The 71,515-nt window shown below is 41.2% G+C and overlaps 2 protein-coding genes across 2 annotated transcripts in view; one reads left to right on the plus strand and one right to left on the minus strand.

The window, feature by feature from the left end:
* The window catches only part of SELENOT (selenoprotein T), a 22,915-nt gene extending 15,234 nt beyond the window's left edge, over nt 1-7,681 (plus strand). The window contains exons 2-6 of the mRNA XM_025913423.2: nt 1,559-1,669; nt 2,243-2,369; nt 4,385-4,472; nt 6,251-6,404; nt 6,933-7,681. Of these exons, the coding sequence (XP_025769208.1) occupies nt 1,559-1,669; nt 2,243-2,369; nt 4,385-4,472; nt 6,251-6,375 (451 nt within the window). The 3' untranslated portion in view covers nt 6,376-6,404; nt 6,933-7,681. The remainder of the gene's footprint in view (nt 1-1,558; nt 1,670-2,242; nt 2,370-4,384; nt 4,473-6,250; nt 6,405-6,932) is intronic.
* Nucleotides 7,682-30,868: 23,187 nt separating this feature from the next.
* Nucleotides 30,869-60,570, minus strand: ERICH6 (glutamate rich 6). Its single transcript, XM_025913612.2, has 14 exons — nt 60,063-60,570; nt 58,427-58,484; nt 54,109-54,200; nt 51,063-51,125; nt 50,734-50,789; nt 50,524-50,640; nt 48,048-48,161; nt 46,939-47,096; nt 45,733-45,803; nt 44,520-44,665; nt 41,701-41,786; nt 38,981-39,136; nt 35,484-35,712; nt 30,869-31,140 (listed from the first exon to the last, which is right to left on the minus strand). Exons 1-14 carry the CDS (start codon nt 60,421-60,423, stop codon nt 30,877-30,879), a joined length of 1,971 nt encoding a protein of 656 aa, XP_025769397.1. The 5' UTR covers nt 60,424-60,570; the 3' UTR covers nt 30,869-30,876.
* Between the last annotated feature and the right edge of the window lie 10,945 nt (nt 60,571-71,515).

Here is a 71,515-nt window from a genome sequence, read left to right on the forward strand (position 1 = left end):
AGACCAATGTCAAGGTGCTTACCAACTATGTTTTCTTCTAGGAGGTCTGTGGTTTCAGGTCTTATGTTCAAGTCCTTAATCCATTTTGAGTTGATTTTCATGTATGATGGAAGATAGTGGTTTCATTCTTTTCATGTTGCTGACAGTTTTCCTAATACCATTTGTTGAAGAGACTACCCTTTTTTCAGTGTTGGCTCCTTTATTGTAAATTAATTGACCATTTTTGTGTGGGTTTATTTCCGGGCTCTTGATTTTGTCCCATTGATCTATGTGTCTGTTTTTGTGCTACTACTATACATAGTTGATTACTATAGCTTTGTAATACAGTTTGAAATAAGGAAACATGGTGCCTCCAGCTTTGTTCTTTCTTCTCAAGATTGCTTTGGCTATTCTGTTTTTTTGCTTTTTTTTTTTCTTTTTTGATTCCATACAAATTTTAGGATTGTTCTATTTCTGGAATTTTTATACAGTTGCATTGGATCTGTAGATTGCTTTTGGTATATGGACATTTTAACAATATGAATTTTTTTAAATTTTTTTTTTAACGTTTATTTTTGAGACAGAGAGAGACAGAGCACGAACAGGGGAGGGTCAGAGAGAGGGAGACACAGAATCTGAAACAGGCTCCAGGCTCTGAGCTGTCAGCACAGAGCCCGACGCGGGGCTCGAACTCACGGACCGCGAGATCGTGACCTGAGCTGAAGTCGGCCGCTTAACTGACTAAGCTACCCAGGCGCCCCAACAATATGAATTTTGAACCCTGAAAATGAGATGTCTTTTATTGTGTCTTTAATTTTTTTCATCAATGTCATAAAGTTTTCCTTTTGCCTGTATATGCACTCTGGTGGCCTTTTTCCCTTTTTTTGCTGGGGAAGCCTGTCATATATCCACAGTTTAATGTTCAGAAATTTTAATGACGATATTGGATGCTGTTGACTTAATTGCTAGAGTAATGATATAGATTGCTGTCATATTGTTGAAAATTATCTTCCCAATCTTTGTTTTTCTTTGTAAAGTAGAAGCAACTGTAGAGTAAGAAGGGATTTAAGAGTTCTTTAAGTTACTTTTATTGTGATTGAGCAGGCATGTTTGCCCAGTTAGGGGCAGAGTAGGAATAAGAGCCAAAGTTTCATATCTCATGCCTTGGTATTTTGTAAGCTTTCTGTGCCCCAGTTTTGCAAGTCTCTATTTTAGATGTGTAAGAGTTGTTTTCATTTCAGTGTTTATATTTAATGATAGCTCCCCAAAAAGCAAGGTGATTTGAGAGCTCAAAATATGCTAACATATGTGAATAGATACTTGCTGCTGCCCAACAGTAACCCAAGTCTGTAATGTTTAATGTTCTAATAGATGGATATACATGGGGGAAGGTAACTTAAATATGTGAAATTTGTGAAAAAACCTCCATGTTGCCATCCTCCAACATCAATCATTATTACTTTGTCACTGTTCATTAGAAACACTTTTAATCCTGGCAATTTTTAGACTTTGTCTAAATGCAAAATAAGTGTAGGCATATTCTGAAGCACTTAATGGAAGCACTTTTATTTTTCTACAGTGTTTCCTGAGGTTATAGGCGGGTGTTTGAGGAGTACATGCGGGTTATAAGCCAGCGGTACCCAGACATCCGCATTGAAGGAGAAAATTACCTCCCTCAACCCATATATAGGTAAGTAAATTTCAGTAACTTAAAAGTAATTTTTTTATTGAGTTTTTTTTTCACTTCGGTGAGTAAACTTCTGTGAATTGGTTCAATTAATTGGTTATTATAACTTCTTAGTTGGTTATAATGTACAGAGAAACTCTTTTACAAATAGCAAGTTTATTTGATCCAAATTTAGAAGAATTTTACTGAAAGAAGGAAAAGAGGAGGATTTTTTCAGAGGTGGCAATCTTTTAAAGATGTGTTTTCTTATATAATTTTTATTTTGGAAATAAATGAACACCCAAATTTTTATACAAAGTCAATGGTGTAAAATTCCGTGCTGTTAATAGGATTTTTAAAGGCTAATGCTGTATAATTTTACAAGTTAATTTTTTATTCATTTAAAGGATATTTAGTTTTGTTTTAAAACTCCACAATGAACTTTAGTTACTGTCTTTTTCACTAGTTGTAATTAGTAAGTTCCAGATTTGGTGTCTAGAAAATGTCTGTATACATATACTTGAGTTAGGAAGTTTTTCAATTAGGTGAGAAATTGTGGCTTCTGATGAATTTATATATATTTTTTTCTTTTGATAGACACATAGCATCTTTCCTGTCAGTCTTCAAACTAGTATTAATAGGCTTAATAATTGTTGGCAAGGATCCTTTTGCTTTCTTTGGCATGCAAGCTCCTAGCATCTGGCAGTGGGGCCAAGAAAATAAGGTATGTAACTTAATAGTTTGGTAGCTGTAGGTTTTTAGGTTGTCAATGGAAATATTTTACTGGATTGTTGTGTACTTGTTGCTGATTCACCTGTCCACGTGTATTATTTCAGCTTCAATCATTTTTTAATCTTTGGGCAAGACACTTAACCGTTTTTGGACTTAGTTTTTTGTTTGTATTTGTTTTTCTTTTCTTGGCCTTCGTTTTTATGTTTATGTATTAAGAATGATTAGCTCTTATCTTTTTACTATTTTCTTTTAAAGTTTATTTATTTTGATGGCGGGAGAGGGGAAGGGTCAGGGACAAAGAGAGGGACAGAGAAAATCCCAAGCAGGCTCCGCACTGTCAGCACAGAGCCCCACACAGGGTTCTAACTCAAGAACTGGGAGATCATGACCTCAGCTGAAATCAAGAGTCGGACGCTTAACAGGTTGAGCTACCCAGGCGCCACATCTTTTTACTATTTGAAGGATAGTGAGGTGTGACTTTAGTAGAACCTGGGCACAAAATAATTTAATACCTGATATTGATTATATAGATTAGGTCAAATCATATACAAAAAACATAATATACATAGAATGGAAGGCTTTTATACCAAACAATATGGGTATTAATGGGTTTATTCACATTAAAAATGGGATTTCTGCTGATTTGTTCTTATTAAAATTTTCTGTTTTTATTACTTGTCCTTTGACTCTTCTGTTCAATCAGTATAAATAGACATACAAATCTTGTGCTGTCTCTTCTCCTTTGTAGGGTCTTGCTGTAGCATACGTTCTTTTTAGATATCTTTCATTTGTTTCACTTAAAATCATCTTTTTCTGGAGGGTCTTTCTGCTATGAGAAATACAGTTTTATTTCTCTCGGATGAGATTGCTTCTTAGGTTTCCTTCTGAGAAGTATTCTGGTTTCTGGTCTTGTTCTTTAGTTCTAGGCTGAAACTACTTTTAGTGGACTCCTACATAGCTATGCTTTTTTTTTTTTCCTTAGGAAAAAACTTATTTCCAGTAACAGGCAAGGCTTCTTAAAATAAACATCATCAGGTGCTACCTCTCACTGAACTGTGTCTCTACCCTGTCATTAGTAAGATTGCTATGCATAAGATTAAGAATTAGAAGTTAAGTACTCATGACGTTTTGTGTTACATTTATTAATTCTATTGATTCCATCTTTAGTGCATTTTACTTCTGAAGACATATAACATTATTGATCTATGGAAGAGGAATATACTTGAAAGCTGTAGTTTTCATGCAACTTCCTTGTGTATTGTTTGCATGAAAATAGACATTTCCAAATGCGAGAGTAACCTTTAAGAAATTAAAGCCTACCTAGTTCAAGTGGGACTGGGAGGAGAGTGCTTTCTCTTTTGCTATGAGCATTTTTATTAACTTTTTTTGAAACAACTTGCTGTGAATTGATATCTTCACTACATCCTGCTTTTAGTCAGGTGATTTTATTAAAACTTTTCTGTCCACCAGGGAACTTCTCTTTGGAAAGGGTATAGGTACGCATTCAAAAGGGAAGTGAATGTAATTCAATATGCAAGTGCTTTCTCTTACCAATTTTTTTATTTGACTCAAAACGATTTGTTTGGAACGTGGACAGGTTGTATTGAATACGTGGAGTTGCTCTTTATTGCATCACTAGTCTCTTGTGAATTCATACCTTACATTATAAAAATGGTGAAATAAACCCTTCTTATGCTGGTATTTGTTTGTTTAACTTATTAAGGCTATTACGAGATCTTGAGAAATTCTGTCTCTGCATTATGAATATATATTCTTGAGTGTGTATACGGCTGTGAATGAATGCGTTTTTCTTATTCTGTATATGTTATCTGAACATATAGAAGAGCAATAATAGTCTGTATAGAAACTTTTAAAGTAGATTTAAAAACAATCATTACCAAATAAAAATGAGTCTGCATATTTAAAAGATTACTGTGTCTTCAGTTGTAATATTGTTTTGTCTTTAAAATAACTTTGCCTGTTGTACTTAATTATATTTTCTTTTAGGTCTATGCATGTATGATGGTTTTCTTCTTGAGCAACATGATTGAGAACCAGTGTATGTCAACAGGTGCATTTGAGATAACTTTGAATGGTGGGTTCTGAATAATTTGCATTTTGTAACACATTTTATTTTTTATTTTTTTTATTTTTTTTTAATGTTTATTTATTTTTGAGACAATGCGAGAGACAGAGTGCAAGCAGCGGAGGGGCAGACAGAGGGAGACACAGAATATGAAGTGGGCTCCAGGCTCTGAGCTGTCAGCCCAGAGCCCAACGCAGGTCTCGAACTCACGAACTGTGAGATCATGACCTGAGCCAAATTCAGGCGCTTAACCGACTGAGCCACTCAGGCGCCCCGAATTTTGTAACACATTTTAAATGATTTATAATGACCTTTAGGCTTTTCTGTTTTCCATAATATGCAAAATTATCACTTTCTATGGTCCTCATCTCCCCTGGCTTGAGAATTATATCCATATGATGACTCCTGAATGTACTCAACAGAGTTCTAGATCTTTCTTCTAGGTGCTATACTTGGGAATCTTAAACTCCTACTCCCAATCTATTGATTGCCTCTGCTTCCTGCAATTCTTATGTACTCCAATTTGCTCCTCCCATGGCATTTCTTGTTTATTTATAATGGCACCATTATCATTCTACCCAGTTACCGATGTCAGAATCCTAGGATAACCTCAGTTTCTCCCTTACTCTCCATATCTGATGGATTACTAAGTCTGATTCTTAATTCTGCCGTCTACATTTCTCAAAAATCTACTTCTCTTTATCTTTATTACCACCACTCTAGTCCACGCCATAATTATTTTGTTACCCTCTAATACATTCTCTAAACCAGAGGTTGTCATATATGACCTATGAGCCAACAGTAGTTTTTACACTTTTTTAATGGTTCCAAAACATCAAAAGAATATTTTAGGGCACAAGGAAATTAAATGAAATTCAAAATTTAGTGTTTATTACCTAAAGTTTTGAGTTCCGTCAAAAAATTTGTGGAAATTTAGTTCTCTGGTTACCTTTGTGATTTCTTGGATTTTGCCTCTTGATCTGTAAAGCCTAAAACATTTATTATCTGGCTTCTTACAAAAAAATCTGCTGATACCTGTTCCAAACAGTGGGGTGATTTTTTTCTTTTTTTTAATGCACATCATTTTCGTCTCATTGCTTTACTGCCTCAAGTTCATTAAGTGGCTTTACTTTGTCCTCAAGATAAAGACCAGAACATTTAACATAGCCAAAAGGTCCTGCATGATGTAGACTAGGGATTAGCAAACCATGGCCATGTGCACTCTCTGTCCTGCCGCCTGTTTTTTAAATAAGATTTTATTGGAACACAACCATGCCCTTGTTTTGCCTGTTGCTTCTTTCAGACTACAATTAGAGTTGAGTAGCTGTGATAGACTATATGTCTTTGCAAGCCGAAAATGCTTGCTTCCTGGCTCTTTATAGTTTGTTGACTCTGATCTAGTCCCCATTCACCTATCCAGCCTCTCTTGTACCAGCACTCTTCTCCTGTGTTTCAGCTCTTACTTTTAATGATACCTTTCAATTTTAATAATACCTCTCACTTTTAATAATAATTGCAAAGGCTCCTTTGTAGCCTCCCCTGTGTCCCTCAGCATCTTCTGCTTTTAATTCTTAATACACAGTTGTGATTTGTAGCTATTTTGTATAGTACTTTCTATATTTCCCCTACTGAAATGTAAACTATACAACGGTGTAATTACAGAAATGTAATTCTGTGGTTCACTTCTGTATCCTCAGCTGTATATATAGACAATAAATATTTGTAGAATGAACACTTATTATAGACTCATCTTTAATTTTAGGGGGTGGTACTGTTTATTTTTATAGATGTGCCTGTGTGGTCCAAGCTGGAATCTGGTCACCTCCCATCCATGCAACAGCTTGTACAAATTCTTGACAATGAAATGAAGCTCAATGTGCATATGGATTCAATCCCACATCACCGATCATAGCCCCACCTATCAGCACTGAAAACTCTTTTGTAAGTAGTTTAAAAATACAATAACTATTTATAGGTATCATTCTCATCACAAATCAGCAAGGTACTAGATATTCTAGTGTCTATTATCACTTGAGTTCCCAACTTAAGATTTAATAGATGGATGTGTTTTCTTTATTAAAATTGATTAAGTGATCAAGAGCATTTTGGACCTGCCAAAACAAGGTAAGGTTGTGCTAATAATTTTATCTTCAAGGCTTAAGAGCTGGGCCTGTAACGTCATTTTTTGGACTCTGAACTCCTACTAATGGTCAGAATTGATATATTACGCTAGAATATTTATATACATATCTTCCCTTTACCTGCAACTAACTAGTTGCTAAGAGTGTGCAGATTCTTTTAACATGGTCAAGATAGAAAAGTTATAAGCAAATGTGTGTGAACACAGAGAGGTGAATATTAGTTAACTTTTGCTTAGCAGAGATGTTCTCTGTTCTCTTCTTATTAATAAGTTGATTTTATAAGAGTGAAGTTTGAAATAAAATACTCTTTTTTGTCTATGTCTTTCAGACATTAAGGGATTTTTTGCAAGAGCAGCGTGACTGACATTATGAAGGCCTGTACTGAAGACAGCAAGCTGTTAGTACAGACCAGATGCTTTCTTGGCAGGCTCGTTGTACCTCTTGGAAAACCTCAATGCAAGACAGTTTTTCAGTGCTGGCACATTTTGGAATTCTGCACATTCGTGGAGTGCAATAATACTGTATAGCTTTTTTTTCTTCCCCAAATTCACTCAGTTAATAGTTTTTAAAAAATGTAGACATTACTACTTGTACCTTTTTTTTCCTTAGTCATACTTGGAAAAGTAGAAAATTGAGTTACAATTTGACTTTTTTTCAAAGATGTCTGTTAAATCTGTTGTGATTTTATATGAATTTTCCTTTTTTATAGTTTAAAATTGATCTTTTTGGGAATACAGCTGAAGTTCCCAAAAACTTTATAAGAGTTTATCAGGCATCTTTAATTTGGTCATGTCCAATTTATATAGTTTTCAAAACACTGCAGATTGTGAACAGTGCATTATATGAGATAATGGGGGGAAATCCTATATCTAGAGTACTCTACCAATTTGTGTGTGTATGTGCGTGTGTGCGTGTGTGATTACCAGAGAATTACTAAAAGACCAACTGCTTTTTAAATACTGTTATGTAGTTCAAGTGTCTTGCCTTGACCAATCTAATGAGTTGATTAACTGGGCCTTTATACCTAACTCAATAAAAAACTAAGCGGATGTAAGTTAAATAAAAAGTTTGAATTTATTGCCCAGCGTACCTATTAACCTTATATTTAAAATTGTCTTCCTCAATTTTTGTTATTTCATAAGTAACACATTTTAGATTCACACACAGTAATAAGTCATTTACCATTTTTAGGATAACTGAAACTCATTTCAAAGTTCAGTTGAACTTCTTTACAACATTAATTTTAGGTGAATGGAGACTACTTGCCTAATAATTTAACTTGTTTACCATCATATATCAGAATTTTATTATATTTAAGGAACAAAATTGAAAAGTTTTTTATTCAGTGAATTTCATATCTTTCCAGAGTTCTAAAAAGATAGTTTTTTTTTTTTTAACAAAAAACGTAAACTGATGGACTGTAAAAGTAATTAAGTGGAAATAGGATCATAATGTATAAAAATAGTCCTATAGCAACAGTCTTAACATATTTTAGCTTCCATATGGGAATAGGAATGATAGGTCTAGATTTGTTACTAGAAATAAAGTGATTTGAGGAAAAATTATGAGCTAATTCAACATTTGGTCTACCGAACACTTAGCACAATCTTATACTTCATTTATCACTGGATATTTGTTGAACTGATGTCTGGTAATCATCATGATTTTACAGCCTCAAGGTGGAATATACTGTAATCTCTAGCTAACAGGAAGTTAGTCTGATAATTCACTTCAGGAAATTGATTTAATGGCTTATCCTTTTAATTAAGACTGCAGAACTGTTAACCTAAGTTCCTATAATGGCGAGAGTCAATACAATTTAAGCTGGAAGTTACTAAGAGGTTATTATTCAGGTGTAATATTTTATCTTTGCCTAGGGCTTAAAACCTTGTTAACTTAATTAGTACTAGCCCAGACTTCCTGTCTCTTGTAAAGTGAACACAGTGCTCAGTGTGTTTAGGGTCTTTCCTCAGCTGATGGCCATTCCACTAGTGACAAGTTAACCTTTTGGCATTTAGACCTTCCAAACTCAAGCCTTGGGTATTCCCATGTATCTGACAGGTTAACCTTGAAGAACCTATGATTAAATTTTAACTTTTTTTCATGTTTGTCTTGGGTGAATAATTTGTCTTTTGGAGAATAGCTTTAAGTGGCTTAGATGCTGATAAAACTCAGTGTCTTATTTTGTCGACACTCATCTCAATATTGTTTTATCTTTGACCGTATTTAAATCTAGGATTTAATAGTCTAGTGAAAAAATTAGTGGGAAGCATGAATATTGGAAAAGGGGAAAGTTAAAAAGAAAGTATTTAGAATTAGTTTATTATATTTCTAACATTTCAGAATTTATTAGTTGCTTACAAACTGGTGTGGCTGTGTTGTTTATAAATGTTTATGTACTATGTTAATTAGAAGACCATAGGACATTACAGCAGCTTGGCTAATGTTATTGGTGTGTTTACCACAGTTGCTCTTGTGGACGAAATTACTTGTTAGATTAATAAAAAAAAAAATCTGTTGGCAAAATATGGCTTTATACCTCAGTATCAAGATATACAAAACATATACTTCAGAATATAAATACATTTTTTATGGCATTAACATTAATGACAGCAGTTGGTCAGCCTTTACCATTATCAAAGTCCAGCAGGAGTCCAATGATGATTCTTTCTTATTTTGAATGTTATTAGTTTGGGACCTTGATTGGTTGGTATTTTATCACTGTCATAATTTTAAATAATTCAGATTTTAAAACTAGCCTGCAGATTTCTAAAGCATGATTTGATGATATTCAATACTAAGGCTTTAAAAAAAATCTCTTGAGAGAAACGCGAGGGATTGTAAAGTTTAGTGGCTTACTACGATAGCATTGTGAAAATAAACTTACGTTGAGCTGATGTGAAAGGAACCCCTCTTTTGTGGAATTAAATCTATGCTAGGACACTTCACATAACAACTGTATTTAGGAAATTTTATTTTGTAAAAATTGTTGGTATCAAATAGCATGTTCTCTTTCTAATGCTTTTTTAACCCAGCCAGTGCTAACACTTCACCTCCTCCCTCTCGGTCTGGTACTCAAGTCTTCCTGCTCTTGGATTGTAAACTGCTTCTCAAGCCTTATGGTCCCTTTGTGTTTCAGTGTTGCTGAACTGACAACAGGTCTGTAGCGTGATTCTGTGCTGGGTTGGAGCAGAGAGCAGCAGTTTACGTCATTGTCCATCATTACCCCCAACCTCCAGAATTTCTGAGAAAGTAAAAGTGACATTCCCAAATCTGGAGAAAAATAATATGAGGACGTCCCCTCTTGACCGATAGAGGCAATTTAATGATCTCACAAGAGGAAACAAAGTGCAGATATTTTTAAAAAATTCTGGTGAGCCTCTCCATTCCATGGTCCTGGGCTCTTTTTCCCTAGGCTTCAGAAAAGTGAATAGATGTGGACTTAGTTCCAAACTGTATCTTGAAGAAAAATATAAACTGGTCTCAGAGTGGGAAGAGTGTTAAGTTGCCTGCTCTCTATCAAAGCTTTTTAGAATGTTTTCTGTTGCCTGTGTTGAGCGAAATAAAAAGGAACATGATAACTATGTAAATATACTGTAGCATTAGTTTCAAAACTTTTTGTGTGCCTAAGAATCATTGGGACAAATTCCTGGATGCCATCCATAGAGATTCAAATCAGTTGATCTGAGATGGGACCCAATAATTTGCATTTCAGACAGGCTTCCCGATAATGCTGGTGCTGTTTGTCTGTAGTCCACACTGAGGAGCACTGCGCCATAGAGCAGAATGCAGAAGGCTTATGACTGAACCTGCAAGAAAGTGTACCACATGGAACAGAAGAAAATGTTGTCCATTTGCTTCATGTTTATAGAGTGACTCAATAAGAATTCAGTAAAATGGGAACTCAAAGAGGAAACAGAATGCGAGGAGCCGGAGATTATGTTTCCAAGAAACATTGAGGACTCAGTTGTCCCAAGTAATCTGTTTTATCTATGTGGCAAAGTTGTGTAGTTATCCTTTGTTGGCTTCGTATTTTAAAACTTTTTAGGGGCACCTGGGTGGCCTCAGTTGGTTAAGCATCCAACTTCGGCTCAGATCATGATCTTGCCGTTCATGAGTTCAAGCCCCTCATTGGGCTCTGTGTGATAGCTCAGCGCGTGGTGCCTGCTTCGGATTCTGTGTGTCTCTCTCTCTGCCCTTCCTCTGCTCACGTTCTGTCTCAAAAATAAATAAACATTAAGAATTTTTTTTTAACTTTTTAGATAGATGTTTTAAAAGGAAATGTTAAATCTTTGGGTCTGTAATTTATTTTAATTGCCAGATTTTCTTAGTGCAAAAGAGGCAACATGCCTGCATTATGCTTACATTTAATAGTGACTACTGATCTTGATTTTTACATAAAACAAATCTATTTAAATTCTTACAATTCTGAGTAGAGAAAATGCATACTTTTAGTTTTATTGTAGTAATCAGAATAGAACTCTTAAAATCACGAGGGAAACCCAATCTGAATTAAGCCCCTCCACCAAAGCAAAGGATTTACTGGTTCATGTAAATGAAAAACCCAGTGTAGAGTTGGCCTCAGGGATTCAGATGTGATTATCAGAACTCTCTAAGTTGGTCTAATTTCTCCATGAGCCTTCACCAAAACTGGGGAGAAGATTTTGTGGGATTGGGGAGGACGAGGGAGGAATGAGAGCACAGATAAAGTCTCAGAAGATTGCTCTGGTGCAGCTGGGGTCACGTTCCTATCTTTGAATTTTGAAGCCACTCTAAAAATACTGTCCCCCGTTAACCCTTCCTTTCCTCTAATTAGTGACTTTTCTCCCTCCACTCAACCTCCTTCCTATTCAGGATTATAATTGCTTAAGACAAGTTTATGACTTTGTAGGTATAAGCTGCTCAGATTAAGTGCTTAGCTGTTTGGGAATTAATCTGGAATGGACAGAGCCAGCATTGGGTCGCTTGGCTTGGTTAATAAAGGTATTAGAGTCTCAGCAGCAGGTTGCTCGCTCTATTCCCTCAGGCCACTGGCAATGTTCATTTACTTTGTGTACTAGCAACTCTTAGCAGAGAAAAAAACAACTACTGCTCCTTTGTTTATTGTTACTCTTGAGTTGCTAAGAGCACATCTGTTTGCAGGTGAGTGTGCTGATGACATTTTCCCTTAAACATTCTTTTTCGAACTGTTAGAAAATCTACAGGATTTCATCTCTTAATAGCTCACAGAATTTAGAGATGAGACACTAAATGGTATAAAAATGTATGTTTAAACAGTAGGCTACCTATTGTGATTCTCCCAGTAAAATTCTGTAATGTACAGATATATGGAAATTTGGTGTTGTGAAAGATTTTCAGATCTACCTCAATACTTCAAAGGAAGATGAAGAGAGGTTAAGTATCTCGGCCATGGTTCTTTAGCTTGAGATAGTGCTGCAACGAAAAGAAAAGGAACAACCCCCCTCTGCCCCCCAAGCTCCATCTTCGGTGAGGCCTGGGGAAGGACGAGAAAAAGCAAAGAGGGCTTTGTTAGAAATTGCCCCAGGTCAGAAGAGAAGAGACCGTAACAAAGCAAACTTCAAAATGTAATCTCCCTTTCGCTTCACAACTGTTTCTTTACTTTTACTTCAGCTAGGATGCACAGGAATTTTCCAAATCACCCAAACCAATAAAAAGGCCAGGGAGTGCAGGAGACACCAGGAGGAAAGGCAAGTTTGCACGACAAATTCTTACCCTCACATAAACAGATGCAAGCCACAGATTGATTCAGCCTGTTTCCCCACCTTCCCTAAAAGTGGATTTATGAATTGCGGTTTTTCTGACCACTTACCCTCTTCACTGCTTATGTGATAATTGCAAAGCATATGGAGAGATTTCCATTTACGTGTCCTAGGGAAGGAGGTTACCTCCTCCATAAGATGAGTTTAAAAACACCACGCCTGCCTCTGAGCTGGAGTTTGGATCGTATGTTCTCTTCAAGTTCTTGGATTTTTAATTCACGAAAGATTCTGCATTCCACGAGAATTCTCCATTCTCAGTGCTTCTGCTGACGAACAGGTCTGCCTGGGATCGGGGCTTGATGTGACCCATTGCAAAACAATTTTGTTGACCTCTTTTAGTTTAAAATCCATGTGAAAGATTTCGTTTCACTCCAAGTTGTTGATGTTGGTTTTAACAAGAATATTTATTTTTAACTTCCTAAAGCTTCAAGCAAAATTCATCCCCTTAAAAAATTGTGTTTCTCCTGAGGCTGTGTGTAACTCCTCCATGGCATCTTATTTCTCTTGGGGGAGCGTGCGTGTGTGTACACATCATCCTAAGAAATAGAGTGAGCTACGTTAGAGGCTCGTTTCCTTTAAACTTCTATAAACTTTCTGTCCAGTCTGTAGTAAAGCGCCATGCTTAAGAATTACTATAGTGACTGAAGGAGTAGGTTCCAGGAAATTTGTACCCAGAAGACGCATGTGGAAAGATCCTGAGAAGCACAACTCCGAGTTATAAAATGTTGAAGAGAGTTACGATACCAAAAAGCTAAGTAAATACCGTACAGAGTAACGTAATGACAAACATGCTGGAGGAAAAGCCTCTGAAAGCCTTGAGGGAGGCAAAAATGGTAGCCCGATAAGTGCTGCCTGTGAATGAGGAGGTGGATGAATGAATGGGTTTTGTTAAGGCAGTGGTTCTCGACTGTGGGGGTTTTATTCTCTAGGGGACGTTGGTGAGGAGGTACTTCTGATGACCGACACGACTGGGAGGCAGGGTGTGCTGCTCCGGGCAGCCGTGAGCAGAGCCAGAGATGCCGCAGGTTAACCCACAGTGTCCAAGGCAAGCTTCCACCACAACAGAGAATCTGGTCCAAAATGTCAGTAGGGCCGGTGTTGAGAACTCTGGGTTACAGTTAGGAGAGTGGGACAAGGGTGCTGGGAAATGCGAAGAAAAAGACTGAGCGACAGACTAGTCAGGAGACACACCCTCGGGGACATCCGCTCGTGCAGAGTGACTCAGAATGGAGCCTCACAACCACAGCCTCCAGCTGGGACCTGGGAGGGGAAGTCCCTTAGCTCAGCCAGCCCCTTGGGGTGGGGGAGGACAGCCCTTTTCTAACCGAGCCTGAAAGGGATTTGCTGTCAGCGAGGCCTAGTGTGCTCTCAGAGCATCCCCTTTGCCTCTTTGAGATGTTTTCTGTGTTTACATTTAAAATTACCTTCACAGGGGCGCCTGGGTGGCGCAGTCGCTTGAGCGTCCGACTTCAGCCAGGTCACGATCTCGCGGTCCCCGAGTTCGAGCCCCGCGTCAGGCTCTGGGCTGATGGCTCGGAGCCTGGAGCCTGTTTCCGATTCTGTGTCTCCCTCTCTCTCTGCCCCTCCCCCGTTCATGCTCTGTCTCTCTCTGTCCCAAAAATAAATAAACGTTGAAAAAAAAAATTAAAAAAAAAAAAATTACCTTCACAGAGGAAGCCTTTCATTTCAATAATGAAATAAAGGCTAAATTGGAGGTGACAAACATTTTCATGGGAAAGACCGTCAAATGTAACAAGCCAACGAAGAAATTGCCCTTATTAAATCCTTTTTCTTTTTGAATAGGAAAAAATGTCACAGAACTTTGCTTACTGTTGGTAGTGGCCCACCCCGGAGGACAGAAGGGGGTACAAAAAGGCTTCAGTGTTTCCCATGGAAGTTCCTGTTTCCTTGGAATGTGTGCTAAAGCGAAGCTTTGAAATACATAACCTAAGGAGGTGGGGGGGTGGGGGTGCCCGTGGGCGGGGAGATTGGCTTTGGGGAGGTTTCCCCCTCCTCCTCCCTGAAGTATTTGCATTAATTAGTTGGATGGTAAGAAGTGATAACATTCCATACCACTGGAGTCCAGAAATGTTTCCCAATAATTACAATGTAGTTTAATCATCTGGGCCTCTACCTTTCCTTAGGCTGACTGAGGCGGGGGAAGTAGCTTTAGAGTCTGCACTGAGAGCCAAGCAAATCCGCACTTGTAAATCAATCCTATTCTTGGAATTTTCCTGCTTCAGAATAACACTTCCATTTAGTCCCTTAAAAGCTTTTTTTGGAGGGGTTTCTGTGTGTTTGGTAACGGGAAGGATAAAAGTTGTGAAGATGTGTAACACAATTTCTACATTCAGGGAGCTTAGAACAGAAGACACACAAAAATGTTAAACATGGCAAATCCTGATACAAGAAGCCTCACAAGAGGGCCCCGGGAGCAGAGAAGGATGGGACATTGGATTTAAGCGCTTGAAGATAGAATTTTCAATACATGGGTGTGAGGGGGGATGGCACAGAAGGAACAGCATTTTAGAGATCAGAAAGCACAGAGGCACAGGGTCTTTGTGGCTAATTCCTGTAGGGGAAGGGGTCCAGAGCATAGCATATGGAGGAGGGGTAGGGGACGAGGGATGATACAGTGGGAAATAGGCTGGAAAGGTGGGTTGGGGAAAGATGATTGAGGGCATTAAGAGCTGAGGAATTGGGCTGTGTTCTATGGATGATAGCCACAGAAGGTTTTTGTGTGGGTGAGCAGTGAGATCAGATCTGGATTTTAAGAAGTGAGTCCGGCTGTATTCCCACCAACAGTGCGAAAGTATTTCTCTTTCTCCACAAACTGATGCAGCCACTCTGGAAAACAAAACTAGAACTACCAGGGCACCTGGGTGGCTCAGTCAGTTAAACGACCAACTTTGGCACGGGTCATGATCTTACTGTTGGTGAACTCACCAAAGCCCACATCGGTTCTGTGCTGACAGCTCAGAGCCGGGAGCCTGCTTCAGATTCTGTGTCTCCCTCTCTCTCTGCCCCTCTCCCGCTCATGCTCTCTCTCTCTCAAAAATAAACATTAAAAAAAAAAGTAGAACTACCCTACAACCTAGCGGTTTCACTACTAGGTATTTATCCAAAGGATACAAAAATTCTGATTCAAAGGGGCACGTGGACCCCAATATCTGTAGTAGCACTATTAACAATAGCCAAATTATGGAAATTATCGACTGATGACTGGATAAAGAGGTTATGGTGACTGGATAAAGAGGACTGGATATATACTGATGTGTGTGTGTGTGTGTGTGTGTGTGTGTGTGTGTGTGTGTATACACACACACACACACACACACACACAGAATGGAATATTGCTCAGCGATGAAAAAGAATGAAATCTTGCCATTTACAACAACATGGATGGAACTAGAGTGTAGTCTGCTAAGTGAAATAAGTCAGAGAAAGACCAATATGATTTCACTCATGTGGAATTTAAGAAATAAAACAGATGAACATAGGGGAAGGGAAGGAAAAATAAGAAACACAGAGGGGAGGCAAACCATAAGAGACTCTTAAATACAGAGAGCAAGCTGAGGGTTGCTGGAGGGAAGATAGGTGGGGAGATGGGTTAAATGGGCGATAGGCATTACAAGAGGGCACCAGTTGGGATGAGCACTGGGTGTTCTGTGTAAGAGATGAATCACTAAATTCTACTCCTAAAACCAATATTACACTGTATGTTAACTAACTTGAATTTAGATACATTTTTTAAAAAAGGGATTCTGGCTGTAGTGAGGATACGGGGTGGGAATGGAGGGGAGGCTGGGAAGGGGAAAGAAATATCCAGAGGCTCTAACAAAAACATTATTCTGGCATTCTCTTAGCATCTCTTTAGACTTCTTTGACCTTGGAAATATATACTGTAATTTATTCAATTAAAAAAACCAGTGTGAGCTTTTGTGATTACAGTCCCTTTGTATTCGAGTTTTCTTTTACTTTAGGGTTCCCTATCACGCTGAAACTAGACTCCCTCAGAATTCTCCTCCTTTAAATCTAAAGTTTCATGTTTACAATACAGCTTTTAACCCTTGGGTATCATTTACATTCCTCTCGGTATCTATTTTCTGCTCATTGCCTAAGGAGCCTCCCTTCTTGCCCTGAGAGCATGAAATTCACTGTAATTAAAGTGCCTGGTGGTTTAGTGTGATTGTTCTTTCTTGTTTTTCTGAGACGTCATCCTTGCCCTCTGTGGCCCAGCCCAGGGTATAATCTTAATTAACATCTACAGTCCATGTCATGTGAGTACTGATTTCAGGAAGGACACTGAGCCTAGACCTTCACTTGGGGGGTTAATTTTTCTTATTAATTCCAAGGAAAATTGTATGATGGAAAGTAAACTGATTACTCCCTTGAACTGAATGAGAAATCCATGTCAATACAAGTATGAACAGGACCAGAAGTGTTATCTTGATGAAGTCTGAAATCTTGCTAGGACTCTGCTGGGCTGCCTGATACATTTAGGATCCTAACTCCCACCCCAATCAGAATGGCATAATGTACTTGTTTTTTCCTGGAGAGTAGTGGGTGGTGACTGAAGATTTCTCAAGTGTCCCTCATGGTGGGGTTGTGACTCTCCATCTTTTTCTCTTCTCAGAAATTCATTTAATTGGGATTACCTGGAACTGAACCTTCCTGAATAAACTAGAGAAAGATGAAATATGTGAAATGACTATTTTCAGAAACTGGACAGCAGGCAGTGCAGGACCTTGATCCCTAAGAGGGAAATAACAAGGAACTACATACAATGGTGTAGGCTTTCTCTTGGAGGCTGTACTGACATAGTCTGCTATAACAAAATATCATAGGCTGAGTGGCTTAAAAAACAGAAATTTATGTTCTTACAGTTATGAAACTAGAAGGCCAAAATCGAAGTGCAATCAGGGTTGGTTCCTGGTGAGGCCTGCCTTCTGGCTTGTGGATGGCTGTCTTCTCACTGTGTCCTCACATGATCTCTCTTCTGTGGCCACATGGAAAGAGAGAAAGAGAACCCTGTGTCTCTTCTTAGGACACCAGCCTGGGCACCTGGGTGACTCAGTCAGTTGAGCATCCAACTCTTGATTTCAGCTCAGGGTTGAGCATGGAGCCTGCTTGAGATTCTCTCTCTGTCTCCCTCTGTCGCTCTCTCTCTCTTTAAGCGGGGGTGGGGGGGGGGAACCAGTCCTATAGGATTAGGACCCCACTCCTATGACCTCATTTAATTACCTTACCAAAGGCCCTGTCTCTAAATATAGTCACATTAAGGATTAGGGCTTCAGTATATTGGAGGGAACACAATTGAGTTGGTAACAGAGGCACTTTCCAGACCAATGTGCAGAGATCCCAAGCAGAGCGCAGTCATTTTACTAAGCTGAGGAGGCAGATTGGAGTTCAAGGAAGTGGCTAGAATTTTAGGAAAGAAACCACAGAGGTGGGAGCTATGTGAAGAAAGACCTCCAGAAGTCTCCATAGTTCTCTTGAGTGTAATGCTGAAACCCAACGAGGCTGTACAAAGAATGGAGGGTTGTAGGAGCACGATTCCCAGAGCTCAGAAAGGCTGAGAATCATTCATGTGTTGAGCTGCTAGAATGGAGATTTATACATGTAGGACATTCAGTCAAGACTCCAGAAGGTTACACCTTGGCAGTAGGGCTGAACTAGCCCAGAGTAAAGACTGCCCTCAGCTCACACCACTAAGCTTAATAACAAGCCTTGAAAGGCTCACCATGATCCAAAATTAACCTAATTGCCTCACAGAATGCTCCTAATGTCCTGTAAAGGAAACAATAAAATGTAACAATCCCCAATACAGAGTTTGATGCTGATTTAACAAAAAATTACTGCGCGTGGAAAGACTCAGGAAAATGTGAGTCATAGCCAGGAGAAAAAACTGATAAATGGAAGCTACCCAGAAATGACTAACATGATGGAATTAGCAGACAAAGATTTTCATATAGTTTTTTTTTTTGTTTGTTTGTTTTTTTTTACCATTTATTTATTTTTGAGAGACAGAAACAGAACGAGCAGGGGAGGGGCAGAGAGAGAGAGTGGGAGACACAGAATCTGAAGCAGGCTCCAGGCCCTGAGCTGTCAGCACAGAGCCAGATGCGGGGCTCGAACCCGCGAACCATGAAATCATGACCTGAGCTGAAGTCAAATGCTTAACCGATTGAGCCACTCAGACACCCCAATGCCGTTTTTATACATATGTTCAAATATTTAAAAACATGAATACCATCACAAGAGAAATTGGATGTATAAAAAAGGAACCAAATAGAACTTCTAGCAGTGGAACAATGCAATATCTTACATGAATAATTCACTGGAGAAGCTTATAAGAAGATTAGACACTGATGAAAAGGTCGGTGAATTTGACACAGCAAAAGAAACTAAACTGAAGGAAGAGACAAAAGACTGAACATCAGTGACCTGTGGGACAATATTATGAGAGAGAATTTTTGAGTAACCAAAGTCTTGGGGCAGAGAGAAGAAAATATTTGAGAAATAATGGTGAAAAATGTTCCCAAAAGTCTGTGTTTTGTTGAAATATAATTCACATGCCACACAATTCACTCATTTAAACTATACAAATTGATGTCATTTAGTATATTTACAGGCTTGTGCAACTATCATTGCAACCTAATTTTAGATCATTTTTGTCCTCGCTAAATCCCCTCCAATCACAGTCAGTTTTAGAGTAATTTCATCACCTTCAAGAGAACCTCCAATACGATGATAATTAGAACTGGCTGGAGCAGACATCCTTGAATATTCCTGATTTTGGTGGAAAGCGTCTAGTCTTTCACCTTTAAGTCTGATACTAGCTGTGAAGTACCTAGCGATGTCCTGTATCAAGGTGAGGAAGTGCCTGTTTTTTCTGCGGTTATTAAAATGATCATATTTTCTCTTTATTCTATGTTATTGTCTGTTACATTGATTTTCAGATGTTAAGCCAACCTTATATTCTTCGAATAAATTTCACTTGGTCACGATGTATAATCTTTTTTATATGTTGCTGGATTCGGTTTGCTAGCATTGGTTGAGAATTTTTACATCTGTATTTCCAAGCCACATAGATCTTTAGTTTCTTTTCTTGTGCAATTTTTGTCCAATTGGCTATCAGGGTAATACTGGCCTCATAAAATGGGTTAGAAAGTGTCTATTCCTCTTCTGTTTTTTGGAACAACTTGTGAAGAATTCGTATTCTTCTCTGCATGTTTGGTAAAAATTTACCAGTGCTGCTCTCTTTTCTTTGGGCCTGAGCTTTGTAGAAAGTTAAAAATTACTGATTTGATCTCTTTACTTATTATAAACCAAGTCCCATTTTCCATTTCCTTTTTAAAATTTTTTTTTAATGTTTATTTATTTTTGAGAGACAGAGAGAGAGAGAGACAGAGTGCAATTGGGGGAGGTGCAGAGAGAGAGGGAGACAGAATCCAAAGCAGGCTCCAGGCTCCATACTGTCAGCACAGAGCCTGATGTGGGACTCAAACTCTTGAATTGCAAGATCATGACCTGAGCCAAAGTCAGACGCTTAACTGACTGAACCACCCAGGCGCGCCTCTTTTATGTCAGTTTCAGTATTTTGTGTATTCCTGGCAATTTCTCCATTTCATTTAAACTACCTGATGTTAGGGGCGCCTGGGTGGCGCAGTCGGTTAAGCATCCGACTTCAGCCAGGTCACGATCTCGCGGTCCGTGAGTTCGAGCCCCGCGTCGGGCTCTGGGCTGATGGCTCAGAGCCTGGAGCCTGTTTCCGATTCTGTGTCTCCCTCTCTCTCTCTGCCCCTCCCCCGTTCATGCTCTGTCTCTCTCTGTCCCAAAAATAAATAAACGTTAAAAAAAAAAAAATTTAAACTACCTGATGTTAGTATACAGTTGTTCGTAGTTTTCCCTTATAATCCTTTTTATTTCTGTAAGTTTGGTAAATGTCCTCTCTTCCTGTTTGAACTAATTTGAGCCTTCTCTCTTTTCCCTTGGCTAGTCTAGCTAAAGTTTTGTCAATTTTGTCTGTCTTTTCAAAGAACCAAATTTTGGTTTCATTGATTTTTTTTTTTCTACTGCTTTTCTACCTTGTGGAAACCAGTAATAAAGAGAAAAGTCTTTAAAACAGCCAGTGGAAAACAAGACACATTGATTATAGAGGAAGAGGTAGCCTTGCAATACAGGAGATAATATAATAGCACTACACTTAAAATGGATGCATTGATTCTTTTTAAAAGTTGATTAAACAAACAAAAAAATCACATTTTCTTTGAGTCTGAGGTTGTCAGTTTGATGTCTGCATGAGACCGTATGCTTTACCAGGAAAAACGCTTCTTCCGTCCCTGAATTCCTAGACAACCACTGTGTCCCTGAGTTCTTCATAGTAGAGGTGGTGATTTTTCTTTCCGGCACAAAGGGAAAGAACAGAACTAATAGGTCCTGCTGATACTACCCACAGTGTAGGCACAAGTCTGTGCTGATCATGATGCTTGTAAGGAAATTTTTTTCTCGCTTAGTTTAGCCCTAACCCAGTCATTATCAACCTTGGCTGTTCTTTAGAATCAGCTGGGAAGCATTAAAAAAAGGCTGAAGCCCATCCACATACCAGACCAATTTAAATTTAGAATCTAGTGGTGGAACCAAGCCCTCTGGTTTTGTGCATGCATGTGTGGGTATAAATATAAAAAATATTGTATATAAAATATGTATGTATAGGTATTTGTATGTTGTGGGGATTTTTTAGTGTTTTTATTTACTTTTCAGAGAGAGAGAGAGAGAGAGAGAGACAGTGTGGGCAGGGGAGGGGCGGAGAGAGAGAGACACAGAATCCGAAGCAGGCTCCAGGCTCCCAATCGTCAGCATAGAGCCCGATGAAGGGCTCGAACTCACAAACTGTGAGATCATGACTTGAGCCGAAGCCAGACAGTTAACTGACTGAGCCACCCAGGTGCCCTGTTTGTTTGTTTATTTATTTATTTTATTTTTTCTTATCGCATGGGTCTTTTAAAATATATAACAAAGTGGAAAGAATAGTGATTTTCAAACAGGTGGTATGTTAAAGAAGAGTGAGTTTATGTATTTTTTTAAATGGATAAAGGTGGGCATCATATTGCCATAGCATTTAGATTCCATCAGTCTCATTTTAGAAAGTAATGTTTTACTTCAAAATGTCCAGGTTTACAGTACATTATAAATTACATTCTTCACAACCACTTAAACTTATTATGTATGAGTCCTTATAGATATCAAATGAAAATTGTGCAAGGGAGAACATGTATTAGAAACATTTTTTTTTCAACGTTTTTTATTTATTTTTGGGACAGAGAGAGACAGAGCATGAACGGGGGAGGGGCAGAGAGAGAGGGAGACACAGAATCGGAAACAGGCTCCAGGCTCCGAGCCATCAGCCCAGAGCCCGACGCGGGGCTCGAACTCACGGACCGCGAGATCGTGACCTGGCTGAAGTCGGACGCCCAACCGACTACGCCACCCAGGTGCCCCTAGAAACATTTTTTTAAGGGCAGGAGAAGGGAAGAGTTAGAAGATCACCAATCTGGATGGATTGGTTTCTTCCTTCTGGAGGCCCAAGGGCCATTCACTAGGATATAGTTTATTTCAAACCTTGTCTTTATAGTTCAGTGAAGCAGAAATGGACCCGTGCTTTACAACTTCATCTGTTTTATGATTGATGAACAGTAAGCACTACAGAAACTTAAATGTGTGTTTGCAGAATTGTGTGGGTGTTTCGGACATGGCACTTTCTATATATAATCTGTGGGCAACGGAGAAACACGTATGTCTTTGCGGCACAAAGTTACTTTTACTATTGTTAAAATGTATTAATATAGATTATTTTAATAGTAATAATCAAATCATTCTCTTCTAACGGCATCTTTCACTTCCCGTTAGTACTTTAAATTATCTTGTGGGGCGCCTGAGTGGCTCAGTCAGTTAAGCATCTGACTCTTGTTTTCGGCTCAGGTCATGATCCCACGGTTTGTGAGATCAAGCTCCATGTCGGGCTCTGCACTGACAGCGTGGAACCTGCTTGGGATTCTCTCTATCTCTCTCTTTGCTCCCACCCCCCCAACCCCCCCCCACACACAAAACAAATAAAAACATTTTTAAAAATCTTAAAAAAAATAAAATTATCTCACCTAACTGATCTATTTCTAGTTCTGTTAATCCTCAGAAGAGAGGTGAGATCCTTTCCTGGTTTGGGAAGGACCATGCAAATGGACTGCTGGGATCTGTGCACGTTTAATTCTGGGTCTTTGTAACAATCACGGTGGCTCCTTCCCATCACTGAGCACAGCTTACCAGCAGGCCGGGTAGCTGTACCCATGTTCTGTCTAGTGGTCACTACAGCCGTGGGAAGTTGATTCTGTTCTTTTCCGTTTATAGCTGAGAGAAGTGAGGCTTAGAGAGGTTAAGGATCTAGCCCAAGGGCACAGAACTACTTGTGGGGAGGTGGGACTTGCCCCTGGATTGTCTAACTGATGATTTCTACTTCAGCACACTCTTCTCTGGGCTCTGGCTCTTGGTGAAGAGCATCCAGGTGAGTAACAGAAGGAAGAACATCGGATGGGATCTAAAGACCAGGGCTCGCTTTCTAGTTCCAATGCCTGGTTAGCTGTGAGACCTGAGTAAGTCACTTAGCATCTTGCAGGCCGTGTTGTTCAAAATTTGCAGCATCATGTGAGATTTAAACTGTAATCAGTACAAGAGTAAGACAGAGGATTCATTTGTCCTGTTTCCTAGTTCTTATTTTGTTGTAGAATTAGTGAAAAACCATCATACCGTCTTTTGATCACAGAGGAGTTCATAAAACATCATTTGATTTTGTGGAATTGGGAATGAGATTGTTTTCCCCCGTCTCTGTTGAATGGCGCAGTGAATGGATTGTCAAAGCTTGCAAGCGCATGGGTGTGTGTAGCATCCCTGCCTGATCTTGGCATTGGGCAAATGAATCAGGCGGTATGGGCACAGGAAAATTTAGCACATCTCTTTGGATAGAAAAATATCACCTGCATGCATTCCAGACGGTCCACGAATTGAAGGAACTTGAGTAGAGAATGCCTAAATTGTTCACGTTAAGCTCTGAAGCTGGTCTCTGTCTCTGGAGAGTCGTGTCAGGGTTGAGTTAAAGAAAAAACAAGAATACCATTTGTATTAAAGGGACATCACTTATTCTGATGAGGAGAGAAGAAATTTCTAAGTTCCAGCTTACATGGCCTGATTCCCTACTCTAATTTCAAGAGCCCAGCTAAAGCTTCTGCTGACTCAAAGAATTGTTGCTTCTCCTAAAAAAATTGCTTCAAATGCCTTCTGTGTTTGCTCACCTGCTTCTGGTTAGTCTTGTAAAAAAGTGAAAAAGATCAACTTTGGATATTAAAAATATATATAAAGAATAATTAACGAAGGCCTATGAACTTATTAGCACCTTGCTTGAGAGCTAGTCAAAGCTCCTGTCCCCCTTGTCCCCATCACCTACGCTTCAGTGGTAGCACCAGCCTGAAACTTGATGTCTATCACTCCCATGCCTTTCTTTATACTTTCCTGCATAGGTGTGTCTACCTAAGTGATACATGGCATTGTTTTGCATGTTTTGAGACTTTATATAAATAGAATAATACTGAAGTATTCCTCTGCCCTTTTGATTTTTTCCTTCAAAGTGAGACCGTTTTTGAGGGTTATTTGTGTTGATTCAGGTAGTCTAGTTCATTCACTTTCAATGCTGTTTGATATTCCACTGTATGAATACACCATGTCTTCGTTGAAGCTGGTAAAACAAGCACCACAGACTAGATGGCTTATCAACAACATGAATTTATTTCTCACAGTTCTGGAAGCTGGGAAGTCTGAGATCACAGTGTCAGTATGGCCGGGTTCTGGTGAGAGCTGTCTTCTGGGTTGCAGACTGCTGATTTCTCCTTTCATCCTTACATGGAGGAAGGAACGTGAGCTAACTCTCTGGGTTCTTTTGATAAGGGTACTATTCCCATTGTTTTGTTTTGTTTCGAATGGTTATTTTATTTATTTTTGACAGAGGGCGTGGGGAGGGGCAGAGAGACAGGGAGACAGAGGACCTGAAGCGAGCTCTGTGCTGACAGCATAGAGCCCAACGTGGGGCTGGATTTCATGAACCATGAGATCATGACCTGAGCCAAGTTCAAGAGTCAGACGCTTAACCAACTGCACCACCCAGGCGCCCCAACTATTCCCATTCTTAAGGGCTCTCTATCTTCATGACCTAATTATCTCCAAAGCCCCCACCCCCACCCCCTCCAAATACCACCACACTGGGAATTAGATTTCAACGTATGAGTTTTGGAGGAACACAAACATTCAGCCCATAACAACACAGTTTACCTGTTCTTCTGTCGGTGGACATTTTGTTTTGTGATTACAAACAATGCTGCAAGCACAAGCTTGTTTTTTGTCCTCTTGTGTAAATGTGTGTTTCTCTAGGATTTATCTGTGTAGGGCTGGAACTTCCATGTGTTGGGTTCGCACATCCTCAACTTGCCTAGGTAGTGTAGATTGTTGTCCAGAATGATGCCACCAATTTACATTTTCTCCAAAGGTATTTGAGTGTTACTGCGTTTCATCCTTGCCCCCAGCTATCGTTACTGGGTAGGACAGAGAACAAGTACAAGGGCGATGAGCAGTTAGATCAACTCTGCAGACTTGAAACTGTCCTTAAAGAAAAGGACAAGTGTTTGCGGAATAAAATCCAAACTCCTTACCATGGCATACACAGCCCTGCCTTATCTGGCTTCCTCTTTTTTTAAAATTTTTTTTTTAACGTTTATTTATTTTTGAGACAGAGAGAGACAGAGCATGAACGGGGGAGGGGCAGAGAGAGAGGGAGACACAGAACCGGAAGCAGGCTCCAGGCTCTGGGCCATCAGCCCAGAGCCCGACGCGGGGCTCGAACTCACGGACCGTGAGATCGTGACCTGAGCTGAAGTCAGACACTTGACCGACTGAGCCACCAGGCGCCCCTTATCTGGCTTCCTCTTACCTGGCCACCTTCCCTGGCCTCCCCTCATTCAGGGTGGCTTTTTTTCTATGACTGGAACATACAGGCAAACTCATTCCCACCTCAGAACTCGTTTTGTCTGCCTGGAACACTCTCTTCCCAGTTCATTGCATGACTGGTTTCTTCTTAGCCTTTAAAAATCAGCCCTTCTGAGAGGCCTCCTCTGACCACACAATTTAAAGGAGTCCCCCTCTTTGTCTTCCTAATTACCCCATGGCTCTCATTCACATTACTCTGTGTGTTTTTTCATTGTATTTATCACAATTTGAAATTGCTTACTTTGTTTCTCTAACCAGAATGTAAATGGCATGAGAGCCACAAACAATGCCTGACATGTGCCAAATCTTAACTGAGTGAATGAATTGACGCTTTCTCTACTTGGTAACTTGTTACCTCTTCCTGTCGCTTCTCTCGCATTCGCTGTCCCAGTATTTTGCTGACCACTGGTGTATAGATTGGGGTGAATGTAGAGGACCCTGATAGTATCCTATATAGACACGCTGTCTAGTGCTATTTATGTCCTTCTGAGACGTCCCAAGATCTCAGGCGTTGAATCTATCCACAGTTGAATCTTTCTCCTTTTCTTTTTTTTTTTTTAAATGTTTATTTATTTTGAGAGAGATTGACATAGCGCTAGCAGGAGAGGGGCAGAGAGAGAAGGAGAGAGAGAATCCCAAGCAGGCTCCCTGCTCTCAGCATGAACTGTGAGATCATGACCTGAGCCAAAATCGAGTTGGGACTCTCAACCAACTGAGCCACCCAGGTGCCCTTGAATCTTTCTCTTTGGACTAAAGTCAGACCATCCCCCTCTAGCCTCAGTGCCTGGAACCGATGACTACCATCCTTCTCTCTCCGTCTTTCTGGAGGTCATCGTGGCTTCCGTAAGTGCTTGGTAGAGGATGGGGTTTGCCTTAGTCATCTCTGGCCCTTTCTTGCCAACTGATGGTGTGGAAGACTCCTCAAGGGGCCGAGCATATATGTGTTTACTCCTCATCTGGGCAGTGGCGACTTTGTGAGCATCACTTGAATCACCTGTGATTCCTGAATCCGGCTGACCTCCTAAAGGATTACTTGTTGCTTCTGGGAGAAAATACGATGATTATTCTGAGACTGATCCGTTGATTCACTCACCTTTGTGCCCTCTACCCCTCATGACACCTCGTTCCTGGGCTGGGACAGGCGGTCTCTTTGGCGTTCTCCCTGTACTACTTAACCTCAGTCGCTGCCCTTGTCGCATGACCTTGTCATGGTCTCTTTTTCCCTGAGGAGAGGGAAATATGTTTTTAAGCTTTGTATCATTAGTGCTTGGCACAGAGTAGTCATTTAATAAGTGTTTATTAAGCAGATAAACAAATAAGTAGATGGAATGAATTCTAGACCTGGAATGAAAACCTGGTTCATTAAGACATTCAGGGTCTAGAGAGACAGTGCCAGCCGTGTGTCTGACAAGAATTTGTAACCCATGGCCACTCAGCTCCAGAGAAAACCAGGTTTTCCACAGACTGTTGAGGTAAGAACCAGACTTTGAATGAGGCACCGTTAGTCTGTCCTCATCCCGCACTATCAGGCATGGATAGAGCAGTGACCAGACGCCCAGAATTCTGCTCCACCCCCGTGTATATCCCCGGCAGAGATTTCACTTTGTTTATTCAGTCAACATTTGTTAAGTGTTTATATGTTTTCACGTGAACAAGGGAGCAAGAAGCAGTGTGTTGTCACTTTGCTTCATAGTGTGACACAGAGAAAGCGTCTGTGTTATTTGGACAGTGATTCAACTGAGCATCATCTCTGAAGGATATGGATGGACATGGCACTGTCATCTTCGTTTCCCAGGGCCAGTCCTGTAGAGCAGTATGTAAAGAGTGGATGCGAATAGCGGTGTTGTTTTCCGCCCACACTCTTGTGTGCATTGTCTACTGCTGGGTCACCACGAAGTGTGACAGAGAAACTTCAGGGGTTCTCTTTCTGGCTGTGGACACACATACAGTCTTTTTATCACCTGCTTTTGATTTGCTAGTTTGGCTCAAATGCGGGTATTGCTAATTTCTGGATTTCACTCTGTGCTGTAGTGGAAAAACTGAAAAGACAGTCCCCATCGCTTCTGAGCCTTTTGGCTAAGATCAGGTGTAGTGTCTGATAAGACCCTCCCTCTAAGGAAACGCATAATTTGAAGAGGGTTATCTTTTCATTACAGATTGTCTTGTGCCAGCTTTAGCAAGGGGATTAGGGGAGGTGTGTTTGAAACAGTTCAACTCATTCCGTATTGCCTCAATCGTATTTATGTTCTTTAAAATGATTTTATTTTTCTATGTTGAATATATTCCTGAAGGATTCCATACCTTGTGTCTGGAATAAGGTAGAGCATGAAATATACACACACAATATTTGTTATCTTGTAGGAAAATGAAGCAACAGAATAATCATAATAAATTAATTTGAATGAAAATCTATTTTTAAATCTTCTTTTGTGTATTATCTAACATAGTTGGAGAAAAATGCAGTGCAGTTCTGTGTTTTTAAAAAATTATTAAGTATAACATTTGCTCATAAATATGTGATTGGCATCCCAAATGTTACCAATTTTATTTAGCACCTCCATGAAAAGTTAGACTCTAAAAGATTTTGCTTTGTTTATTTAGTTTTTTTATAAGCTGGTGGAAAATTTATAAATGAGAATGGAAATACTAACAGTTCCAGAAGATACTTGTTTCTTTACTAACAAATAATGTGCATTTAATTTATTTGGCTTATTTGGTGTCTCTCTGTTAAATAGAGTTTAATTTTCTATAACTTTCTTTGGGGAGTAGAAATTTAGTTTTCTTCCTATCTTTCAAAATTCTTATTGGCAATGACTGATTTCTCTGCTTGAATTTTTTTTTTTCTTCAAAAACACACCCATACATGAATACAGATAAGGGCCTAGAAATAAATAGAGCACAATATTAGAGATGGCCATCACCATGTGGTCAGATTATGAGCACGTTTAAAATCTTTATACTTTTCTGTAATCTTCCAAATTTTCTACAAGGAGATGGTGTTACTTTAACCATTTATGGTGTTAGCATAAAAGGCCACCAACAAAATGTACTTTAAAATATTTGGCTCATACAGTGGAAAAGGTTTGCTTAGGCTAATACTCTGGACATGTTTTTTTTACATCTTGATCCCGGCAGGGCTTTGCTGAGCACACTTTGCGGCCAACTTTACCTGGAGCAGAGTGTTTTAATCCCTTTACTTATCAGTTACATTGAAGTGCATATATGTATCTTCTTAAAAGGTGATCATTTTATCTGTCAAAAAATGTGTAAGATCTGAACTATGCATAAACAAAATAAAAAAGTAACCCTGAGGTCAGGAATAAAGAGAGACAAAGATTTGAAGTACTGCTTTAAGCTCTAAGTACATCAGTAGTTTCTTTAACATTTACATCTGGAGAAACCTACACATTTAAAGTGTTTTCTTCTTCCTCAATTTATGCAGTACTAGTATATGACAACCTTGTGGCCCTAAGATTTTTTTGAAGAGGCTTTTATTGTGAAAAACTGAGAAGAGAAAAAACAACCCATGATTTAGCAGAATGGATTATTCAAAACTGAGATTACCTAAAATAGACATATAGAAAAGCTGACACTGATACATAAAATGTGTGGCATACCCCAATATATATAGATATTCAAAATAAGATTTATTATTATTTTTAACAACTCAATCCTTTAAATGAAACTGCCTTGAAATATGACCCTAATAGAATAGTAGATACAGATACAACTATTTTTCACTTGGAAACATTTTTATTTTTAATACATTTTTATTTTTATTTTTTAATTTTTTTTTCTTAATGTTTTTATTTATTTTTGAGACAGAGAGAGACTAGAGCATGAGCAGGGAAGGGGCAGAGAGAGAGGGAGACACAGAATCGGAAGCAGGCTCCAGGCTCTGAGCCATCAGCACAGAGCTCAATATGGGGCTCAAACTCACAGACTGTGAGATCATGACCTGAGCCGAAGTCGGACGCTCAACTGACTGAGCCACCCAGGCACCCCTTTAATACATTTTTAAAGAAGCAGCATCAATTTCTTTATTACATGGAATTATCATTTTTAAAGTAACGATAATTTTTTTTGAGAGAGAGAGAGCATGAGTGGGGAAAAGAGGCAGAAGGAAAGAGAATCTTTTTTAATTTTTTTTAATGTTTATTATTTATTTTTGAGAGAGAGAGAAAGAGTATGAGCAGGGGAGGGGCAGAGAGAGAGAGAGAGGGAGACACAGAATTTGAAGCAGCTCCAGGCTCCGGGCTGTCTGCAGAGAGCCTGAGACGGGGCTCGAACTCACGAACCGTGAGATCATGACCTGAGCTGAAGTCGGAAGCTTGACCGACTGAGCCACCTGGGCGCCCCCCGAAAGAGAGAGAATCTTAAGCAGGCTCCACACTCAGCAGGGAGCCCAACGTGGGACTTGGTCCCCTGAGATCGTGACTTGAGCTGAAATCAAAAGCTGGGTGCTTAATGGACGGAACCACTCAGATGGCCCTAAAGTAAAGATACTTTTAAATAACATTCTGTCACTAAACATGAAGCAACGAGGGAAAAGATGGCATCTCGTTCTCTCTCCGGTCTCCAATTAACCAAGGCTTTATTCAGTATCCACTATGGGTTCCGCACCCCAAAACAGTTCTTACTGTCGTACAAAAACAGATTCAGTGAAGGCTTTGTTGTCACTGTTAGACGTTGTACTGTTGTGTGCTATTTTTCCAGAGCTATATGGATGCACATTATTCCAATTAGTTTAATATTTGTCTCACTTGATAGAAACTGAAAGTTCACTCACGAGTGAAAAGAGAGGGGAAAAGGCAAAGTTAAAAAAAAAAAAGAGAGAGAGGCATCTAACACCGATCAAGCCATGAGTCTAGGCACCTCTGTTGACTTCTGGGGAGAGACCTGAGGTTTGCTAGGTGGGAGAGAAGCAGCAGCCTGGCTGACGGCAGGCGGGGCGACCGTGGGGCAAATGGCACTTTGTGACCCTGCTCTCCTGGGTGAGGCTGTAGCCCGCCCCGAAGAGCTCCTGCCTCTCACTTTGGTGCTGTTGGCTTCACGGCTTCCTGAGACTCCTTCACTCCCAGATTGCCCGGAGGCCAGCAGGGGTTCTCCTTGACCTTCACTTCCTGAGCCTGCCGGGAGGTTTGGGAGCCATCGGATCCTCCTGCTCTCCCATCTTCCCGACAGAACTCTAACCGAGAATGGACGCTGATGCTCATTTGCTCCTCCTCTGGCGTCCTGAAGAGCGGATTTCGTTTTCCAACTACAGATGTAAGCCAGTGATGGCTCGGGCTGTATTCTAAATGTATAATAGAGCATATTTCTTGGTATTTCCTGGTCCTCACACTTACTTGAAATCTCACACACACACCCTCCCCCCGAAAAACAAAACAAATGGGAGTGCCAGCATTAAATATTTTCGTTTATTATAGCCGCTATTGTTCTTATTGTATCTTGCTTTACACCGGAATTGTGACAAAGGGCAATTAGTTTTAGAGAAAGTGAAGACAGGTAGGAAGGTAGCTTCAGCTTTTCCCAAACCTGGCTGGAGGGGAAATTCGCACATCCTTCAAGTTTGTGAAACAGGCGTCGAATCTTTATTAAATGGGCCAGCAGAAGAAGGTCATCCCCATTCAGGTATCGGAGAACTGGAATCTCCTCAGGATTAGGTAGCTTTTCAGCACAGAGAAAGAGAAGAGAAGCTCAGGGTCCATCTGTGGAAACGGGGAGGCAGGAGGAGGTGTGGGGTGGTACTAATTTGGAGTTGGAATCCCTCGAGTCTCGTTAGCTACACAAGGGGGCCGTGGTGGTGTTATTCTAACCCGGAGGAGGAAGGGGCTGAAATGCTGTGGAGATATGAGAGACCAGAGCGGGTCAGAGCACATAGAATTTGGGTACTTTCAAGGGCTTACAATTTATGCAAGTAATTTATGAGCATATGCTGAGAGGAGCACAAAGATGCCGCAAACACAGTCCCTTCCCCGGGAGATGCCCCGTGGGGAGAGCATGGTCCGTGCTGGACTGGAGCTAGGAAAGGCACTGAGTGGGCAGCCTTCCTCAGAGAAGGTAGCAGCTGAGCCGAGGTTTCAAGAAGGACCGGGATGGCTGAAATTCCTTTCCTTCCAGAACGTGCCCCACCCACCAGGAGGCCATTCCACATTAATCTCTCCATGACCCCTCCTCACAGCCTTTGGTGATTCAGGCTGATGGTCTCCTTGCAGCTGCAGGTAGGGAAATGGCTCTGCAGGACGGTCTTGCCTGAAAGTTTCCAGGGCGTGGATTCAGGGCCGGCCTCAGTGGGTGGGCTAAATACAAGCTGAACTGCTACGTTCTGCAAGCAGAGTGACCACTTACCTGCAAGGGATACAAGAACTCACAGCATTTTCATCCCTCCCTGCATCAGAAGGTAAGGAGGGAGGGAGGGACAGAGGAATATGAGATGGATGAATAACAGGAATGGACCAGCATTTTTGACTTCCCTTCAATCCCAAATTCCAGAAGATGACAGAAAACTTTTTAAGAGAGTAAATCAACAATGGCTATAGGAAATAGGAAAGATTTTTGGGGCGCCTGGGTGGCTCAGTCGTTTAAGTGTCCGACTTCAGCTGGGGTCATGATCTTGCGGGTTATGAGTTTGAACTCCGCGTCAGGCTCTGTGCTGACGGCTCAGAGCCTGGAGCCTGCTTCGGATTCTGTGTCTCCCTCGCTCGTGTTCTGTCTCTCTCTCTCTCTCTCTCTCTCTCTCTCTCAAAAATAAACAAACATTAAAAAAGGTTTTTTTAAATAAAAAAATTTTTAAAAAGGAAACAGAAAAGAATTTGATCAGCAGGAATAATCTTATTGAATTCCTGAAAACCATAAAGCAAACAGGACCATATCCACAGAGAGATAAATGACCAAATGGAACCACTAACCCAAAACACACACAATCTGAGATCAACGTTAATAAAAGTGAGAAGCAGGAGGGGCCCTGAGGTAAATATTAGGATGACCAGTTGGGAGCCAGCCGTCACCTCGCCCTCCACGTTGAACCATGGTGCCCCCAGGCTGGGGCTGGAAGTCTGGCACTGGGGCCAGCCTTCTGCCCCTCTGCAGTACATCTACTTTCCCACAGTCCCCACAAACTAACTTCAGTAAGCAGAACGTGCGGGAAAGCCAGGATCCTCAATTACAAAATGAACACATGGCCAGGAATCACCAAATATCTGAGGAAAATTGAGGCCGTGAAAGAGAAGACAGATTTACTTATAAGGGATACTAATACTCAAGGAGACAGCATTCGTAGCCAGAGGGAGGCTTTGGAATATATATAGTTAATATTTTCTGAGGACTTTGAGAGAACGGTTGTCAAAGAGAAGAAATAACTAGAAGACTTGGAAATTAATTCTATGCACATAGAAAAAAAAAAGATGTGTTAACAATTTTAGAGTGACCATTAAAATACAATGTATTAAAAGATTGAGTCTAATAGGCTGAGGAAAACAACGAAATCCAGTTATATACTGTTTGCAAGAGACGTGTCTAAAACTGTATAAAAACACTGAAAATCAAAGAATGAAAAAAAAAATGTACCAAGCAAATGCTAACTAAAAAGAAAGCAGGTGTAGCAATTTAACACCATGTAGAATAGCATTTAAGGCAAAGGTCGCCAGGAGGGAAATTGGGAATAACACCTATTGATAATGTTACAGTTTTGTTGTTGTTGTCAAAAAGAAAAACCTTCACTGATAACACTGACTCACATAATGGGCACAGCTGAAGAGCGAATAAGCGAGGAAAACCCCAGGAAGATGGTCAGCATCTGTAATTTCCTAACCTATATTTCTAAACATACAGAAAGCAAAACCTGATAGGAATAGTGGGAGAAAGGAACAAGTTCGCAATCATCTTTCATAGGTTGCTCAGAAGTAAGTCAATAATATAAAAAGAAAAGGATAGAGAAGTGTCAGTGGGACCAGTAGACATACACAAGCTTGTGACAACAGTGCACTTTTTTGGGGGGTCGAATATACATGGAACAGTCACAAAAATTCTGGACTCGGCCACCAATAAAAATGATCAATACATTTCGAACAGCAGGGAAAACAGTGCAAGCCATATTCCTTGATCATGTAGAAATGAACAAGAGAAGGATGGCAAATTGTAAAAATCTATTTGAAAATGCTATTAACTACGGAGTTGAAGAAACCAAAGTAGACAGGACAAACTATTTAGAAGGGAAAGAAAACCAGAGGACTCCATATGGCCAGAGAGGCACAGAGAGGGCAGGGTGGGGGTGGGGAGGAGGCGCTACTAGTTTAGACTGGGTGCTGGAGAGAGGACTCTGAACAGAAACCTGAAAGAAATGGCGCAGCAGCTGTGTGCTAAGTAGGGGAGGGGTGTTTTAGGTTGAGGGAAGAGCAGGTGCAAAAGCCCTGTGGCAGGGATATGCCTGGTGTTGTTGAGGAACAGTGAGAAGGCCAGCGTGGCTGGAGCAGGCCGAGGGAGGAGAGAGCAGAACAGAGGGAACATTAAGGAAGTCCAGAGCCTGTACAGGATTGCAGGTCTCTTCTAGGACCTTGGCTTTTACTCTGAGTAGGATTAGAAGCCACTGGATAGTTTGGAGCCTGAACAGCTGACTGTGGTGGCCGGACTGATGGCAAGTGGTGGGGATAGTGCTGAGCACTTCGTAGATCCTCAGTCCCTGTTGGCTGGATCTGAAGTCTCCCTTCTGTTTGGTGTGTATGAGATAGGCCTGCCTGTACTGAATATGGAGGTCCTATTTCCACTTACCTAGAAGTGTAGAATTTTTAGAGGTTGACAACACCTTTGAGGTCTGGAGCAATCTCTTCCTTTAATCATTGATGAAATGAAAGGCCTCAGAGGTGAAGGGGCGTGTTTGGAGCCGCACACTAGATATGCTACATAGATCTCTCTTTTTTTAAATACATACTTTTGAATGTTTCTTTTTGGGAGGGAGCGAGAGCCTGGGAGCACGCACCAGTGGGAGAGGGGCAGAGAGACAGAAGGAGAAGGAAGATCCCAAGCAGGGTCTGCACTGATGCAGGGCTCAAACCCACAAACTGCAAGATCATGATCTGAGCTGAAGTCGGATACTTACCCGACTGAGCCACCCAGTGTCCCCCATAGATCTCTCTTTATATCTATCTACATTTCAACTTTATTGAGGTATAATTGACTAACATAGAGAGCTATCATTTACTGAGTACTTTGTCGGTGCCAAGCACCACACCAAGTACTTTGCATTCCCTTTGAATCTTCACAGACATCTATTTGGTGGGAAGCATTATCCACATCTAATTGAGAAGGGCCGTGAAGTTCAAGTTCACCCACTAAGCTAAGTGGCAAGGTTGAGGTATGAAACTACATCCCCGTAACCCGAAGACCAGGATATTAACCGTTGCCAGTCGCTGAGCATGTCCTCTGAGCCGTGCCCTGGGTGGGATAGAGGAATCAGTAAGGCAGAGATTTTGTGCTTCCGGAGCTCACCATCCAGTAGGAAAGGCAGCCGCAAGGGCAGGTAAGGCAGCATGGTTCAGTGAGCATAGGGACCAAGGGCAGTACGTGGAGGACCCAGAGAAGGCTGTGATTGGGCAAAGGACTAGGAGGTCTGGGAAGTGTCTCCAAGGAGATGGCACATATGTTGTGGTCTTGCACATGGTGAGAACCCAGGTCTCCTGACTCAGTCCAGGGCTTTCTACTGTAGCACAATGGAGAAACAAACACAGTACAAAACCCTAAAACCAAACCCCCAAAGCAACACTACTTGGTCTCAGAGTAAACACAGTAAATGTTAGTTGGATCTAAGTGTGAACTAAAAGGAATTTCTGAAGAGCAAACAATAAGGCTGCCTCATTTCCACCTGAAATTTTCACTATGTGTTTTTTTTCATTGAATTCCAAAACTCTTAATAGGCCGTAGATTACACACAAGTATAATCTGAGTAATAACACCGACAAAAGCCATTTACTCTTATTATTCTAAGTGCTTTGAACTGTTTTCAAAAATGTACCTACCTTCACTTTGGTCCCGACACTGATTCTTGCCTGTTGGCCCATTGCCAGAAAGGCGATTGAAATCTTGTCTTGTTCTAAGATGCGAACTCCAATGTAATGATTCAAAGCCAGAAAGACAGGTTTAAATGACACAAAGGGTGAGGTAGGGGCAGAACTGGACCAATTCCAAGCCCTTACTCTGTTGCCAGCTTGATCTGAATATTGACCTCCCAAGATATTGATGTATACCCTGGGCAGAAAGGAAATTAAAAATTATAAACGGTAACGTTATGATCCAACCTTGAAATTAGCCCTGTCACTTGCTGGCCAAGGGGAGCTACAGTTCATGCTAGCCAGTAGCGTATGGAGAGTGCAAAACCGCAGGTAACCTTTGGCGTGGTGATACCGCCACTGAATTTTATGCTAATTTGAAGTAGTGGGTCCAGACTGGGTCCAAAAGGCAGAACCAGGATGGTAAAAGGGGTCTGGAAAACTATGTGCTGGGAAGAATGAAGGGGAAACAGGAAAGGATTAGTCTGGACGAGCAGACATACAGGACACCAGGCGATCCCTGAAAGAGGGGAGAAGAACAGTGCTTGGATTTTCTCCAGGATGAAATGCAGAGCAGCGGGGGAAGGCCTAGTTGGCCTCAGTACAGGATGGCTGTGTTTTCGTAGCACCCAGCAACTGGGAGCCCGGAGTCCTTCCAGGAGGGCTCTCATCAGGGCCGGGTGTGGGCAGGAGTGGCTCAGGGAACATCTCTGAGATGGCTCAGAGCGCAGCTGAAAAGCCCTGTGATGGAGCACAAGGTGGAAGTTAGACTAATGGGGCCTCTCCAGTCTCTCAGCATAGCCGGCGCTATATTTTACGTCATTACATACATATCAAGCCTGACCAAGTGTGCGATCTGGTGGCACTAATGACTGCCCTTCTACCTCGTGCTCTCTCACCTTCTCCCAACTTGGATCACCACCCCTTTCTTGAGCTCTGGGTATTTAGAGAGTTGGCTGAATTTGATAACAAATTATTATTTTTTTAACTAGACGAGTTGGCCATGACGGCCCCTAGAGTAAGATAACCAACATCTTCTTTCCCCACTATTGATTAGTGGTAGTGATCTAATAACAAAAGTGCAAATGAGAAATTGAGGTAATTATCTTACTGTATCTGGGAGGAGGAAGGCTTGGTTTCATCTCGAAATGGGGATGAAAATAATATTTGGCTAAAATTATTTACATAGATTGTTCATTTGATAAATGTTCTGTGAGTGCAGACACATGCTGGTAGTGGTAAGGATTCAGAATGTGGCTTGAAAGAACACCCTTCTAGGGGCACCTGGGCGGCTCAGTCAGTTAAACGTCCAACTTCCGCTCAGGTCATGATCTCATAGTTCATGAGTTCGAGCCCCACGTCAGGCTCTGTGCTGACAGCTCAGGGCCTGGAGCCTGCTTCAGATTCTGTGTCTCCCTCTCTTTCTACCCCACCCCTGCTTGTGTTCTCTCTCTCTCTTTCTCTGGCTCTCAAAAATGAATAAATGTTAAAAAAAAATTAAAAAACATAAAGCAAAGAACATCAGTCCAGCAGGGGGATGGGCTTGCTGCACAAGAGGCAGCTAGAAAGGGTCCGTGAGAGTATGTGGAAGTTCCATCAGAGCACCAGGAATTGAGCTGCCGGATCAGGGGACTTCATAGACAAGGGAAAGGTCCTAGAAACCAATGAATATTTATTTGGTGACAATACAGTACCTCACCAAACGTAATAAAGCATCGCTTTATTAAACCCGGAAGGATGAGTAGAAATTCTCCAGTAATACAAATAGGGATAATGGACTGAGTGCTGCTTTGGACTTAAAAAACACAGGGGCACCTGGGTGGCTCAGTCAGTTGAGCGTCCGACTTCGGCTCAGGTCATGATCTCACAGCTCGTGAGTTCGAGCCCCGCGTCGGGCTCTGTGCTGACAGCTCAGAGCCTGGAGCCTGTTTCAGATTCTGTGTCTCCCTCTCTTTCTGCCCCTAACCCACTCGCGTTCTGTCTCTGTCAAAAATAAATAAACACTCTGGGCTGATGGCTCAGAGCCTGGAGCCTGCTTCCGATTCTGTGTCTCCCTCTCTCTCTGCCCCTCCCCCGTTCATGCTCTGTCTCTCTCTGTCCCAAAAATAAAAAAAAAAAAAAAAAAAAAAAAAAAATTAAAAAAAGAATTAAAAAAAAAAACACAAATGTCCTAAGTTTCTCAAATACTGGCAGAATGTCCAAATTTTGTCAATTACTGACAGAATTTCTCAGGATGAGATTGCTATTCCTGTAAATAATTTAAAGGGAGGAGAATAACTCTTTCTGAAAACTCAAAGAGTTTGAACTGCATTTGAAGGTCAGCCCGGGTGGCTCAGTCGGTTAAACATCTAACATCAGCTCAGGTCATATTCTCCCAGTTTGTGGGTTTAAGCCCCATATTGGGCTCTGTGCTGACAGCTCAGAGCCTGGATCCTGCTTGGGATTCTGTGTCTCCCTCTGTGCCCCTCCCCTGCTCGTACGCTCTCTCTCCCTCACAAATAAATAAATATTGAAAAAATAAAAATAAATGAAATTAAGACCCAAATTTAATTTTTTCAGGTTAAATGAAATAATGTGAAGTCATAGAGTATATAAGTTAGTAGGTCAAAATTGGATCAGGATCTTAATTTCTTTAGAGATTTTGTTTGTATGTTATTGTTGGTTGTGGCTATAGGAATATAGGAACAGTTACAAATATATCTCAAATTATAATAACACACACACACACAAACACAAACTATAACAACACAGTGTAGCAGCTATCCATTGTAAATTATTTCCATAGATGAATCAGTATAACATTATCAGGGCACAGGCTCTAGGAAGATCACTAGATTCATATCCCAAATCCTTAGGGTGACCATATAGTTTATTGAGAGTTTTTTTCTAATATTGAAATCATATAGTTCATGTTTCTTGCTGTTTATAGAAAGAATATGATGAGCTTTGTTTTACATAGTTGCCTGGGATTTTTCCACTGGGAAGCAAATGGAATGACATAAATAAAAAATTTCTCTGAGTTTAACATTACTGCCAAAGACTAACTTAAATAAATCTTAAAGCCATTCTTATCATTTAAAAGGAAAAAGAAAGCTTCTAGTTATAAGATGAATAAGTTCTAGGGATTTAATGTACAACATAGAGATTATAGCTAGTAATACTGCATATATACTTGAAAGTTGCTAAGAGAGTGTATCTTAAATGTTCTCAACACAAAAAAGAAATGGTAATTATGTGATGTGATGGAGATGTTAGATAATGCAATGGGATAATCATTTTGAAATATATCAAGTATATCAAATCAACACATTTTATGCCTTTAATTTACACAATGTTGAATGTCAATTGTATCTCAATAGAGTTGGAAAAAATAAAAGAAAAAATAAAATTTCACAACACCCCCACCGCCCCCTCCCCCCCCCCCCCCCCCCCAGCTAAATGGCAGCAAGAGAAACTTAGAAGCCTACCAGACATTTCCATTGGGATGATAGCAGGAAATTCTGCCAGAAGAATCTAGCAATGCTAAAATTGCAGGGTCAGTGGGCATGTCTTCTTGGACTATACAAGTGAAGCCATTTATTTTGTTGGGCACTCTGATGATGGCTAGGTTTCCAGATGGGTAGCTGAGATTAGATAAGGTTATTTGAGTTGTTCTAATGGTCCTTGACTATTCTGAGTATAAATTTATGAGAGAGCCCTTTGAAACCATCCTAGAATGGGAGTTACTGTTATTACAAAAAGGATTTTATGTTTTTTATGGGATCAAAGTATATTTACAAGACACAAAAATCCTCAACAAAATACTGGTAAATGGAATCCAGTGACATATAAAAAGGATTATATAGTATTAGATACAGAGGAATTTATCCCAGGAATGCAAGGTTGGCTTAACATCTAAAAATCCATCAATGAAATATACTATATTGATAGAATAAAAAGAAAAAAAAATCATCAGTATACACAGAAAGAGCATTTGAGGGGCACCTGGGTGGCTCAGTCAGTTAAGCGTCCGACTTCAGCTCATGTCATGATCTCACAGTTGGTGGGTTCGAGCCCTGCGTCGGGCTCTATGCTGACAGCTCAGAGCCTGGAGCCTGTTTCAGATTCTGTGTCTCCCTCTCTCCCTGCCCGTCCCCTGTTCATGCTCTGTCTCTGTCTCAAGAATAAATAAACATTAAAGAAAAAATTTTTTAAAGAAAAAAAAAGAAAAAGCATTTGACAAAAACTTACACCTTTTCATGATAACAACTCAGTGAACTAGGAATGAAAGGGAGACTCCTCAATCTAATAGAATGTCTAACAAAAACCCACAGCTAACATCATACTTAATGGTGAAAGACTGATTTCCCGCTAAGATCAGTAACTAAACAAAAATGTCCATTCTCCCCACTTCTATTCAACATTACACTAAACGTTCTAACCAGGGAAATTTTATGCAAGAAAAAGAAATGAATGGCATCCAGATTGCAAATGAAAGATGTAAAACTTTGTTTGCAGATGACATGCTCTTGTATTTAGAAAATCCAAAGGAATCCACAAAACAATATATTAGAACAAACAAGTTCAGCAGGGTTGTAGGCTACAAGACCAACATATAAAAATAAATTGTATTTCTATATACTAGCAGTGAACATTCTGAAAGTGTAATTAAGAAAATAATTCCATTTACAATAGCATCAAAAAGAATAAAGTCTACTGAGGATAATTTACCATTAATACTCAGTCCTATCTAAGCTGATCAGAAGCCCAGAGGTGAAGTAAACACAAGATTGACTCTGAATCATTTTGAAAAGCAGCCATGGCCTTCAAGAATTAAAGCCAGGGAATTAACTGATAATAATAATAAAAGAAGGGAGGATTTATTTAAAATGTACTGTATTTATTTAAATGTATTTATTTAAAACAAAACTTACACTCTTTCTCATAGGGCCTACAGACTAAAACTTCATTATAATTCCTAAGACATGAAAGTTATTTTTCTGGTTGATTATTGGGATTTGACTAGACTTTTAGGAAACTATGACTAAACATGACTTTCTCCTAAAAATTGGGGCCTTTAGTCACCAAAAAACCCACCTCATTTTATAGTTTTGTTTGTTTTTTACTTTCCTGAAAGTATTAAATGGCCTGTATGTCAGAATAGCAAATGGCTTGGCCATCAGGCAGAAGTTCAAGTGATGAATCACTTAGCGTTTCATAAAACAGACACTGAATTTTTGTAATAAAAAATAATGTGCTGCTCACAGATGTGTAAATCGGTACATATTTTCTGGGGGGAGAAAGTCTACCAAAGTTTTAAAATGCCTGTAATTTCTTTTTTTAATAATTTATTCAGATTTCTTTAGGTTTTTTGTTTGTGTGTGTATGTATTTAACCTCTACACCCAATGTGGGGTTTGAACTCGCATCCCTGAGATACAGAGTCAAATGCTCTACTGACTGGGCCAGCCAGGTGCCCCAAATGTCTATAATTTCTTACCCAGAATTTCTACCCCTAGGCATCTAGCCATTTAATTCAAGGAAATAAGTGATAAGTACGCAAAGAAGTCTGCACAAAGCTGTTCATTTAGCTGTTGTATATAGTAGCAAAAAAAAAAAAAAAAAGTGAAACAACCTTTGTGGTTAGGTTAAATGAATTATAATACATCCCCATTATTAAATACCTTATGGTTATAAAAATGGCGGTGTATCTCTATATTTATTGCATATTATATACTCATAACATTATTACATATTATGCAGAAAGGGAAAGTTATAAAATATGAATAGCTAGTTGAAGAATTGATTTTTAAAGAATTATATAGGGGCACCTGGGTGGCTCAGTCAGTTGAGCGTCCAGCTTTGGCTCAGGTCATAATCTCACAGTTTGTGGGTTCAAGCCCCACATTGGGCTCTGTGCTGACAGCTCAGAGCCTGGAGCCTGCTTCAGATTCTGTGTCTCCCTCTCTTTCTGCCCCTCCCCTGCTTGTGGACACACTCTATCTCTCAAAAATAAATAAATAAAAATGAAAATATATATATATGCTCATAGAAAGAAATAGGAAAGTTATATAAGATGTTAATAGCTTTTCATTGGGTGGTGGGATTTGGGGTATAACTATTTTTTTCTTTATAGTTTTCTATATATTTTTTCTATATCATTTTTGTAAAGAAATAAAACTAATAAAAATAACTTGTTGAAAGGATACAATATTTGTGTTGTTCCATCTGGAAATGAAGTCAGAAACTTGCTCCCATGTTTGTAGTGCTTCTCTAAGAGCTCATTCCTCATGATCTGACCACGAAAAATGAAAGGACCCTTAACCATTAATTGTTCCAGATATAACACATCAATTATGATAGTAACAAGCATCCTTTGCTTGCTAGACAGTGATACAAAGTATTTCTTAATTTAAATTTTTGGGGGACGCCTGGGTGGCTCAGCTGGGTAAGCGTCTGACTTCGGCTCAGGTCATGATCTTGTGATTCATGGGTTTGAGCCCTGTGTCAGTCTCTGTGCCAACAGCTCAGAGCCTGGAGCCTGCTTCAGAGTCTGTATCTCCCTCTCTATACCCCTTCCCCACTCACACTCTGTCTCTCTCCCTCAAAAATAAAATAAACATTAAAAAAAAGTTTTTAAATAAATAAATTTTTGGCCCTGCAACAGTGACCGGGAATAATCCTTAGGAATCATTAAAGAGTATTCCTAACCCCTGCAGATAACTTGATAAAAGTTTTCAGGCAGGGATCTGACATTACATATCTGTTTGAATTTTTTTTTTTTAATTTTTACCTTATTCACATCTTACTGTAAAAACAAAACAGGAGATTACAAACCAGCTCTAGCCCAATGGAAAGATTCAATATACTGATTGTAGTAGTGGTTACATAACTGCCAAAATTCATAGAGCTGTACATCCGAAAAAGGTGAATCTTACTGTATATAAATTATACTTCAACAGACTGCAGTTGCATTGGATGTATAAATCAATTTGGGAAGGATGTCATCTTTAAAATATTTAATCTTTCAATCCATAAGTATTAGGTCAAATTTATTACATGGATTGTTCAAATATTCTATTGTATTACTACTTTTTTTATCTAATAACCCTTGCAATTTTTGAGACAATAGGCTAAAATATCCCATTATAATTATGGATTTAAAAGTTTTTCCTCTTGTGAAATTTTGCTTTACATATTTTGAGCCTATCTTAAACTGGGAAAAATATTTTGTAATGTTGTATCTTCCTGGTGGATTAAAACTTTTATCATTATGAAGTCATCTTTATCTCTAGTAATACTCTTTAATATTTTCATGATATATCATTTTTATTTATAATCTTCTTGTATCCTTATATTTTAGATGTGTCTCTTATAAACCATCTAGTTGGAATTTTTTCCCTAAAAAAAGAACTAATCTGACATTCTTTGTCTATTAACTGGAATATTTAGTCTATTTACATATAATTACTAACATTCCTTGATATTTTCTGTATGTTCCCTGTTATGTTTTTTTCCTTTATGCAATTTTGTCTTTTGGAGGGGGGTAATTAAAATATATAATCCTATTTTCTGTTCTGTCTCTACGCATTTGGAACTTATACTCTCTGCTTCTGTTATTTTTTCTGGCTACTCTAGAAATTTCAGCAAGCAAACTTAATTTATCAAAGTCTGAAGTTAAGCTTTAATATTTGCCCTTCTCCCAAACCAAGGGCTTTATAGTACCATAATTACATTTAACCTATTTCCCATCATGTACTATTTTTAAATGTATTTTTATTCTTTTCTGTTTTTTGAAGTGCCACAAGCTATTATTATTGTTGTTTTATTAGCCAACTTTTAGTTTTATCCATAAAAACTATGTACCACTTTCTTTTCATCCTTCTTGAATCTCAGACCATCCAGTGACACAAAGTACATTCTTTAGAATTTCCTTTAATGAAGGGCTACTAGTGACAAATTATCTTTGACTTTACCAGACAGTGTTTTGGGGGGCCATATTTTCTTGAAAAATATGTTAGCTGGTTATGAACTTCTGGATTGACCACTATTTTCTTTAAGACATTCCACTGTCTTCTGACTTCCAGTGTTGCTGTTGGGAGGTTATCTGACAGTTTCTCTATTTTTTTTTTTTAATGTTTTATTATTTTTGAGACAGAGAGGGAGACAGAGTGTGAGCGGTGGGGCAGAGAGAGAGGGAGACACAGACTCTGAAGCAGGCTCCAGGCTCGGATCTGTCAGCATAAAGCCTGACACAGGGCTCGAACCCATGAACCATGAGATCGTGACTTGAGCCAAAGTGGGATGCTTAACCAACTGAGCCACGCAGGCAGCCCTCTAACTCTTTTCCTTTAAATATAAACAGAATTTCTTTTTCTGTGCTGCTTTTAAGGTTTTTTTTTCCTTTGGTGTTCTCCAGTTTGTTCATGTTGAAATATTAACAATGATTTTGGGAAAGTGCTTGAGGTTTTGGTGATATTTCTCCCCTTCTTTTTTAGTTTTTAAGCGTTCCAAACATTTTTTAATGTACAACAATCACATTTTAAAATAAAAAGGCTTTAGCCAAGATAGACTACCATATGGGGCGCCTGGGTGGCGCAGTCGGTCAAGCGCCCGACTTCAGCCAGGTCACGATCTCGCGGTCCGTGAGTTCGAGCCCCGCGTCAGGCTCTGGGCTGATGGCTCAGAGCCTGGAGCCTGTTTCCGATTCTGTGTCTCCCTCTCTCTCTGCCCCTCTCCCGTTCATGCTCTATCTCTCTCTGTCCCAAAAATAAATAAAAAACGTTGAAAAAAAAAAACTAAAAAAACAAAATAGACTACCATAAAACATGTAAAAACATTGTTTTAAAGTCTAGTAGAAGTTAAAAAGCCACATCTGTACCATTTCTTCTTGACAAAGAGTTAAATGTGTCATGTAGCCAACCTGTTACATTCATTATGACAGCTTTTACAACTTCAGGTAAAACTGATTTTAAAGAATAGCAAGTAAAAAAAAAAAAAAAAAAAAAAAAAGAGGCAAGATAATTACCTTTCCACATGCTATTCTAGCATCACAACAAACAATGGATATGTTTCTGTTTTCTAGTTGGAAATCAAGTAGTCTGTCATCAAATAGCTCTTTTTCTGGAATATCCACGGAAAGTTGGTAAGAAATTGTTTTTAAGTGCTTTGGCTCTAATGGGAAAAGAATCACATATTTGTTTTAAATTTTCCAAAACCTCTCTTCTAAAATGAAATTGCAAACCTTATTACAAATGTATTGATTCATCAGACTTCTTTTAATGGCAGAAAAATAAGGCTTTTCATTAAAGTGAGTGTGTTCTTTTGTTAAAAAATAAAGACATTCCCTTGTTAAGCAAAGAATGATGATTTTCATTCAGTGGAACTTTCTGGCCTTGTGTTTAGTAGGAAATACTTGAATATTAAGGAACTTTATACCAGGGATTTAGTTTAAACCAAAACAAATGTCTGTCTTTCCTAAGTATCTTTTTTTTTTTAATTTTTTTTGTTTTTGTTTTTAAGTTTATTTATTTTGAGAGAGTGCATGGAAGGGGCAGAGAGAGAGAGAAAGAGAGAGAGAGAGAATCCCAAGCAGGCTCTGCACTGTCAATTGGAGCCCGATGCAGGGCTCAAACTCACGAACCATGAGATCATGGCCTGAGCTGGAATCAAGAGTCAGCCACTTAACCTACTGAGCCACCCAGGTACCCCTCTAAGTACTTTTCAATAGCTCTGAGTGGTACAGGAGGAGCCTGTGCTCAGAAAGATTAAATACTTTGCCCCAAATCGGACAGCCTATAAGGAGAAAAGCCAGTACATAATCAAGAACTTGATTCTAAAAATCAGTGCTCTTTCCATTTCACCCACACTATAGCCATACTGGTCCACGTATGAAGAAACAATTGTGATTTATTTTTGACGGATTTTTCCATATCCCAGCTTGAAAACAGAAGGGAATGTGTGCTTAATAAGCCAAGAGACAATGAATTCAGTAAGCTATCTGTAAAGTGTTCTATAGATGTTGCTAATTTGTTTCAGTCAATAACAATAGTAAGCTGAAGACTAAAAACTTCAAAAGCCAGAATGCTGACACACCAGCCTTTCTGAGCCATTTTAACTGCTACATTTACTGAAATGAACATTTTAAATATATTTTTTAAAATACCAATTGTAGCTTTTGGTCAAACATCTGAGCTTTCTGATGTACAACTGACCCATAACACCAGCATTGAGGAACTCACCGTCTTCAGATAAATTAGTCTGTTCATTTGTCATTAGTGCAAATTGTCTGGCCATTTGTCGCTCCTGTTTTCTACAAAATTAAAAAATATGCTGTATAAATCCAAAATGTGTTTGAAGCTTAAAACAGAATTTTAGTACAAATTTTAACTGTTTACATACTATCCATTATTATTTTTATCTATTATTACTTGTGAATCCAGGCATTTAATCCATACATATAAGTTTCTACTCTCTTCAGGCAACAAGTTCAACAAATTTCTCCAATATGGGAATTCCAAATTGCCCTGAGAATTTGCAATTGGTAAATTTCTTTTTTATATATATATATTTTTTTAATGTTTGAGACAGAGAGAGACAGAACATGAACAGGGGAGGGTCAGAGAGAGAGGGAGACACAGAATCCGAAACAGGCTCCAGGCTCTGAGCTGTCAGCACAGAGCCCGACGCGGGGCTCAAACTCACGAATGGTGAGATCATGACCTGAGTCGAAGTCAGACGCTTAACTGACTGAGCCACCCAGGTGCCCCACAATTGGTAAATTTCTACTTTATTTTATTTTTATTTTTAAAAAATGTTTATTTATTTTCAGAGAGAGAGAAAGCATGAGCAGGGAAGGGGCAGAGAGAGGGAGGGAGGAAGAGAATCCTAAGCAGGCTCCATGCTCAGCACAGAGCCTGATGCAGGGCTTGATCCCACAACCGTTAGATCACGACCCCAGCCCAAATCAAGAGTCAGACACTTCGCTGACTGAGCCAACCAGGCACCCTGGTAAATTTCTACTTTGAATTGGTAAGTTTCCAGAGTTTCTGGGAGCTTCTGAATCTCAATAACATCTACCAGGAATTTTATTTTATTTTTATTTAACAAATTAAATTTTTTTCTTAATTTTAGAGAGAAAGCTCAAATTGGGGAAAGGGGCAGAAGGAAAGAGACAGAATCTCAAACAGGCTCCAGGCTCAGCTTGGAGCCCAGCGTGGGGCTCGATCCCATGACTCTAGGATCCTGGCTTCAGCTGAAATCAAGAGTTGATTGCTCAACCGAGTCACCCAGGCACCCCCCACCAGGAATTTTTATAGGTTTGCTTTGGCCAATTTTTATTTCATTACTGAGAACACATCTTCAAAATTAAATATTTTGAAAAAACAAGGTTCATTTACAAAAAGCTTAAGTGGGCCTGAGTCTCAATATCAAAGGCTCAATGTTACCTCCGCAGGGCTTTTTCCTTTGCTTTGAGTCTATCAAGTTCACTGCCATGGGCTGCATGAGGGTCAATACAGATTAATTCAGCTTTAGGGCTTTGAATTTTTTGTTTTTCCTCATAGATGTAGTCAATCAGATTTTGAAAATAACTACAACAGGAGACCTGGAAAACAAAGAGGTCATGTTCATCTCATTAGTCCTAGAGGAAGATAATTACAGGGGGCAAAAATGGCTAATGAAATTTGGATAACAATCTATAGTAGCTTTTTCCTAGTAACAGCTTGATTGAGATAGAGTTCACATACCATACAATTCATCCATTTCAAATGTACTAGTCAATGGCTTTTAGTGTATTCACAGAGTTGTGCAAAACCATCACTGCAGCCAACTTTTAGAACACGAACTCTTATCCATTAACCCTCCCCATCTCTCCCCTCAGCCTCTGGAAACCACTAAGCTAAATTCTGTCTGCATACATTTGCCTGTTCTGTTCAGCTCATATATGTGGAATCATACAATTGTGGTACTTTGTGATTGGCTTCTTTTGCTTAGCATAATGTTTTCAGGGTTCTTCTATGTTGTAGCATGTATCAGCCCTTCATTTATTTTTATGGTTAAATAATATTCCATTGTATGGATACATCACATTTATTTATCCATTCATCAGTTGATGGATGTTTGGGTTGTTTTCACTTTTGGCTGTTAGGACTCATGCTGCTATGAACATTGTGTGTTAAGTTTTTGTGTAGGTATATGTTGTCAGTTCTCTTGAGTATATATCTAGAAGTGTAACTGCTGGGCTATAGGTAACTATGTCTCTAACTTTTGGGGGAATTGCCAGACAGTTTCTCAAAGTGGCTACACCGTATTACATTCCCCCTTTCCAGTATATGAGAGTACCAGTTTCTCTGCATCCTTGCCAACACTTGTTATTATCTGTCTTTTTAATTATAGCCATCCTAGTGGGTATGGAATGGTATCCCATTGTGATTATGATTTGCATTTCCCCAACAGCTAACACGTAATTCTTTTAAGACTTGCCGTGCGGGGGAGGAAACACTTCGTGTGTTTAAAAATAACACCATTTCCTCAGTGAACCTGCATTAGAACTCACATCTTCTATTGGTTTAGAGCTATCATCGTCATAGTAAACATCCATATTGGAAAGAAATGATTTTAGATCGCCTCCACAAAATTCACACGTGGGCGATATCTCCTCCTCTTCTTCCTTCAGAGAGAGGAAAACAAGAATACATGAGTGCCCACAAGAGGGCCCAGAGCCCCTGGGAGCAGTAGATGCTGCTGGGACTCTGGGCAGGGCCAGCAAAAGTCCAGAAGGAGAGCAGGGCTGGTGGGCTGTGTGCCAACCTGCCTGAGAACTCCTGCCGGAATCCCTGGGGGCCCCCTGAACTAGCTGGTGGGGAACTTTCAGGGGGCTAAGATCCTCTACCAGAAGGCACCAAGCTAGCAAGATCTGTGTATTCCAGTAATGAGACATTATTTCTACTCAAGGGCTGGTGAGGACTGAAGAGGCTGAGGCGGTGTATTGAGGGCCTCTGTCTGGCACTGTTCACCAGAGCACAGCTGAGCCCATCAGGAGCTTGTGGATCCTTAGGATGTCTCCTCATCGCAAGAAGAAAGTTGCAGAAATGACTTTGACAGCCGAGTTCCTCATGGGGGAGGGGTGCTATGGCGTGTAACTAGAGGCACGAGACAGAGGATAACGCGTTAGCCCCAGCTTGGGGCTCTGGATTCTCCCGACTGTGCTGTGAAGGTAATTCAGAAGGGGTGGGGGAGACCCGGAGAAGCAACAGGACACAAGGGAGTTAGGGGCTCAAGGGTTGGTGCACTATGGCCATGTTTATGATCTGAGGTCACGACTGTGACTGCAGGAGTTCTTGGGCAAGCAAGCAGCCTTAGCACAGGCCTCCAGGAAAAACCCACATCATGTATGAGTCGCAGGTCATGAACACTACCAAGCCAGCTGTAATTTGCCATTCTCTGGGACTAGCAAAATGGCCACTGTGGGGCCAAAGGGTGGCGAGGGGGCCTGTGCAGCCAGGCATTCACCACCAGAGTGATGGCCCGTATCTTGAGGTTACCGAAACTACCCAATGGCAAGTACTGCACATCGCTGACAGCAGAACCCTTGGAGAGTAAAGCCCCACCATAGAGAGATGGCGGTGACACATGTAGTTTGTCACCTAAGTGACGGAGCAGGCAGAAAAAGAGTGTGGCGATTCCAGGCCATCCACAACCCTTCCATATGAGGGTCTTGCTAATGAGCTCCTCAGCCCATGGTCCCTTCACCCCTTCACCTGTGGGGGAAGCAAGGTGGAGATTCTTCCAAAGACCATGAGGGGGGCTGGAATCTGCTCCTGGAGAGTGTGTAGCTGGAGAGGAGAGCTGGCGAGCCAGCTACTGCCACGCCTGAACTACACTAGTGTCAAAGCCCCATCTAGGCGGACCTGAAGGATCTGCCCAAGATCCAGGAGAAGCCAGCCCTGCCTTGGTGCCAATGCAGGCACAACTCCCTGGAAGAAAGGCTACACGGCTTTCCTCATGTTTAGGACCAGCTCCGGGTGTCAGCAGAAGAAAACTCGAGACACTTCCTTGACTACAAACTTCTGTGGTTCAGAAAGAGAAAGGAGCTAGGTTTGAATAAAAGAGTTTCAGCCTGAAGAGTCTATAGGGTGGCCATAAAGTTTAGAAACATGGACAGATATAAAGAGCAAATATTGACTGATACTACATGACATTTAGTGTGCAACTCCTTGTGAGACTTGCATAGTTTAATGTGCTGCACAAAGCGGCAATGAGCAGCACGTTATTGTGTCCACACAGCGTTCCCATCGACCCTGCGTACACATCTGTGGGGCGCAGCCTCACACAATTGATGGCTCTTATTTCCAGTGGATAAGCCTGCACCATTAGCAGACCCCAGAAGAAATAAGGGGGTCCCAATCTGGGGAGCATGCTGTTCTCTCCACATGGCCAGGTCACCCGAGTTTGCAAATAATCATACCACCATTCGGTCCCCCACTGCTCTGGTGTGTTGAATTTTGTCCCCTGAAAAGATAGGTTGAAGTTGTAACTAATTTACATAATCTACATAATTTACATAATCTACATAATTTACATAATCTAATTTAAGTGGTGTGCCTGGAGGAGAGGGACATTTGGAAACAGATGCAGAGAACGCCAGGACAACTGAGGCAGAGATCGGAATGGAGAAGCCACAAGCCAAGGAAAGCCAAGGGTTGATGGCCACACCGGAACTAGGAAGAGGCAAGGAGGGATGCTCCCCTACAGGCTGGACTCGCTGACATACTGATTTTGAACCTCTAGCCGTCAGAACGACGAGACAACAAGTTGCTACGGTTCTAAGCCACCCAGTTTGCGGTATTTGGATACAGCAGCCCCAGGAAACAAACACAGCCACCCTAAGTGCTATTCCAAATAAATGAGCTCTTCGTGTATTTTTTAAAAAGCATGTTCACTGTCTTGTGTGCAAATCATCATGTGGCTTGTGACATCATTTGTTAATAAAAAACATTTTCAAATTTAAAAATAATATGAATTAAAATCACCTTGAAGTTAATGCCTATATTGGAACTCTCTTGTTTGAATTTCAGAATGGATGGTGGCCCAATGCTAGGCAGTGTTTTCAGAGCTGGCTCAAACAGTGTTATGAAGTCTTCTTTAAACTACATTTTTAAAAAGAGAGAGAGAATCGACGTTTGAATAAGTGGTATTTACAACGAACCCTGTGTACTATTGGACTGATAACCATTTCTTACCTCCAACTCACATAAAACATTCAGTTTTCGCTCTTCTGGATTAACTACCCATTTTTCTGCAGAGAAAAGCATCGATTTAGAAAGCAAGTTTAAAACCTTAGTACAGTGTGTTCCATTTTCTCCTAACCCACTACCCCATGTCAAACACACACACACACACACACACACACACACACACACACACACACACACAGTTTAAATGCCCTGAAACCTTTTCACCACCTTCTTGAGCATATTCTTAGGGGAGGGCTTTTCTAGAGGGGGTGTGCACTGTCTGAGTTAAGGCTGGTTTGCCTTTGCCGGCAAAGGGAAGGACTCTATCTATTTACCTCTTAACTTAGAAGCCAGATTTTCATGTTCAGGTTCCTTAATTATAGAGGGTGCTTTCTTCCCTGTAAAACAAGCATACACTTGTCATCAATCCTGACAAAGTAGAAAAGAAGTTTAATACAAAAGAAAATATGCCTTTTGGAAAAGTAAGTACCCTTATTTGTGTTTGTTTGACCTTTTACTTTTTTGCCCTCTCCAAATAATATTTTATCAACAATAAGGAACAGAGGGAAGGCACCACTGATCTATCACATCGAAAAAGGTTTCCCTGTTCCTTTCTAGACCTAACATACTACAGAGATGCATACTTCACTTGACTATAAACATTGGTGCAGACTCTTATGTTTTCTGCTTTTTTTTTCCAGCTTATTTATTTTGAGAGAGAGTGTGTGTGTGCGAGTACAAGTTGGGGAGGGGCAGAGGGCAAGAGAGAAAGAATCCCAAGCAGCCTCCACACTGGCAGCACAGAGCCTGATGCGGGACTGGATATCACGAACTGTGAGATCATGACCTGAGCCGAAATCGAGAGTCGGATGCTTAACCGACTGAGGTGTTCCATTTTCTGGTTTTTAAAAGTACTATGTTGTCTACCTTCTACCTGTTATTTTGTAAAAGATTTTTCAGGTAGAAGGGTGCTAGAGGTTCTAATTCAAGACCGTTAACTCAACCAGGAGGATTATTCCCTCCACAGATTCCAGGGCAGTATTAGAAATGGGGAAGGCGGACATCAGCAACTTGGAATAACCATCTAGGAGATTTAAGCTGATAGAATTGGAATGATGAAAACCAGTGAGATCAACCTACAGTGGGGGCAGGGGTAAAGGGGGGGGAGCTGGCCCACTTCCTCCCAGAGCCATGGGCGGCAAGGACTGCTACTGGAGAAAGAGGTGGGCTTCAGAAAGTGATGTGCTTTCCTATGTGGAGTACCTGAAAAAATTTTGAATATGTTTTAGGCATGTTGTCCAACAGAAATGCCAGTATAGGTATGAAAAAATTAACGCACACAGATGTTTATTAAGGCATTATTTGTTATAGGGACGAGCTCAAAACATCAAACCACACCAACTCTGAAATACCTAGCAATCCGTTTTATTACATAAGCCATAATAACTGTATATAAGGGAATATTATGCAGTTGCTTCATTGAATGAGATCAATCTTTCCTGACATGGAAAGATATCCATGATACACTGCTAAGTAAAAGAATTAGAGAAGAGATAAAGTTGCCGTTACAGGAAATATAATTGTTTCCTAGACTTTCAACTTAGAAACTATTAGAATAAGAAATTTCAGCAAGGGGGTCTGATACAAGATTAATATATAGAAATCAATAATTTCCTTCTTGTTGACAATAATCAATTAGTAAATATAACAAGAAAAAAGTTTCCAATTGTTACATCAATACAAGACTATAAACTAGTAAGAGCTGCACGAGTCCTATATGCGGGGGGGGGGGGGGGGACCATAAAAGAAGGTCTGAAAGAAATGGAGAGGTACACTAGGTTCCTGCTGTTAAAGTAATCAAGTGGCCATCAGATGAGGTGGCCCTAATGCCTTCGTGTGTAGTCTAGGAAAGCAAACTGAAACCTGAGCCAGAGTCAATTTCTGTAAATGCCTCAAGGTTAGGAACAGCCAACCACAAACAGCCAACCAGGCTTTCCCAAGTAATACAACCCCTTAAGCCATAGCCAATCAAAAAATTTCCTCGTTTTGCTCTGGTGTCTTCTCTGTAAAAATCTCCTTACTGTTGTCCGGGAAGCCCTCCCACCTATTTCCAGTTTGGCATTGCTCCATTCCATTCATGTTTGCTCAAATTTAGAAATCTGAAAATACCTCAGTTTGTCTTTTAACACTGCGAAGCAAGGGCGACAAATCAACTTGTCAAATTCCATTGAAACATCCCATCAGAATTACACTGTGTAGATTAATTTGGGAATTATTAGCATCTTCCTAATATTTGGTCCCTTTTTATGTTCGATTTTGTCACTCTATTGTGCAAATCCTCAGGGATCTTTCTACCCGTTGAAAAGATTTGGTCTTCAGTTAGTCCTTTGAACTTATCCCCCCTCAGTTCTCCTCCTGATGACTTTACCGCAACCACACCAACTGCCTCCTTGTTCTAGGGGGAGGCACCTGCTAGTCCGTATGCCTGGAATAATCTTTCCCTAAGATCATCCTGGCTCACTGTCTCATGTCCTTGAGGTCTTTGCTCAAATATTTTAGCTTCTCAGTAAAGATTTCCCTGAGCACCCTGTGTAAACTTACCCCTCCCACCCAACATTTTCCATCCTTTCCTCTGCTTTTCCTCCTTAGCACTTAATGTATTATATGTAATATATATAATGTATATATAATACATATATTATCACCTAATTGTATATTATATATATTTCCTTATTTTCCTTATTTTTTATGATCTCTCTCACCATCACCTCCACCCTCCACACTTTCATGCCAGATCACGAGGACCGACGTTTTCGTTTTTTTGTTTTTGTTTTTGTTTTCATTGCCATTTCCCTAGAACAGGGTTTGGACTACGATGGGTGCTTGGCATATGATAGGTGCTCAATAAACATCTGATGAATAAGTGACATAAAACAAATACGAAACTTACCAGGAAAGTCTATTCATAAATCCTTATACTGGGATAAATTAAAATTTTAATTTTTGTATTATCTATCTCTTGATGGTTGACATTTAGACTACAGCGTGCATGTTACTGCTTTGATAAAAAATGAAGATATGCATCAAAATAAAATGGCAGATTTTTTTTTTATGAGAACATAAACATTAGCATTTATTACAGACGAAATGCCGAAGGGTTTCGATATTTAATCTCATTTTGCTTTTCATAAAAATTCTGTGACAGAAGTATTACTATTATTACTGACAGGGGAAGAACCTGGGACTCCATGAGGCCCTCATCTCCGTGTCAGTTTGTGTTGGGCTGGGATTCAACCTGGCTCTCCCCCAGTGCATGCAGCCATGCTCTTTCCGATGTGCAATCCCATCTCTGAGCAAAAGCTAAGAAATCAAACTACTCACTTGGCTGCCTTTTGCCAGAAAATTTTTGAAGCCAGCTTTCTTCTGTTTGTACTGACGTTGGAATTCCTGGATACAAACCGTGATACATAGTCCTGAAGTTGAGACAAAAATCTTAATTGTGAGTGTGCCTACATAATTGTTAGCCATTCTTCCAAATATAGCACATTTAACCATCAAGTAACACACGTAGGTAGAAGATCCGGCTTTCTATTTTCTTTGAAATATTTTCCTCCATTCTTGCCTCTCAGTAAAGTTAGGCACAGTGTGTTTGCATTATAGGGAAAGTACTCCTTTCTAAGTCCCGGAGTCTCCCGATACCATATTTTTCCCTCCAGGGAGTAAATTATGACCACTATGTCCATGCATGTGTGTTGATGGTGGTGGTGATGGTGTGTGTGTTTAAACATTTACTTGAATTTAAATGAGACATATTATTCATTTTATTTTTATGTATTTTTAAGTTTTATTTATGTAAGTAATCCCTACGCCCAAAATGGGGCTCGAGCTCACAACCTCGAGTTCAAGAGCCCTATGTGCCTCCGACTAAACCAGCCAGGCGACCCAATTAAGTAGCCTAAAAATAACCCAAACTTTTTTTTTTTAAGAGTTGAAGTGAAATGCGCTGTAATCAGACAATTTGTATTATGTATTCTTTCTGCAAGTAGTTCAGTTACTTGAGTTGTCATTGACATGATAGGAAGGCAGAAATGTATTGATTTTTACTAGTTACAATGACTGTTACTGGTAACAAGTAATAATAACTAGTGCTTCAAGTTCCTTTGCCTCTTTGAATTTCAATTATTTTGCACGATTAGCAAATTGTGATGATTTGCTGGATCTTCTAAAATTATCACATTTTTTCAAATGATTGAATCAATTTTAGGGTTGTCACTTTTTCACCTTTCTTAGTTCTTTCTCCACCTTCCTTTTTTGGTGCTTTGTTCCTTGGCACATTGCATCGGCGGGGTGCTTTAGTTCCAAAATGACTCTGTCTTGTAATAAGCGAAGAACGACTCAGCCAAAGCCATGGGTGCAAGTCTCTGGGGGAGTCCTGTTTGTCTAACTTCCCAAACAAGCTACAGGGACCGAGGGTAAAAAAGAATATTAAGGAGCGATCCCTAGACAACACTGAACGTTTGGCCTTTTTTCCAGTTCAGTGGTTAACAAAATCAGACCTACATGGCTCCTCTAGGTCTCTCTGCCTTCCTTAAACCGACACCAAAGATTGTTTCTGAAATTCTGCGGAAGGATGGCAGATGACGAGATGACGGAGGCTAACAAAATGAACATTTCCTGAGAACTGACTGTGTAGTGGTACATTCGTAGTAGTTGCTTTCTTCACATGATTTCATTGATATTAACAAAGACTAATCAAGGCATGTATCGATCTTCCCTCCCCTACAGGCAAGGAAACTGAGACTCTAGGGAACCCCTGAAAAACAGTATTGTGCCAGATGCAAATGGGGCCTGGGCCTGTTTGGCTTCAAAACCTGTGTTTCTCCGTATTTACCTGCCATGTATAGTTGGCCCCATTTTCAACCAGAATAGTAATTGGGCACTAAAACATAGAAGGTGAGCCAATATTGATTGATTTTTATGACATTTAAGGATAGATTTCCTTCAAAACACAATCTCACCAAATTCACCAGAGAATGCTTTGAAATATAAAAGAAGCATCTTAGGAAGATTTATGAGGAGAAATTAAGAAATTGATCAAGTAAAGAGAGGCCCCCATATTAATAGGAAGTCCAGGTCAAGATGGCAGTTGAGCACCCAATTCTCCTTCCCTTCCTTTCCCAGATCTTACTGAAATAACAAACACAAACAAACAAACAAATAAATAGCCCTGGAAAATAAGAAAGGTGTCATTGGTAGACAAGTAATATTGAAGTCCCAAAAGAACGAAAATAAATGGCTTTAGTTTGATGGAAAACCAGGGTGGAGAACACCGCAGCTCAAAGCAAGAGAAGTAAATAAAATTCTTCTGGGAAGTCCCTAGCTCAGACTCAACCAAATGCAGAGAGGAGGGGACTGGAGACTGCAATCAGAGGATTTCAGGGAGTCACCTGAGAGCAGCTGACCAGGCAGCTGTTCTTTTTATTTCTAGATAAAGCCCCCCAAGCTGCTTCCTACAAAGAGTGGGCAGCCTATCTCAGGAGGTTGTAGGTGTGAAAGAGAAGCAGAGCATAGTATGAGGTTACACAGAAGCTGCCCAATAGGCCTGGATGAGAAAGGAGGAGGGGACATCCCACCCAGAAGTGAAATGCGTGAAGAACTCCAACCACACAGTGAAGTGTCCTTATCCAAACTCCAGTAATAGTGGGGTATGCAGCTTGCCTGCCTCCTACCAACGCTCCACAAGCTGCCGCCTCTGACATCCCCCATCCACCCACGTAGGACACAGTCAACCTTCCAGATACACCCTGTTAAGAGCTACTCAGCTGCAGAAGGAGTCCATTCTGGTTACCTACCGGCCATTCATTTATAAATACAAATTGATAATGAAGGATTGCCAGTTACTTAAGGGCAATCAATAGCATAAAAGAGAAAGTCCAAGATAAACAGAATTAATCCCGAAAAAAGAACTTCAAAGAACAACAACAAAAAAGAACCTTAGTATAAAAGTACCCTTAAAAGAGATTTAAAAATAACTATTTGAACAGAAAGAATCAGAGAATGAGAACGGGTTCTTGGAAATTACAAATATGAATACGAAAATAAAAACTTTTGTACAAGGGCTGCATGTTACCATAAATACAAAAAATCTTGATATCCAAGAGGGCCAATAGCCATCTAGTAGGAGTTCTAAAGAAGACACATGAAGGGGAGGAAATAAACATCAGAAGTGTTTCAGAATCAGACTGATCAGCAATACCGGATACTAGAAGGCAAAAAAGCAGTGTCGTCAGAGCTCTGAGGAAAATGGTTTTAAATGTATTCTTTAATGCCAGGTTATGTTATTAATTAAGTATGATGGTAAAAATGAAGAAATCTCCAGACAGGCAAGAACTCAGGAATCTGACTACCCATGAGATCTACATGAAATAATTACCTGTGGAGTTTCTCCAGCAAAGAGAAAAGGAATAAAAGAAAGAAAGCAATATGGGAATCAGGAAAGTGTGGCCATTTAACCCCAATCAGGAAAGCTGAAGACAATTAAAAACTGAGAGTTGAAAAGTTCTCCTTTTAGGAGTCAAGTTTTATGGACATAGGAATCTGGGGTTTTGTGCAGAATCCAATCACATTATTGGCTTCTTAGCATGAAATTGTGTGTATTGTTGATTGTTTTTCAATTTTCAGAATTAACCTGTATTGAGTTAATTATGATTATAAAATGTAATACAAATACAATAAAACTTGGCAAAGTAATATGACTTTATATGAATATACATTATTCATATATTTATAAAATATATAATTTGCTGTTAACTGGGAGAAGAAAGGGTGAGAGGAAAGATAGAAGTAGAAGGGCATTGGCTCAATCCGTAGAGCACGCAACTCTTGATCTTGGGGTTGTGAGTTCGAGCCCCGTGTTGGGTGTAGAGATTACTTAAAAATAAAATCTTTAAAATAAATAAACATAAAATTAGAAACAAAATAAGCTGTTAACAATATGTTAACCCTGGTGGGTGGGAGTGTGGGGGTGAAGAAGGGCATGGAATTTTTTTTTTTTATTTTACACCTTTGTATACTTTAATATTTGAACCATGTACATATATTATTTTTTAAGTTGAATTAAAAGGATAAATAAAAACATAAGAGCGGGACAGAACAATCCTGTTTATGCTTAGGACTTTAAAAGTTGCTTGTAAAAGCAAAGCTTAAGTGAACAGTAATTCAAGATCGTGGACTCAGCTTTATAAAGATTTATAAAGATGTTCCAAAAGGTATTTCTCTGGTGTCTTCCTGTGCTTGGTGGCTAATAGCAATAACAACAAGAAAAAGAGAGAGGAAAAAAATAAGACCATAATTTCCACTTTCCTTCACAGGAGGTGTGTTTAATCACGGTCTCATTTCGCCAATAGAGACCTATGTCCTAAACGTTCAGAGCACTTGCTATTGTATAGTGTTATTATTTCATGTTATATCAAGTGGGCATGCCTTCTCTGTAGGTAGATAATAAGCTGCAGATGGGCAGGGACTGTGTCTCTATCCCCAAAGTGTCTAACAGTAATAGACTTTTAAAAATCCTTTTTTAATAAATTGGTTGTAAGTGCCCTGGATTATTTTTACTCTACTTCCAGACATATTTATCCACGAGGTAAAAGTAAACATCATCAGCTTCAAAAAATTATATGAAAACAAAACATTTTCTTACCTATCTAAATCCGCTTCAGACATGTCTTTCCTAAATGTCTGGAATATCTTAGGAAAACCTGTTGAATGAAACGTTGAAAAATTTAGCCACTCCTAAATCAGTGGTTCTCAAAAGGACAACTTCTGCCCCCCAGGACACATTTGGCAACTCTGAAGGCATTTTTTTTTTCTTATCTTTTTAATGGTTATTTATTTTCTTTTTTTTTTTTTTTTTTTTTTTTTTTTTTATTTATATATGAAATTTATTGTCAAATTGGTTTCCATACAACACCCAGTGCTCATCCCAAAAGGTGCCCTCCTCAGTACCCATCACCCACCCTCTCCTCCCTCCCACCCCCCATCAACCCTTAGTTTGTTCTCAGTTCTCAACAGTCTCTTATGCTTTGGCTCTCTCCCACTCTAACCTCTTTTTTTTTTTTTTTTTTTTTGTTCCCCTCCCCCATGGGTTTCTCTTAAGTTTCTCAGGATCCACATAAGAGTGAAACCATATGGTATCTGTCTTTCTCTGTATGGCTTATTTCACTTAGCATCACACTCTCCAGTTCCATCCACGTTGCTACAAAAGGCCATATTTCATTTTTTCTCATTGCCACGTAGTACTCCATTGTGTATATAAACCACAATTTCTTTATCCATTCATCAGTTGATGGACATTTAGGCTCTTTCCATAATTTTGCTATTGTTGAGAGTGCTGCTAATGGTTATTTATTTTCGAGAGAGCGAGCGTGAGCGGGGACGGGGGTGGGGTGGGGGGGACAGAAGATTGGAAGTGGGTTCTGCGCTGATAGCAAAGAGCCCTATGCGGGGCTTGAACTGAACTGAGTCGAATTCAGATCATGACCTAAGGTCGTGACCTGAGCCAAATTCAGACACTTAACCGACTGAGGTGCCCAGGCGCCCCTGAAGACATTTTTGATTGTCCCAGATCAGAGTGGGGGCTCACGGCACAGCCAGGGCTAGAGGCCAGGGATGCTGGTAAACATCCTATAATGCCAGGGACACCCCCTCCCACCATCTTCTACTCAACAAAGATGGTCCTGATGGAAATGTCAACACTCAAAATAAGTGCTGTCTTTCTTTTTAAGGAAGTGACTGAAGTGGTTTTAGCATAGGAACCTAAACACAATTGTTTTTTTTTTTTTACAGGACTGTCTTGGTAGCACAACACCCTGAAGGGACCGCTCTTCCAGGAGCGGCATGTTCCTGTGTGTGTTTCCGAGAAAGAGAGAAAGAGGGACTGGGAAGGGGAGACAGGAACAGAGGGGGAGACGCAGGGAGAGGGAGGTGCGAGAGAGGCCTAGACAGAGGGGAGGGGGTGGGGAGAGAGAGACGGAGGGAGGGAACAGCATCATGACCTGAATGCACATAGACGTATTGCAAATGCACTCGGTGAAGCACTACCCAAGTTTCCAGTCTCACCAAGCATTACACCGATGTCCTAAAATCGGGAGCCAACAGAACGCTCAGCCAAGATTTCAGTGCCTTTGAATAAAGGGACCGAGATAGACTGGGTTGTGTGTGGGGTGGTGCATGTGTTTAGAAACCAGACACTCAGGTAGACCAAGGCTTTGGAGTGGCGGGACCAGCGGTCCGAGGGCCAGGGAAGCCTTAGAGGAAGGGGCGGGCAGGGGATGTACTTTTCTGGGAGGAGACGCTCCCGGTCTCGTGTGAGCTCAAGATCGGTGTCTCGCTCCACAGCGTCCCGCTGAGCGTGGGGGTCGGGCTCAGGCTGGGGCTGGTGATGCTGGTTAATCGGGGAAGGAAGGCCTTTGAGTTTTCGTCACTGCTGTCATCGATGTCCATCATCTTCCAGAAGTACTCTTCGTTGAACGTCCCTTGGACCTCCAGCGTCTTCTCCTCCGCGTCCCCTGTCTTCCCCTCCACTGCTTCCCCCTCCTCCTCCACCAACAACTCCTCTTCCTCCTCCTCCTCTTCTTCCTCCGGGACCTCCTCCTTCTCCGGCTTTCTGGAGCCGCGACGCGGGTGCGGGTTGGCCATGGCTGGGGGGAAGCAGGGTCGCCGCTAGCGCAGTGGCAGGTGCCGCCGCCAGTCCCAGTCAGGTGTCGAGCTCCCTATGGTGCGCGCGTCTCCCGTCTCCCGGGGCAACGGCCAGCGGCGCGCCGCCAAGCCTCTGGGATTTAAAGCGGCAGCACAGAACCCGAGGGGTGGGGACAGGGGCGTCGGGGCAGAGAGCGGCTAAGGAGCCAGGACCTCTGCAAGCTTCTTTCTCACCTCCTTTCCGGGGTCACGGAGACCCCTCACAGCATGTGGCGAACTGATCTCCCTTTCCTCCTCCCTCCTTTGGAGCGTTGTTTCTTTGGGGTAGGGGTAGAGGCTACCAGAGATGGACGCTGTTAGGCCAGTTGGTATTGCTGACGCTGGACTTTGGTTTTCCAGTAGACACATGCTTATTCAAACTTAACGATAAAACTTTATAATAAGACCAGGCACGGGTGGGAGTTTGCTGATTTGATTTTTTAAGACATTGCCTTCATTATTTATCTTGATTAATGAGATTTTTGATGCCGTTTAAATTCTGTGCCCGAGATGGGTGTCTCCCTCTAGACCCAGTCGTGCTTGTTGCAAGGCCTGAGACATCTGGCTACCTAGGTAACACCTGTGTCTTTCTGGGTCTTTGTTTCCAGTTCACTGTATTTTTGTTAAAATGTTTGTACACACACAAAGAGGAACACAGTATAAGGTATAATGGACATCTGTTTACTTACCACCCAGGCTGGAATGTACATGTTCAGTGCAGAGTTCAGCTTCCTTTCAAAGGCCTTTCAAGACTGAGAAATGTTCCTGGCGGGAGGGATTGTGTTGCTGCTGTTTGACTTCACCTCTAAGGTAAAGAAAGCAAAGATTTTCTGTGGCTGAAGATATCTGGGTGTTGTAAAAAGGGCCTGGACTGATTCTTAGGTTAAGTGAACAGTATGAGGCCTAGAAGTCTCCTTGTATGAGCTCTTGAGTCACCTGGTGTCTTTTCAGCTTCGCTTTCCCTCTGTGTAAATTGGGACTAGTACAACTTTGCCCCTAACTTGCTTGTGGGTATCCGTGAATGTGAAATGACAGCCTACAACTGTTGGTGCATTTCAGCCAAATACCACCAGGAACACACAGGTGGTTAAATAAGTTATCCCCTATTACAGCAAGGTGTCTTAGTAAGAAAATGGTAGAAAGAACCTCCAGGGTCTAGACTTTGGTTAGATGATTTGGGAGATGGTCTAAGCAAGCAGGGTTCTGCTCTAAGTTGGATGCTGTCAAAGTGGGGGCAATTCTACGATGGAGTGTTCGGTCGTGGCACAGTGACCTTATTTTTATGCTTAGACAAAATTATGAAGTGGCTTTGTTTCATTTTATCATGGTGTCCCAGTAACCTGTGTATTGCTTAGTTTGGGCTGCTACAGCAGCCATAGGCAGTGTGGCTTATAAACAACAGAAATTCTAGGGGCTGGGAAGAACAAGATCGGGCGGACGTGATGTCTGGTGAGAATCTGCATCCTGGCTCATACACCTCTGTCTTTGGGCTCTGTCTTCAGGTGGCAGAAGGAACAAGGGAAACTCCCTGGGGCCTCTTTTATATGAACACAAATCCCATTCATGAGGACTCTGCCCATCTGACCTAATCACCTCCCAAAGGCCCCACCTCTAAATACCATCACCTGATGGGAACCATACCAAACCTAATGGAAATGAGATTTCAGCATAAGAATTTTAAGAGGACACATTCAGACTATAGCATCTTGTCTGAGGTTGTTATTCTTCAAGAGTGTTTCTGTCCAACAAGAAAACCAAATGGCCTGGCTGTGTCAGACCAGCTTGTGATAATAATGAGATCTAGCTGTGAATATTGGGTCGGTTCATGGCATCAAGGAATTCTATGTGTGAGCTTTCCAGCCCAGAAGACTTGTACTCACAGGGCTCTCAAGGGAGCAGGAAGTGAGAAGTTAGGTGTCTGCAATCACTGAGCAATATTTTATGACTGTCCAATATTTCATGAGCACTATGAGCTAGCCCTCTGTTTGGTGCTAGGCCATGGCAGTGAATGGGAGAGGCATGGTTCTTCACTACCTCTTGGGGTACCTGTGCATGTAGCAGGAGTCTGGCAAGCTATCGGGCGCTGGGGCGGAGCAGGTCACTTGAAGGCACAAAACCGACCATGCGCTCTAGAGAGTCAGGGAGAAAATGCACAGAATATTGTTGGAAGAAGGAGATATCTCGTAGGCTAGCAGAGCAGTTGGTACAGATGAGAGAAGACAGTTGAGCTGCTCTGGAAGCAAGGGTAAAGTTTGGGTGTTTGGAGAGGAGGGAAAAAGCATTTAAAAGCATTCCAGCCAGGCTCAGGGCAGGGAAAGAGGGCCAGCACAGGGAGGTGCGGTAGAGAGGTCGAGGTACAAATAAGTTAAGTGGTATTAAAAAAAAAAAAAAAGAAAGGAAGGAAGAAAAAAAAGCCCAACCCTTTCTGGGCAATAAAAGCATTTTGATGCTGGAAGGGACCTTAGAGGTCATGAAATTCACCAGCTACTTGTACATGGGGAAGTGATTTGTTCTAGAGGAGGCAAGCTTGTTTGTTCCCAGGGTCCTCAGAGAGCAGAATGGAAATCAGTATGTGGGTGTGGCTGCGGGGCTGGAGAGAGCAAGGGTAAAAGCGCTTGCACTTATGATGAGTTGTCTGCCCCCCCCCCCCTCCAGCTTGGTTCTGTGGCTGCTATAGCATCTTTGCAATTGTGCAGTGAATTAATTTTTAAGGAAGCCATATGTAGACCCTCTGTTAAGGCCATTCTGAAAGTCTTAGGAATCCCTTCCCTTGGATCCACTTACTCTACAAAGAACAATTTATTTTCTGTAATGAAACATCATTCCCTCTTTTGGCCAATCAGAGACAAGATGACACTGAGCCGTTATTGGTCCCCTCCCCCCTTTCCCCTTCCCCCCCTCCTCACTGGAGTTGGGGGCTTGGGATTTGAGAACCAGGCACCACCCCTCGCTAACTGACTCAGCTTATTCAGCCTTGGTCCCCTGATCTGAGATTTCTGATCTGCCTTATTCACAGAGCTATTTTGAGATAAACTTTAATTATTATTGTTATTATATTACATGCATGTCATTAAAATATTTTTCTTCTTATTGTTATATATTACATGCATATCATTAAAATATTTTTCTTATTAAGAACGAATCTTGTATTTTACCTTCGGGCCCCCATAGTTTTCTTTAGAAAATACTGTCACTTTTATGTAATCTCTAAAATGTTTTAGGTGCTTCCAATGCTAAGTTGATTTAAAACTTTTTTCCTCCTATCAAAAGTATATAGTTCTATGTAATTGTTCTTTTGTCATCAGTTGGTATATTGTTTCTCTTTCTATTTACCATTGTGTCTCTGAAGACTACCATGAATACATCCACACTGAGAAAGGCAAGAGAGAGAATTTTTGCCCAGTGCAAACAATATTTGCATGCAAAGATAGCTCTCAGTTCAGAAAGAAAGCACAGGGTCTCTTCAGAATGCTTTTGGTAAGCATCGCTCTCATTCACAGTGAAGGAACAATAGCAAAGACCCACAGCCTTGATGAGGGCTGATTAGTGTCTTTGTCTATTTGGGCTGCTATAACAAAATACCACAGACTGAGTGGCTTAAAACAACATAAATTTATTTCTCATAGTTCTAAACATTGCAAGTCCATGATTGAGGCAGTGACAGATTTGGTGCCTGGTGAGAGCCAGCTTCCAGGTTTATAGACCTCTGATTTTTTTTGCTCTGTCCTCAGGTGCTGGAAGGGGAAGGGGCTCTGTGGGGGTCTCTTTTATAAGAACACAAATCCCATTCACGAGGGCTCTACCCTCAGGACCCAAGCGCCTCCCAAAGGCCCTACCTCCTAATACCATCACATCGGGCTTTATTTAGTATGTCAACATAGGATCTTTTGGGAGCACACAACATTCAGACCATAATAATGAGCTATGAGGGGCATATTTGTAAATGTCAGATCCCCCCTCCTTTCCCACAAGCTCCTTTCACAAGATGATTTCTGAAAGCATGTTTAATGCCTTTTAATTAGCAGTGACGTCTACTTTATCTTTCCCTTTAATATTTTATATCAAACACTCTCCCCGATTGCTATTCATGCTGCAGAGACTGCCTTTGGGAAATGTGATGTAGCAAACACTTTCTCTACCCCTAAGTCCCTAAATCCTCCTGCCCTCTCCTCCCTGGCTTCATATCTTCTCACTGTGTTCTTTTGAAGTCAAGCCTGGCTTTATAGCCCTTTTGATTCCATCCCTTTCAATCTGTAAGCCTAATTCTATTTCTTGTTTCTTGTCTCTGGACTGTCCCTGCAGTTACAGGGCAGGAGACGCCCTTCCTTGGTGAAACTAACCACTCCTGGGCCATCCCTTTCCTTCCTGCCTCCTACGCAACTCCCCATTCATCCATTCATTCATTCTCATTCAGTATACTCAGTAATTCACTCATTCAAAAAATATGTATCGAGGGGATGCTGTAGAGTAGGCACTGTTTCAGGCCCTGGGGAAGCAGCGGTGTAGATGGTTTCTGCTGTCACTCATGGTGCTTAGATTGAGGAGGACCGTACAATAAATAGTATGGCTGAAGGTCATAAGCGCTATGGAGAAACATAAAGTGAATGTGTGTAGGAGGGGTGCAGAGTTGTGGGCAGGAATAGTTGCCTTTTTATGGAGGTGGGCACAGAAGACCTCTCTAGAAGGGCAGAGGCCTGAGGTAAGCGAGGGAGCTATCAGGGGGATCTCTGGAAAGAGGGGGATGAGTGTTTCAGGCGTGGGGAGAGGGGAGGGGGCAGTGTGGCTGGAGTGGAGGAAGCAAGTGATCAATTGTTAAGGGCCTTTGTCTTTTTCCTCTGAGGAAGATGGGGAGCCGTTGGAGGCTCTGAGCAAGGCGTGGTTACATTTAGACGAGACTGCTAGACTCTACAGATTATGGGAGAGCAAGATCAGGGAGAAGAGAAAAAGGAGAGATAAAAGGTTATGGTGATGGGCAGTATGTTTGAAGTACAGCCCAAGGGCCAAAGAAACACTGCAGGGAATACAGAAACGAGTAAGGCAGGCTTCTGCCTTTGGGAAGGAGAGACAGAGGGGAGATGTGACAAGTTCCCAAATAACTATACCAGAAGCTGAAAGAAGTAGCCTACTGCCAGACAGGCACAGAGGATGTCCTAGAGCTTGACCAGATATTTCCTGGGTAGGGATCAAGGGGAGGGGAATCAGGAGACACTCAGGAAGGAGGCAGCCGTTACCCGGTATGACCTGGTAGATTATATCTAACCCAGAGCCCCAGATATTTGAAAAGTAACAACACATGCTGCTACAGAAAAATCTGGAAATGCAGAAAATAAAAACAAAAGGGGGAACAAATCCTATCCATATTTCTAGCAACCTGAAACAAACACTATTAACATTTAGAGGTATTTTCTTTCGGTCACCTTTTTTCATATATTTGTTTTACATCTTGTGAGTATATGTAATTTTGTATCATGCTTTCCATCCTTTTAACATGATGCCGTAAACATTCTCATCATTTAATTTTTCTGTTACATCAAGTAGATGTACCTCAGTTGACTCCCTAATTTTTTGCATCCAGTTAGAGAATTATCCAACAAATACTTGATCTCGGTGCTTTAGTCTCTGAGGATACAGCTGGGAGTAAGACCGACCAGACCCTTGCCTTCATGAAGTTTATATTCTGGAAGGAAGTTACAAGAAGGCGTTAAAGAATGAAAAAAAAAGAATAAGCAATTCCATCTGTACGATAGTAAATCAGTAGTCTTTTAAGCCACTATGTTTGTGGTAATTTATTACAGCAGCAACAGGAAACCAATACATGAAGCCGTTTCCTCCTCCGGGCTCTTGCTCTCACCCTGCCCTCAGCTCTCTGCACGTGTGGTTCCTCCTCGTTCGTGTCTGACCTCAAGTGGCACCCCCAGGCCTCCATCACATCATCCTCTTTTATTTTTGCCAAATTCTCCCTTAGAGCCTCTAGAAGGAACCATCCCTGCCAACATGGCAGACTTTAGTCCCGAAGATTCATTTCAGACTTCTGACCCTGGGAGAAAGGTAAAGCCTTCTCCTCTCACCTACTGGAGGACTAGGTTTTCCCACCATATCGGTCACTTAGAGCTGCTATAATAAAATACCACAGAGTGGTTGGCTGAAAAAACGGAAATTAATTTTCTCACAGTTGTAGAGGCTAGAAGTCATGACCAAGGAGTCAGCGAATTTGGTTTCTAGTGAGAGCCCTCTTCCTGGCTTGCAGATGGCTGCTTCTCCCCGGGTCTTCACTTGGCCTTTTCTTCTTGGCTGCGTGAGCACAGTGGAGTGGGATCAGGCTCTCTGGTGTCTCCTCTTATAAGGACACTAATCCTATTGGACCCTGGCCCCACCCTTTTACCTCACTTAGCTTTGATTCCTTTGAGGCCTTATCTCCAGATATCATCAGGAATTAGGGCTTCAGCATAGGGATTTGGGGAAGGCACAAATAGTCCACAACATCTACCTTGAAGGAAACAAAGGAGCCAAGGTTTCGGATGAGCCGTTGTGCCAGAGGTGGTGACCAAGGCCTGAGAAAAGACTGCTGGATCTTGGTGACTAGATTACTGATGTTTGTAAGGGCAGTTTCAGGGACATGGCAGAAGTGTGCTCATCCTTCAGGAGCTTTGTGTTCGTTTGGATTCTCCAAGAGGTAAACACCAAGATGGGGAAAGGTCTGAGAAGGAAAGGGGAGAAGGAGCCGGAGGAGGCTGGGAGAGTCATCCAATTATATTGCAGGTGTGAACCCTGTGCAGGAGATGGGGAAGGAAGGCAGGCAGGCTAGGTGGAAGACTGTTAGCCAGCAGTACAATTCTCTGGAAGTTCGGCAAAGCCAACGGGAGTCCCCGAGCCAATGTTGACTGTCAGGCAGTTTGCATCTTGCAGGAACAGGCCCGTCCTGGTATCCCTACTGCACTCAGTCTTTGGCTGGGAGGTACGACTTACGGTGACTGTGGTATGGGATTCACAGTGCTGCAGCTGGAGCCATCAGTCTGTCACCCTCCACCCCTCCCTTAGCAGCAGGGAGTGAGCAGGGCATTTTCATGGCTGTCATGGCCGTGCTTAAGTCTGCCTTCCCTTCATAATACCCCCTGACTCCTTTCCTGGAACCTAGGCATGGCCTTCTTAGAGGACTCTTTGGAGCTCCGCAGAACACTTGGCAGGTGGTGTTACTGAGAAACACAATAGCAAAATGGCTAAGGGCATGGATTCGAGGAACAAGACTACTTGGGTTTAAACCATCGCCTTGGAGCTGACCAGCTGTGTGACCTAAGACACCTATCTTCTCCATGCCTCAGTCTGCACACGGAGACTGTTAACCATTAACAGGAGCGATCGTTAATCCTCCTGACAAGCCCATGAAGTGGGCACTAATATGCTTCATACTTGTTTTATAGGCCAGTCATGAGGGTTCAATGAGTTAATTATGTAATAAGCTAGAACAGCTCCTGGCACATTGTAAATATTGCATTATCTATTTACATTTTTTAAAGTTTTTTTTTTTTTTAATTTATTACTTATTTTTGAGAAAGAGAGAGAGAGTGAGAATCTCAAGCAGGTTCTGCACTGTCAGCTCAGAGCCCGGATGTGGGCCTGAGCCAAAATCAAGAGTTAGATGTTTAACTGATTGAGCCACCCCGGCGCCCCTCTATTTACATTTTTAGTCTTGCAATTAGAATGCAGTAACAGCTTGTGGGTGGGGGCAGTCATGTAGATGCCTCTTTCAAAGCTTGTCAGTGATCTGAAAAATAATTGAGGTCAAGAAAAGAGAGATTTAAAGGTATAGATAATAAATACTCAAGCGTATTTATGGCCTGAGAAGGAAGTGGCAGGTTGATAATAAACTGCTTGTTGGATCAGACTCTCATCCACTTGTTAATTCCTTCCTGTCCCAGTGGTTTTTAGCAAATGAGCGACTTAATAAATGTCAGCTGACCCTAGATGAATGTTATATGCAGGAAAATTGTGGAGGTACAACATCTATGAGCAGGGGAGATATGGGCAGGTTTTCTCGTTATTTTTTTGGATTACCGTTTTTATTTCATCTGTTGACTCAAGTAACTGTTGATAATGCATCACGCCTTACACATGCAAGCAGTAGCTTGCCATGGGGTTCAAAATCTTGCTTTATTTCCTACTGTGGGTTTAATGGGGGGGGGGGGGAGTAAGGCATATGGCCTCTTTGTATCAAAGAGGTCCTTTGAGGGTGTTTCAGGTCTCTGGGTGGTGTTTACATGTTCACTCTGTCCTGTGAGGGACTTCTGCTGGCGAACGGGTCAGCCAGGGTTCGCGTGCAGGCTGATCTAATGAGCTGCAGGCCCCTGCTTCTCCAGCTGTGTCTTGTAAGACCTTTACCCACTCCCGCATTCAGGTTCTACCCAACGTCTTTGCGTTCCTTAGATGCGTCCTGTCCTCTCTCTCTTCTCGGGACCCGTAGCACGCTGTTCCCACTACCCGTGTGCTCTTCCCCTGTGCCTCACCTAGCTCACTCACCTCACTCATCTTTCATGATTTCCACAAGGCTCCCCCACCCCCCATTCCCCTGTGCTACTCCTTGCAGGAGATGATACGGATCACAGGCAGTTTCTGCTTGTGTACTTCTCTGTCTGTACTTACTAAGTTGTAAGTCCCATTAGGGCAGGAAACGTATCTGTCTTATCCTCCGATGTGTCCTGATGGCCTAGTAGGTTTTTAATAAAAGGAGGTGGATCACATAAAATTAAATGGGTTTCAGGTATGATTTATAATCTCTCACTTTACAGGTGAACAACTCTGGCTCCTGGAAGCTTGGTGGTTTCTCTCCTCCCAGAACTAGTTAGTGGCAACATGAAGGCCACAACTCAAGTTATCTGGCTCCCAGGGCAATATTATCTTCACAAAAAACACAAAAATGTCCTTAGCGCTGTTATGCTCAACCTGGGGGCAGTTTTTAAAAAACACAAGCTTGTAATTAAAATATACACATAGAAATGTGTACAAATGATAAGTGTACACCTTGGCAAATTTCTCAAAGTAAACCCATCAGGACAAGTTTTTTTTTTTTTTTTTTTAGTGTGTGTGCGTGCGTGTGTGTGTGTGTGTGTGTTTTGAGAGATGGGGAGAGTCAGAGACAGAGGGGGCAAAGGATCCAGGCACGTTCCGTGCCGACAGCAGTGAACCCGACGTGGGGCTGGAACCCACGAACCATGAGATCACGACTTGAGCTGAAGTCAGATGCTCAACCGACTGAGCCACCCAGGTGCCCTTAGGACAAGTTTTAATGATGAAAAGTCAACTAAAATATGTATAATTAGTATAAACTGCACAAACCTGGTGTGAAAATGGTCACATTTTCTTTTCCCAGTTAATCACTTAAGCCCTGAAATTAACTCACCTGACAGAGGCTGCCTCCCTGGGCTTTGCAGAGAGGATAATCCACTCCCTGGTTGTTAAGTGCCCCTTACTTAAATTCATAAACATACAGCTCTTAGCCCCTTCATTCCGTCATAACGGCCCCAGACCAGGTCCCAGGATCCACCGCCTCTCAGACCCAGAACTCCTGTCAGCCTTCTCTCCTGAGTCTGGCACTTGAGGAGAGACATTTTCCAGAGCACAAAGGATCTGAAGAAGTGTGTGCTTTTCCCCTCGACGTCGGAGCTGCTTGCGCTTCTGACCAGATGATCCAGCTTCCAGGAGAGACCTCTCCAGGAATTCCCAGGTACCCTCCACGTGCCCTCAGGGAGTCTGGTGGCTTGAATAGGCTGCAAAGTTCCTCCCTCCGGGTCCATACACTCCTTCGCAATGTAATTTTGCTCCTCCCAGCAAGCAGTGCGTCCATTTCTCCACTCCAGAATCTGGGTTTGGTCGTGTGACTTGCTTTGGCCAATGGGGCGTTAGCAAACACGATGTGCGTGGAAGGAAGCCCAGAGCCCTCGTTAGGCAGCTTGGCACTTTTTGCCGCTGGGAACTCTGAGATCGCCCTGTGATGAGGCCTGGGCTAGCCTGCTGGAGGACGTGAGACCGCGTGGAGCTGGGACAAGCTGGTGCGGCTGAGGGCCCTTGCACTTGCTAGCCCGCAAACCGGCCAAATGTGAAGGAGAACTTCAGGTCACCCACCAGCTGCCCACGGGGATGTATCGTCTGGCCCCGCACAGCCGAGCTACCGGGAACTAGCTAAAATGGTGAGTTTGTCGTTGCTTTGAAGTCGCTAAGTTTCGCGGTGGTTTGTTGTATGGCAATAGAACGAAAAGTGGTTTTCTGTTGTAGCCTAATAGTGCAGTAGCTGGAACTTCTCGAAAGAAATAAGTAAACTCACGTTTGACACCCGTCAGATATGGTAGCTTCGAGGTATGGATGGAGATAAACACGTGTATGCACATACATATGGGAGAGGGCTTGTTTTTTTTTAATCTTAGAAACAAATACCCCTGAGGAGTAGGAATGAGTTGAGGGTGGGGAGAGTGAAGAAGCCCTTTAAACTTTAGCTCTGTATTCACCTCTGTATAGATATTTTTGGAAGAAATATACATTTACAATACCACCTGGGTCATTTTTAAAGTTAAATACCCACATCATGCTGAGGAGCTTCTGTTATGTCCCCAACTTGTGGCCTGGGGGACCCAGTCCCCTTCCCTCTCAAGCACAGCCCTATGGGGTTTTCCTTCCCTCAGGAGATGGGAGGAGATCCTCTCCATAAGCCTAAATGTTAGAGGCCTCACAGAAGCCTTGGAAAGCTCTCTGCGCCCCTTCAGTCCTTGTGTCCCTTGGTGGGTGTGGGGCGGTGGAGAGAAGCAGTGGAAGAAAGGAGAGGAGGAGGAAGGAGTAGAAATGTGTTCTGCTCTTTCCAGAGGTGAGGAAATAACCTCAGATCTTTGGGCCTGGGGTAGGAGAGAGTGCCCAGGGGCTTGTTCGATCAACCCATTTGCAGAGTCAGAAGTTCCTTCCACTGGATGACTCAGTGGGAAAGTTGTGGGAGCTTAGGTTTTGAGTGCACAGCAGTTGAGAGCAGATGGGGTCTGGGATTTCCAGGGACCAAAAAACTGAGAAAACAAAA

The sequence above is a fragment of the Puma concolor genome, chromosome C2, assembly GCF_028749965.1.
Source record: "Puma concolor isolate L17-30 chromosome C2, mPumCon1.1.hap2, whole genome shotgun sequence".
Classification (NCBI taxonomy): domain Eukaryota; kingdom Metazoa; phylum Chordata; class Mammalia; order Carnivora; family Felidae; genus Puma; species Puma concolor.

What these genes read in the sequence shown, in the direction of transcription:
- ERICH6 (XM_025913612.2), bottom strand. Translation starts at nt 60,423, where the DNA reads ATGGCCAACCCGCACCCGCGTCGCGGCTCCAGAAAGCCGGAGAAGGAG. An exon ending in TTCTGGCAAAAGGCAGCCAA is followed by an intron (nt 51,126 to 54,108) that starts GTGAGTAGTTTG and finishes CTTGTTTTACAG; the next exon opens with GGAAGAAAGCACCCTCTATA. An exon ending in GATGGAACAACACAAATATT is followed by an intron (nt 39,137 to 41,700) that starts GTATCCTTTCAA and finishes ATCTAATCTCAG; the next exon opens with CTACCCATCTGGAAACCTAG.